The following is a 72,089-nucleotide window of genomic DNA, read 5'->3' as shown; positions in this document are numbered from 1 at the left end:
TGAGTGGGGCAGGAGAGCAGAGTAGAGAAGAGACAAGAAAAGAGATGAGGAAACAAAAGACCAAGTACAGGCTATCAAAATGGGATGTTAATATGTTGTTCACATGCATGGACCTCCTAGGTAAATATTTGTGGGGGGAATGACATTCCTTCCCACCCCCCACCCCCACATTTTTGGGATACAAGGCTACTCCAATTCAATAATGTATTTCAAATTCCAAACTGTTGATAGACTTGCTATCAAACTATTAACCAACCTTTGCATTTCTGATGAGACTGGTGTGGCAGTTCTTGATGAGGTGCTGGCTGTTGCTCTGAGTCCATTATTCAAATCAGTTGGTGTTCTTGGTGTGGGATTAGCAGATGCTCTTGTCTCACTACTTCCGCCAAGATTTTGTTGTAAGAGTGTGATCAGGTTCCTGGCTACGTACTCTACATCTTTCTCTGACCCCTACAGAAAGAAGACAAACAAGTTTGAACTGTAATACCTATGAAAACCCAGTGTTTCCTCTAGGATTTCCCCGTTAATGTAATATCAATAGGTAATGTCATCTTGCACATATTTTCGTCATATTTATCCTAAAGAAGAAAGTTACACTACTTAATGACACCTTACAGTCATAAAGTATGTTCTAAACAGGGTTGGGAGGATTACTTAAATGTAATCCGATACAATTACAGATTACCTGTAATCAGTAACCTAATCCAAGTATCACAATATTAAAGTAATGTAACCTGATTACTTTCCGTTACTTTTAATTTGTCATCTGAATAATGTGCAGTCAAATAAACTTCCATACCACTCTTTAAAGTAATTTATCCTCCAGCTAACTGTTCTAATCGCTATCAAAACTGAAGGATCGATCTCTCGAAGTAGCTCAATGCACGTTGGATTACCACGTGAGGTTAGGCACACCTTTTCCGATTGTTGTATGTGCCAAGCTTGCTAGCCGATGAAATTTAGGACAACTCTTGATTATTAGCCTTATTTAAATACAAACAAATTACACCAAACTCGTTTTAAAACTAGATAGGCTCCCGACCTTGACTCGATACCTAGCTAGCGTTACATCATGTGGCATAGACATTTTCAGCTAGGTTAGTTGGTCTAGCTAGCTTGCTAGTGGCCTTCTATGATGTATGCTCGGTGACTCAGTCATAACCGGAGCTAAAGTTACTTCTACACAGATAAACATTTTTAAACATAAAAATGTACTTACAGAAATATCTTGAGGCTCCATTTGTGTTTGCCTTGCTTGCGTCCTGACGAGTCAGAGGAACTGATGACCCACCCAGCGATATCACGTTGCCTTAAAAATCACTGGACCGCTATACCGCCGACTGGTGGTATGGAGGCTTTTCAGCTACCGAGGCACATATCGTCGCACATGCACACGCACACGCACACGAGTTGTGGATTTGTACCACGGCAGAAGTGTAGCAAAAGTCACGTGTAAAAAACAGCCAAATGAGAGGCCAGCCTTTGTGACTACATATTTGGACAAGGTTTTACACATACACAAATCTGAGAGCGCATTTGTGGATCCTTGTACGCATTTGTGGATCGCGGTACAAGTTTGTGGAGAGTACACATTTGTGGATCGTACACACTTGTGGATCTTGCTGTGCATTCGTGAATCTTGCTGTGCATTCGTGAATCGTGCTGTACATTCGTGAATTGTGTTGTGCATTCGTGAATCGTGCTGTGCATTCGTGAATCTTGCTGTTCATTCGTGAATCGTGCTGTGCATTTGTGAATACTTTTGCTACAATAATAGCCCCATAGATTTCATGCTTTAAAAGACAATGGTTAAAATAGGTTTACAATAAATGTGAATTCACAGAAGCCTTAAGGTAACGAATTGTTCGTTATTTTTCATGTTAGATAAGTATGTCGTTTTGTTTTCAGGTGATTTCAGTCATATTATCGGTTATCAGCCAGAATGCCTGAATCCTGTGTTCTTTATCGATTGCTTATGCCTTTTACCCGCCACTAAGGGATTTCCGTGCTGTTTCTGCTCATTGCAATAAACCCCTGCAAGAGAGAAACAAGTACAAATCACTCTCGTGATTATTTCTCATGTTTTCAGGTAAATGTTACCAATTGTTGTTTTTTTGCACTGTAATTGAGACGTTTTGCACTGTAATTGAGACGCATTGAACCAAGTTATTGTAACTAAGCTAAGTTAAGTTTTGTGTGTATATTTTGAGAGTAGAGACTCCACGTTTTCTGTGCCCATGAACCTGCGCTCCACCATTTGGGGCCAGTGCCGACAATGTGGTGGAAGACTATTTTGATATTTGTTGTATATTATATGTGAAATTATTTGGTCAATGTTGTTGTTGCAAGGTCGGACATTTGAAATGTTGATACAAGTGTGTTAACTTCATTGCAATAAACCCCTGCAAGAGAGAAACAAGTACAAATCACTCTCGTGATTATTTCTCCTGTTTTCAGGGGTGCAACATTTGGAGGCACTGCTGAGATCGCTGTTTAGATGTCTGGTGTACACAGTCTGTGCACCGCAGTTTAAACCAGCTAAATCCCCCCACACTACTCAGGCAGACTACAGCAAGGAGGGGTTTGTGGTAAAGGTGAGCTGGCAGCTGTGTTCCAGTCTACGCGTCCTGAGGCCTACCAGAGATCATCAGGAGCTGCAAAGACAATACACCTCAGCGTCACCTGTACCTGCGAAAGTTCCTCCTGTCTACTGCCACAATGTCGATGCTGGAACAACTACAAGAACAAATTGTGCGTGAAGTGCACACCTTGCCCAAAGACCATTTAGTAACCATTTGTGAGTACTTGGGTATAGCAGACAAAATAAAGGCCAGCACAAGAACACGCCTGTCTCTGCTAACACATATCCAGATGCACATTGGAAGAGATGAAATGGAAGAACTTGAGGATCAAGGAATGTCAGAACTACTGTTGTTGAATGACCAGATTGCTGAAATAATAAAAGCTGAAAATGAAGACCAGGATACAAATGAAAGAGGTGATTCAGGGCACACAGACCAACCAACTGCTACTTCACTGGTAACAGAGACAGTTAAGGTAGTCAACAACACAGCGGCTCAACTCCAGTTTCAAACAAGTAACCACCCTGTGAGTAGTGCCTGATCACAAGCAACAAAGCCCCTACTGGCAAAAGGACTTTAAAATATCAGGCCAGATAGGCGAGCCGGGCCAAAAGGATAAACTGACATTTTCCAGTCTTGCTCACCAGATTGAAAACGGACTGAGCAGAGGCTACTCAGAGCTGGACATTGTAGATTCTGTCATTAGAGCCATTCTGCCAGGCCTACAACTACGCAGCTACCTGGAGGGAAAGGCCCAGCTTACTTTGCCCACTCTACGTCGCATTCTCCGCTCACATTTCCAAGAGAAGAGTGCCACTGAACTCTATAAACAACTTGCTTCAGAGGTACAGAACCCCAAAGAGACCGCACAAACTTTCCTTATGAGAGTCCTAGATTTGAAACAGAAAGTATTGTTTGCTTCACAAGAGTCAGAATCAGGGCTTAAGTATGACCCCGCTCTTGTTCAGCGTATGTGCTTACACACAATACTTACAGGCTTTTAGAGTGACAGTGTCAGAACAGACATGCAACCACTATTGTTAGACCCGGGGACCCCAGATGAGATCTTGCTAGAGAGGTTAAATATGGCTTGTGCTAATGAAACCGAGAGAAAAAACAAGAAAAGGTGTTTAGCCTCACAGTCAGCTACAAGTGTGAGTGCAGTTGAGTTAAATGACACAGTGCCCGTCAGGAATCCAGTGAAAGAGGTCAAGCCTAAATTTCCTTCTGAACTGTTTACTGAACTAGCAGAGCTTAAGATAGGTGTAGCCTCCCTTAAAGGTCTCAGTGCAGAGATAGCGCAAATTAAAGAGACATTACAGCAGCCAGTGACTAGTCTTCAGTCATATGCCCCTCCACCAGCTATGCAGTATGATAGAGACCCGCAGCTGCAGTTTTATAGCTATCAGGGTCCCCGCCAAAGACCACCACCCCCTCAGTGTCCAGCGCAGCACTACCAAAGTCGTCGTGAGAGGAGGTGCCACGCCTGCCAGCAAACCGGAGCCAGCGAGCGCTGCACACACTGCTACTTCTGTGGAAGTGGAGAACACTTTCAAGCTGGATGCAGAAACAGAGGTACAAGACAACAACAAGAGAGACATTTAAACGGGCAATGGTTACCGCCGAGGGACGAGTGTTAACCATCGCCCACCACAAGTCCCAACAATGTACCAACTGTAAACGAGAACATCCAAATAATACATTGCGGCAGTGTTCAACATGCAAAAAGACACTTTATTGTTCAAGAACATGCCAGAAGCAACATTGGAATGAACACAAGAGGCAATGCATTGAGTTAAAGACAAACAATGAAAATAAAACTGTCCATATTCCATTGCCACCAGCCCAGGTAAACACCACTCACAAAGTCACATCTCTGGTGTGCAGACAATGCCTGGTCGAGTGTCTCCTGGATGGCCACAGACTCCAGGCTCTGTGGGATTCAGGCTTGCAAGTGTCAATCATCGACGAGAGATGGAAAGAGGACTATTTGCCATATATAAAGATGAGAGATGTTGCAGAGCTCATGGACTCAACTCAACTGAGTTTGAATGCAGCCAATGGAACCAACATGCCGTACCTCGGGTGGATCGAGACGACTTTTCAACTCATTTCCGGAGCTGAACCACCTGAGAGAATAATCATCCCCATGCTGGTAATGAAAGGTTTTTACTTGTCACACCCCATTATAGGTTACAATGTCATTGAATACCTCCTGAATAAGACCGAAAAGGCAAAAGTATACAGCACAGTGAAAAACGCATTCCCCAGGCTCAAAAGGAACAAGGTGAAAGCTTTCATTCAGGCGGTCAGCGCAGATACCGTAGATGAGTTTGAAGTCAAAACTAAGAGAGACTGTATTACTGTACCAAAACGAAGTCACATTCCTGTTGAGTGCCGTCTAGCTGCACAGCCATTTAAAGAAGACATGACTATGTTGTTTGAGCCAGATTTAAATCCGCAGTGGCCAGATGATTTAGAGTTCTTTGACACTTTGGTTAAAGTTAAAAAGGGTAGGTTACCTATCATAAGTGTTGATATCTCTAATCCAACTGATCATGATATTGTCCTGTTAGGCCGTACAGTAGTGGGCACAGTGCAGACGATTACCTCCATCTTACCTGCTCAGTAGCAGGTGAAAAAGCTACTGTAGCTTCAGTTATTCCCACGGATACACAGTCACCCTGTAGCTCTAGTGAAAGTTGGCACCCACCTGTAGATCTCAGCCATCTCAGTGAAGAACAGAGAGTAATCGTGAAGCAAATGCTCAGAGATGAGTGTGAGTCTTTCTCTAAAACGGACAATGACATAGGCTGTATTGAAGACTTGAAAATGACTATTTCACTCAAAGACAATGAGCCTGTTAAACGTGCATATATGTCAGTGCCACGCCCACTCTATCAAGAGATGAAAAGTTACTTACATGATCTAATAGCACAAGGCTGGGGCAAAAAGTCAAACTCATCATACTTCTCACCAGATGTGTGCGTGAGAAAAAAGGATGGAACTTTAAGACTGTGCATAGATTACAGGGACTTGAAAAGAAAAACTCATCCTGACCGCCAGCCAATCCCTCGTGTTCAGGACATTATGGACAGTTTAGGTGGAAACTCTTGGTTTTCACTGTTGGATCAGGGAAAAGCATACCACCAGGGGTTCATGTCAGAGGAAAGCCGGCCACTCACTGCCTTTGTGACCCCCTGGGGACTCTATGAGTGGATACGCATCCCCTTCGGACTGATGAATGCTCATGCAGCATTTCAACGCTGTATGGAAGAGTACTTGGAGGGACTTTGTGACAACATATGCATCCCGTACCTGGATGACACATTAGTCTACAGCAAAACCTTCAATGATCATGTAGAGGATGTGAGAAAAGTTCTCCAGCAGCTAAGAAACGTTGGTATCAAACTTAAGCCAAGTAAGTGTGACATCTTTAAAGCTGAAGTACGCTATTTAGGCAGAATAGTGTCAGCAGAGGGCAGTAAAGTTGATCCCGCAGATTTTGACGCAGTAAGAGCACTCAAAGACATCAACCCACAAAACATTGGGCAGCTCAGAAAAATGTTAGGCCTTCTGTCATACTATAGACAATACATAAAAGACTTTTCCAGAAAAGCAAGCTGCCTGTATGAACTGTTGAAAGCCGAGAAAGACACAGACAACTTAAAAGTGACAGAGAAAACAGAAGAAATCCAGTCCAGTTGTGCCCTCAACAAAACAAATATTGTGGACTGATCAACACCAACGTGCACTCGAGGAACTAATAGACTGTTTGCTCAACCCACCGGTGCTCGGCTTCCCGGAGTTCACTCAGCCGTTCATCGTACACACTGACGCCTCACACAAGGGGCTAGGTGCAGTGTTGTACCAAAGACAAAAGGGTAAGCTGCGAGTTATTGCTTATGGCTCCCGCACATTAACAGCAGCTGAAAAGAACTACCATTTTCACGCAGGCAAGCTAGAGTTTTTAGCTTTGAAGTGGGCTATCACTGACAAATTTAGAGACTATCTATACTATGCCCCAACATTCACTGTGTTTACTGACAACAACCCGCTAACGTACATTTTGTCCACTGCTAAACTTAACGCAACAACTTCTAGATGGGTTGCTGAGCTTGCTGACGTTCACTTCACTATTAAGTACAAACCAGGAAAGGAAAATGGTGATGCTGATGCTTTATCCAGAATGCCTCTAGATGTAGAGACATTAATGAGAGACTGTTCAGTAGAACTTGCACCTGACTCTATTTCAGCTGCTATTCAAGCCATTGAGGTGCAAAACGACACTCCTGCCACATGGACATTGTCAGTAACAGCCATGTTGGTCACAGCACAAGGTGAGCCAGCTGAAGCATCATTCACACCCATACCGAAAGGACAGTTAAGCCAAGCACAAAAGACTGATCCTGTTATAGGCCCGGTATTACAGTGGAAACAGTCAGGTTCAAAGCCACTGACCAAAGAGCTGAAAACATTCAGTCCAAAAACCAAATGTCTGCTCAGAGAATGGGACAAGCTAGTACTAGACAGTGATGGTATCCAATACAGAACCACAGTTTCCCGCAAACAATTAGTCCTGCCAGAACAGTTCATAAAGACAGTGTTTGAAGAACTGCACAACAACCTGGGTCATCAAGGAGTTGACCGCACAGTTTCCCTAGTACGTGATCGCTTCTTTTGGCCATACATGCAGTCAGACACTGAGCATTATGTGACCAAAGTTTGTTCCTGTGTCAAACAGAAAAAGGCCAGTCATGACACAAGAGCACCTTTATCCAATATTGTAACCACACAGCCGTTTGAACTTGTGTGTATAGACTTTTTACATCTTGACAAATGCAAAGGCGGTTATGAATATATTTTAGTGATAGTTGATCACTTCACACGCTTTGCACAAGCCTATGCCACAACGTCAAAGTCAGGGAAAACTGCAGCAAACCTTGTATTCAATGACTATGCCCTGAAATTTGGTTTTCCTTCTCGCATTCACCACGACCAAGGCGGTGAATTTGAAAATCAGCTAATCACTCAGCTCAAGAAACTCAGTGGCATGGCAGGCTCTCGAACAACGCCCTATCACCCAATGGGGAATGGCAAAGCTGAGCGTATGAAGAGGACATTGTTACAAATGCTTAAGACGCTAACTGAAACACAAAAATCAAACTGGAAGGAATCGATCAACAAGTTGATGTACTCGTATAACTGCACACGCTGTGAAGTAACTGGTTATTCCCCCTTTTATCTACTGTTTGGACGGTCACCCAGATTACCAGTAGACATGCTCTTTGGACTGTATTCAGATTCAAGTTTTCATGACCACAGAGACTATGTTGACAAATGGAGAAAAGGCATGGAAGAAGCATATGCCATAGCAAATGAAAATGCCAAGAGAGCTGCTGATAAAAGCAAAAGACATTATGACACCAAAGTGAGGAGTTCTGTGTTACAGCATGGCGAGAGAGTTTTGGTCAAAAACCTGTCACCAAGGGGAGGCCCAGGGAAACTAAGAGACTATTGGGAAGACACTATTCACACAGTAGTCAGACAAATGGGCCCAGATCTCCCAATCTATGACGTAAGACCAGAGAGAGGCAAAGGGCGCTCTAGAGTGCTACACAGAAACTTACTCATGTCATGTGACCACTTACCTTTTGAACGTGACCCTGATAAAGACAATGCTGTAAAACACAAAAACAGAAGCAAACCTGCTCGAGACGACCCTGTGTCTGACAATGAGGAGAGTGGTGATGAGTACAGCTTTTACTCTGTACCACCTCAGCATCCTGTGTTCCAGCCATCAGACTCTTCCGTTGAAATATTGAGAGAACCTCCGGCAGTGAGACATCAGCTTCCAGAACCAGAACCTGCCGCATCACCAGAGCCCCCTGGTGGAGACCAACGCGACGCTCCTGACCCTGTTACTGTGGAGACAACCCGTGAGGAGACGGATTCTGCGGATGGTGATCCACCGGCCCCTCCATCGCCTGCTGCACCTGAGGGACCAGAGGAGCCATCGCCCCAGCGACCTCAACGAGAGAGACACCCGCCGAGACGGATGACCTACGACCACATGGCCACTCCATCCTGCTTCAGTGTCCAGCCTGCCCCGTCACTGCATCCTGTGTATCCAGGTTTGGTGCCATGGTTTCCAGCTCTACAGCCATACTACGCCCAGCCGTTTGGTATGTATGGATTACAACAAACTTGAGTTGACATTTTTTGCCATGGACGACCTAGTACGAGAGACTGTCGTCGAAACTACGTTTGTTCCTTTTGGATTATGAATGCAGAAAATGGACTGTTTATGGACTATAGTCTTCAGTTCCAACCTGTGGATGGTTTGCTCTTCTGTTGACGGACTAATGAGTAAACATGGACTCTGAAGACATTTCTTCTTGGTACAATGTCGAGACGACATTTTTCAAGTGGGGGAGAGTGTGATAGGTTAGAATAGTATAGTTTTCTTTTATACAGCAGTGTATTTCATAAAGTGATTTCATGCTTTAAAAGACAATGGTTAAAATAGGTTTACAATAAATGTGAATTCACAGAAGCCTTAAGGTAACGAATTGTTCGTTATTTTTCATGTTAGATGAGTATGTCGTTTTGTTTTCAGGTAATTTCAGTCATATTATCGGTTATCAGCCAGAATGCCTGAATCTTGTGTTCTTTATCGATTGCTTATGCCTTTTACCCACCACTAGGGGATTTCCGTGCTGTTTCTGCTCATTGCAATAAACCCCTGCAAGAGAGAAACAAGTACAAATCACTCTCGTGATTATTTCTCCTGTTTTCAGGTAAATGTTACCAATTGTTGTTTTTTTGCACTGTAATTGAGACGTTTTGCACTGTAATTGAGACGCATTGAACCAAGTTATTGTAACTAAGCTAAGTTAAGTTTTGTGTGTATATTTTGAGAGTAGAGACACCACGTTTTCTGTGCCCATGAACCTGCGCTCCGCCATTTGGGGCCAGTGCCGACAATGTGGTGGAAGACTATTTTGATATTTGTTGTATATTATATGTGAAATTATTTGGTCAATGTTGTTGTTCCAAGGTCGGACATTTGAAATGTTGATACAAGTGTGTTAACTTCATTGCAATAAACCCCTGCAAGAGAGAAACAAGTACAAATCACTCTCGTGATTATTTCTCCTGTTTTCAGGGGTGCAACATACACGTCATACTTTGCGACAACCAGTCGCGAGCATAGATTTATATGGTTACGAGCGTGTGGGCATTGCAATTGCAGAATCTATGGGCAGAATGGGGTGCAAGTCTGATAAGAATCAGACACATGATGCAAACTTAACGGAAATGTATTCTGTCACTGTATAGTATTCCTTTCACTTGTTTTTTAGGCTATAGGGCTAAATATAGGGCTATTCTAGATGGAACTCATCACATATGTTGCTTTTTTTCTTTGTGATATGAGTATGATTTCCAATGCATCGTATCAGATGAAATAAACTGTTAACATGAACAGCTCTGTCGTTGTTCTCGCTAGGCAAAGAAAGCTTAATAGTTATTTTGGTAACCAAAATCTTCCATAATGCAGACTTACCATAGCTTTCTGTCAACTTTATATTCAAACGAAATGCCACGAAATTCACACTGCCTTCAATTTCACATCAGTGTCGAAATGTGACTTGTGTTTTATATGCTTGACCTTGAAAACCAAACGTCTATTAATGGATATAACGTGATCTAACAAGACGTGTTAAAAATGTCATAAATAAAAGCTTGAGAAGTGCGTCTAAAATATACTTTATTGAACATTTGCCTTTGAAAGGGGCATATTCATAGAACCATATAGGCTAAAAGACGCTTCCATCAGATGTAAGTGGGGGTGAAACAGTCACTGAGGACCTTCATTGTCCCACAAAAGCAGTCTGGCTTGATGACACGATCAAAAAAAGAATTATGGGTGTGTTTAACAAAAGCTTCTGAAGGCAAGACTAATATTATTTAAATTTATATCATTTCCTATTGTGGTTAACAGTTAAAGTATTAATCTTCGTCTTTGCTCCAGATGTCAGACATTGCTCCAGACATGTCAACAATCTATGCTCGCGCTTAACATAATATATTTGCCATCATGTCACGAACTTTTTCTAGAAAAATCTAATCTGTTTGAAAATAACGGGAATAATCTATAAACTTTTGTGCTCGTGCCCTGTTGGTATCCGCGAGCACATTTGCAGGCAACTTTTCTTGACGTAAGCAAATAAATGGGCTGCTAATTTACCCATTTCGGATTGGTTTCAATCTTAGCAAAAATCAGGAAAAATTATTCTATGAAAAAGCTAGTAGTATGAGCCAGGTTCGAGAATCGAACAAAAATTATTGGGGGAGATAGTTTTGTAAATGTTGACTGGAGTTAATAGAATAAAAACGACCGGAAGACACGGGAACCTAACCGTAAATGCAATACCACCTACATCCACCGGGGCCGTTGCTTCAAGCTGAGGGGCGAGGGGTGGGGGCTTGCTGCCGACCGACGAGGTTTTTGTATTTTGCCAGAAGCACAGATCATGAGAGGGGCCCCTTGAGGGGGATCCCGATAACAGTGTCATTGCACTTTACTGCATTGACTATCAAAGGGGCGCTCACACGTTTTTTGTTGCATTTTATTCTTAACCAGTCGTTGTGTTGGGGCCCCAAGCCAGCTCGGCGCCCCAAGCAATTGCTTGTTTTGCTTGCCTTGTCACAACGGGCCTGTGCGTGTGTCGTAATTTCTTACCGGTACGGCGTACCGGGAAGACATTTCTTACCGGTACGGCGTACCGGCCAGTACCGGCTTACTTTCACCCTTGTTCACAGATCTGTTATGTGTTTAATAATCCTCTACATTTTACATTTGTTTTTTTGATAAGGCATTGTAAAATACAAAAGTAAAGGTACAATATAGCATCTCCCAGTAAAGGTCATAGCATAGGACTGAGGTCCACAGATCAACATAAAACATCAGTGTTCTGTCTGTAGTGTACAGAATATAAACTCAGATTTATAAATATTTCTAAATGCATTTAAGGCAGATATTTGGGCCAGCAGTACTTTTAGTAAAGTGGCTGCATACTCAAGAGTATAAAGTAATCTGTTGATATAGGAGGTTGAGTTATTGCTGAGTGAGTGGTGCTAGTTGCACCAGAACAGGTTGCCTTAGTGTTTCTAAAAAAGAAAAGAAAAAGGCTTGATTTACACCTGACCAGAAAGTGCATTCACCACACATTCGCTAGCAATGCAATCACTAAAAAAGCCTCTTGATAAAATCTCAGCACACTCACCTTAATAAAAGGTATATACACATCTCTGTACAGTGACATTTAATACTGTATTTTCCCCACCACCTCCTCATAAGATGGCGGGGGGTCTGCCGCGCTTCCTCTGCCTGGTGTGAGCTCGGAGCTTGGGTAGGCTGGGCTGCTGTGGACGCTGAGCTCCAGGTGCTCTGGGTGGTAGTCCCTCCCCCACTGGTACATGGAGACCACAGACAGGCCGGGCTCCCAGTGAGGGCAGCCCGTGGCTCAGCCATCTGACTCCCTCTTATACTTATGTTCTAAGACTCTTGATTCAGTGGTTGGAGTTTGCATGAATAACTGACTGATACACAATTTTGTATAACATTTAGGATTAACAATAAAATGATTGATTAATGAGAAAATAGCTGTTATTAAGTGTCATCACTATCTTCTTGTGAATGACTCGTCATTGAGTCAGTGTTGCTGATGTAGGCCCTTCATTATCAAACACCAAGGAACTAAATTAGATTACAATTATGAGTCATTAGCAAAATGCTAGTAAAACATTAAAGTAACTGTTGGTTACTTTAAAACTAACCTTCATCTGGGTGATCACAGGGATATTTGATTGGTCAACTGATTGCATATGACAGATTCACTGCTTGACTTGTAAGCAGAGGAAAAGTTGTTGCTATCAAACATTGTCTACTTAATCAACTGAATTAGTGTATTGGTGAAGCAATAGATAGATTTGTCAAGGGATTTAATGTTCTCTTGTAAAAGTATTTGTGGTATTTTTTATATAAAAATACAGTAGTTCATTTTGTTACATGTTGTGGCTGTTGTATTTTGTAGTTTATTTTAATACACTTACAATTAAGGTATTTGGTTTTTATTTTAAAATACATGTTGATGTATCTTTGCCCATCCCTGTCTACAGGGCTGTGTCCTGTTACCCATCCTCTTCTCCATACACACAAACGAAATCACTTGTAAAAGCAACAGATTGAGATCTTAAAAAAACATTGACACCGAGATTGACCACCGCCTGTCTTTCACACAACATGGAGATGGGGTCTACAAGAAGGCCCAACAGTGCATGATTCTACTGAGAAAGCTGAAATGTTTTAATTTGAGAAGACATTTTAACAGCAGTACACCTGGCACACATCGAATCAATTTTCACATTCAGCATCCTGGTAGAACTTCCCCAAAGAAGAGCAAGAAAAAAACTCATGATCAAGCAGGTAACCAAAATTCCCCAGTACCACTCAAACCCAATTCTCAAACCTTTACAATCACATAGTAAAACAAAAGGCAGACTTCATCAATTAACCCACCCTTCACGACTCCTTTGAGCTACTCCCAGAATGTGACATACGTTTTTTTTATTTGAATTTTGTGATTGAACTGTATGGGTCATATTATCTCACATTATATTACATCACACTGATTTGAAATGTAAAAAGCAGGCTATTGAAACAAAGGTCCTTTGGGGAATATACTGCATGAGATAAACTGTTTATAGTTAGCATGTGTGTGCAACAGAATGGCTGGGGTTGCAGTGTTAGAATTGGTAACAAGTATAATTGCATTACAATTTGGTATGTTTTAAAATAACTTAATCCCTTTCAGTCAGTAGATTAATCTGGGTTATTTTTCTATCATAATTCAGTCCTTCTAAACTACAAAGCTACATCTGTATCCAACTGTATACACATGTATGTATACACTGCATGCTAATCAGTAGAACTTATTTTGAAAAAGCCGTAAGACTTCTAGTTCTTGATTTACAATACTGTCTTATGCTGTATACACACACTGTGCACCACTTTGGATAAAAGCAGTGTGAATCTTTGTATTACTTAATATTGCCAATTATTTTAATTACAGAAAGTTGTGTAAGACATGTGCCATGACCAAGTTATGGGTAGTTTTGGATTCAGTGAAAAACAAACCAAAAAGTGCACTTTAAGCAAACCAAATTTATTTGTAATGTGTTACTCAAATTATGTATATATAATCATACATAACACAACAGAAAATCGTTACATTACATTTTGTCAGCAAAATTTGAAAGATATTTCACACTGGCTTTGATCTGAGAAAGTATCAGGCACATGCCATGTACGGTATAAACCCACTTTAGCAGTGTTAGGGTAAGAGATATAATGTAATAAAAAACCTTGGTTGAAGAATTAGGTTTTCCAAGCTAATGTGTAGTTAAATTCAGTATTATCAAAATCAAAGGACGATATAAAAAACTATTCTAGGATAAAGGCACTGTCATCATCATCATGACAGGCAATAACTAATCATTGCTAAACAAATGAGAACAGACGGTACTTAAATCCAAACTTGCCAGTGTATACGGCAGAGATCATTTAGTCACAAATTTAATAAAAACAGGACATTGTAATTGGGTAAACAAAAGCTCTAATTTTGTAAAACAAATTTCATTTGGTGAAAAAAAATAGTTTTTTAGCCAACCCACTGTTGGTGAACCCTCTAACAGGAATGTAGGGCTCCCATTGGGACAACTAAAGAACTTCCAAAGCTATTAGATAGATCAACATTATATCAAACAAATGGTAAATACATTTGAAAACTGATACAAGACCCTCATTTGATTTATATCAAACAAAGCAGCATCCCGCTTCAAATGAGGGTCTTGCTTCCTGTTTATAAGTCGTAGTAGTCCAGGTGAGCTCCAGAAGGGAAGTCATCCTCCAGGAGCACCTTCATGAGCTTGGTGCATGACTCTTCACAGGTCAGGAGCTGACCTTGAGAGTGCATGACTGCAAAGGACTGCCTCACATTGGGGTCGGCTGTGTTGGCTCTGGCCTCCACCTGCATATCTGTGTCCAGGGGACCTGGTGAGCCGGGTGACAGGACATAATTGATCATTCACAATTAGGCATGGGCCGGTATCAGATTTTGACAGTAGGATAACCTTGAGAAAAAATACCACGGTTTCACGGTATTGCGATTAAAGCTCTGAAATATTTTAGTTGAACACGATAATACATTTTATTTTTAAGCAACATATAAAATAGTTTGAACAGCAGTAAACATATCAAATTGAATAGTTAAATTCTTAGTTTTTTTTTTTTATAATACAAGCAGCAATGAAGGGGCCAAGCAGCACAAAATATGGAAATTCAGTAGCTAAAAATGCAAAGCAAAACAAATAAAAAAATATTTGTTTTTTTTAAATTGCATTATACTGTTGGACAACACGGTGGGACTACCCTGAAACGTTTTGATTACCTTCATGGCATTCTGCAAAAGACATATGCCGAGTTTTATAATGAGAAGCCAATGTGTTCAGTACATATATCATTTTAGAACAACATTCAAAATGGGCTGACGTGGGAAAGTGTTATATTTTACAACTTGGTATGCCACAAAAAATCAAAAAAGTCCAATCTTCTGATTTTTGGTCAAACTGTTCAGAAGTTATGATGTGAAAAGTCCGATGCGGTGGCTAGATGTAGCAGCATTATATCTAAAAAGGACAATAAATCTAACTCTTCTTGAGTATACATCCCCTGAGAATGAAACATTATCGTTACCATTATGATTATACTGATAGACAGCTACTGTGGCATACCTGGCTTCACTAAACAGATAATCCAGTATCATGACATGCTTGATGACTAAGGTTGAACTCAAACCTATGACCTTGCACTTCTAAGGAACCTGTCTTATCCAGGGATGTAGTGGGGGCTAAATGCACGTAAACGTATTCGGAAGTAGCGTTTATCCACCTCTAAATTGCGGAAATGGCGTTTGTCCACCTCTAAATAGTGTTTATGTGCATTAACGCACATTTAAGTTCCCTGTGCCTTGTATTCTGCAGTTTGAACAATCCGAAATAAATTTGGTGTCACTTTAGAAAAATGGTCTTACGGTTCAAAAGTTATGGGCGTAAACACACCTCCAGCTTTGACCCCTTGGTGGCACTATAGTGCTTCAGTGGTCAACATGAAACTTGGTTACAATAATCAGCAGCTTCGCTGCTTCGCTGCTTGGCCCCTAATAAGAAAAGGTAGAATCACTTATGTGGCTTCGCCGCTTCGCGGCTTGGCCACCAATAATAAGAAAAGGTAGAAACACTTAAGTGGCTTTGCCGCTTTGCTCATAAAAACAATACACAGCTGCAAGCAGCAATGAGGGGCCAAGCAGCACAAAAGATGGAAATTAAGTAGCTAAAGCAGCAAAGCAAAACTACTAAAAAATATAGCTGCAAGCAGCAATGCGGGTTCCTCCGCAAGATGGGAAAATATTATAAAAATGTACATTGTAGAAGAGAGTTGGACAACAAGAGAGCAAAACGACTTCATGTTTGGCCAACAATAATAGGCTGAATGGGGTTTGAACCAGTGTTCATTTCGTCGACAAAAACTATGATGGAAAATGTTCGTTAACAACCTTTCTCTCATGACTAAAACCAGACTAAGACGTGACGAAAACGGATCTTTGAAAATAAAAACTATGACTAAATATATTATAACTTTCGTTAATTAAACGAAAATGTTGGTGGTTGACGAAGTCACAATACTTTTTTTTCTCCAATAATTTTATAGTTAGATAGATTCCTCCTCTCTGTTTATTAAGCGCGCTCTCATCTCTACTGCAGTCAGTGGCCGATTCTTGTCTCTCGGCCAAGTTTCGCGCGAGTTAGAGGCGTGTTCGGGCGAATGTTATCAACCCATGCAATTCGAAAGATGTCGTGTTGCTATAAAGTACACAGGCAGCATGGCTAATTTAGGAAGCCTGAAGAGGCTACATGGTATTTGTGTGGAGACGTCTGCCTCCCCCTCGGATTTAGTTATGTCTACAGTCAGTGGCTAGCTCCAGCGGTACCTCTAGCAAGAATAGGAATTCTATATTCTCCGACAAAACAAATCCCTGTTGTGTACTACAAAGTAATACGAGATATAAATGAGTCATTGAGAAAAACCTTAAAGTAGGACATGAGTTCCATTTAGTGTGTGGTGTTAAATGAGTGTTTACAGCAGCTTGACTGCCTGTAATAGTTGACCCTTTTTTGCATTCAGAGAACACATACAACAGGAAAGAAGGACTGGTTTAAGGCAAGGTCCAGGTCTGATGTTATTTTATCTATTGTCAGAGACTTTGTTTAATATGTGAAGTAAAACTTTCACTTGTTTAGTTAATTGATGATTTGCTGTCTGACAAAGGAATCCATCATTATGTACCATATTAAATTGCATAGCATCATATTCTTTTGCATCGCATCTCATTGAATCACATCTTGTCAAATCGCATTGCATCGCAATAAGGGTGAATCGTATCGTATTAGAAGTTGCTTTTATGTATCGGATCGTTGGCAGTGCATCGAGATGTGTATTGCATCATCCTCAGTGATGGAGATGCACTACTGAGATCCCTACTGAGAAGGGGAAAAAAGGAGTTTAATATGGCTATTACATGTGACTAAAACTAGACTAAAACTAAACTAAAATGTAATTAGTTTTCGTTGACTAAAACCAGACTAAAACTAAGAAGGATTAAAATGACTACATGTGACTGTAACTAATAAGCATTTTCATCTAAAGAATAAGACTAAATCAAAAATTGCTGCCAAAATTAACACTGGTTTGAACGCTTGAGCATAACGTTACAAGTCAGTCTCTTTATCCTCTCTGCTACACACCAACTGTTGAGATTTTATGAATACAAAGTATTAGCTAATAGAGATTATTAGCTTTGTTAAGCTTTGGGACAAAGGTTAAGAAACTGTCTACATTTCAATGTCAAATTGCATGAAATTGCACATGGTACTACTTCAGAATGATGTAATCTCAAAGCCAATAAGGTTTGAAAAACCATCAGTCAAAATGATATTGTATTTATTGACAAAGATATTGAGGCAATGAGGACATTTACATAAATACAACCCTTTCAGCCATTTTGTTTTGCATTTCATATTCCATTTCACCCTGTACAAAGACACATCTGCCCACACACAACTTCCATCCATGCTGTTTCCCTCTCTCCCAGCACAGGTCATGCCAAGGCAGAAATGCTGCGGCGGCCACATGAGGTTTTGGGGTAGTCCAAAAACATGCCTCCCACAATTGACACATTTTTCCCAAGATTGCTGTAAAACGGCAGATATTGTAACTCTTCTTGAGTTTATCTCTTTCCAGAATCCCAGTCAATGCACAATTAACAATAGTCATGTGGGCAACCGGGCTACGGCAGAGCTCATGCTCTGCTCTTTGTGAGAATAGCCTATGGCAGTACAGCAGCCAACTTTCTGGTTCTATTAAAATACACAACATGCACAATCAGGGTGATCAACAAGACTATATTAACTGATAAACAATAATATTACAAACATTTAACTGAACAAACACAACAACTGAAATCCCTCGCACAGCTGTAGTTACCGCACTATTTTCCACAAGTCTTTGCTTATTTGACATACCGCACTGCATGCTGGGTACCCAAGGGGCGCTGATGTTGATTATCTAGCTGTGCTCCAACTGTGATTTGAGTATTAGCTTTGGTCAGCTTTGGAACAAAGGTTAATAAACGGTTGACATTTCAAGGTGAAATTGAACATGGTATATCAGAATGATGTCATCCTGTTTAACTAAACAGATAATCAAAATGATAACTGGCCGAAAGACTGCAGCTGGATTTGAACCTGTGACCTTGCTCCTTGCAGTACACTGTCTTAGCCTACTGAACTATTCTCAGTGTTGAGAACCATTGTGGTCAGTTATTGTATAGAAAAGTAAGCTAATTGTTCTGTGACAAGCTTAATAAGACTTGGCTGAAGTTTAAACAGCTGTAATTCTGTGATCTTCTGAGATATCAAGGTAGGGGCAGGCAGGCAGGGCAGGCCAGCTGGATTAAGCTGTCTTGGGGGCAGGGCTGAAGAGAAGCTGTCCAGGTAGAGAGGGGTAGTCCAGCAAGGGGTCTGTGTTGCCCTCAGCAATCTCTATTGCATCCTCTGTTACACTCAGCATCCTCTCTTGTTGCTCTCATTATGCTCTGTTGCACTCTGTTGAGCAGGCCTCTGCATGACCTCTAAAAGTGAAAAAAGGGTCCATGTCAGTGGTGGAAAATAAAGCTTTTCCCATCTACACTTGACACAGACTTCAGTTTTGACTGTGAAATGTAGTGGCAATACTTGAACTTCCAAATGTGTTGGAAACCCATGCAAAGCCACTCAAAACACAGGCTCTAGCAAGAGTATTTAGCTCTAAACTGGTCAATATATACACATCTGACAAAAGACCAGCTCGACCTTTGCCTGGAAACAGTGATTCTGACTGTCAGAGACCTTTAAATAGGCCGACCGAGTGAAACTAGACTGGCTAACGTAGGTCGCTTTCTCAGGCAAATGACGAATGCAATAGGCTTGTTTTGAAAGATCCAATATACTGGCTATCTTCAGCAGGCTGTTGTCTACAAAAAGCAGCCCTTCCTGACGTTTTAGGAGTTGAACTGAGTGAAAACTATTGTTTACACACTGCCAGTGACAGAGCCGAGTCTGTCTATGAGGCTAAGACAAAACAATGTACCCCCGGGACGCAGTCGCATTCCACTTAATATAATCGGAGCATCTCGCTAAAAGCACAATTCTCTTAAAGGCTGCCCTACTCGACATTTTGTGTCGACCGAACTGTAAAATGGTGAACTTATGAACATGACGCGACCAAAACATGGATGCCGCCTAAGCCTATGCGGTCTCCCTGGCGCATTGGCTTATTACAAAGACTTTCACGAGCCAAATCAAAATTCTGAGCCGACAGGTCTGTTGGGAATTGCTTGTTCTCCTAAAAGCTGCCCTGCTCTACCTTTTTGATGAATTCGCCGAGATGCTACATGATTCACTAATTACACAGAGGGAAAAAGCTTGCTACTTTTCGAGTTTGGTTTTCCGTCACTTCAAACTCATGATCTAAATGTCTCCGAGTGCTCAAACCTTCACCATAATTCAAGAGTAGTGTACTTTCACGAACCCAATCATTGATTCTAGCTTAAAATGTGTAAAAATAGGACTTACCGAACGTGGATGCCTCCAAACCGGCTATCAGGCGATTCCAGTTGAAAACAACAATGGCCGCCGAAAAAGAATTTATATTTGTAACGACGACCTGCGATTGAAAGCGAAATGAAACAGGAGCTAAAGACCAAGGGTGGGGGCTTGGTCAGCACACCATTTCCAGAAAGGATGTGTGTGCGTCTTGCCAAGCTCGCGCGTGTCAAGTAGTGTAACCACCTGTCCGTCTTTGTGCTGTATCGCACAGCATTTTCAATATGTGACATGCGCGACAAGGGCTGAAAATGCTTTGCGACACAACGCAAAGCGGTACAGGTGGTCGGCCTAGTGTCAAGGGGCAGGATGAGTCAATTTGGAGCGCACGCGCTGTGGAGCAATTCACTTGAATTCAATCATATATTGACATACCAAGGTGAAATTGTTTATGGTACTTCAGAGTGATGTTGCTTTGAACCCTATTAGGTTTGAAAAACAGTCAAAATTATATTTGATTTATTAACACAAAGATATTGAGGCAATGTGGACATTTACATAAATACACTTCTTTCAGCCATTTTGCATAGCTTTTCTTATTCAATTTGACCCTTGATGAAAACATGTCTTCTACACATCTGGAACAAATTTCAAGTCGATTGGATCTATGGTTCATGAGGAGAAGGGTTTTGAAATTTGGATAGTACAAGAAAATTCATAAGTCTGACAATATGGGTCCTTGAAGCTTTTTTGTTTCCCATGACAAATAAGGCATGCATACCAATTTTCAGGCATTTGAGTGATAGGGCGCTGGGGAAATCACGTAGACTTTGGGCGTGTTTTATAGCGCCACCTATGGGCGTACATGGGCCATTAGCCGTCCGGGAGTAATATCAGGTCCAAGACTTTTTGAGCTATTGAGCCATTTAACGGAGAAGAAAAATAATAATATAGTAGGAATACTAACAAAAACAATAGGACCCCTAATTAAAATACTAACAATTCCAATAGGTACCACAGTAGCTTTGCTACTGCAGCATTCGATAGAGATTCAGTAGCTAAAGAAGCAAAGCAAAATGTTAAATAAAATATTAGCTTTAAAAAAATTGCATTATTCTTTTCGCCAACCTGGTGGCTAGGGTTGCCAACTTCCTCAACCCCAGATGCGGGACACTTTCTTCCCCCCCCCCCCCCCCCCCCCGCTAATGTATGCAAATTCTGTGCCTGATGTGATGCTAGTTAGGGACTTCCATGGTTAATGCGAGCGCGTCACGCGCAAGCAAGTTTTTTTGGGCTGATTTCAGCGAAAATTTGTTTTTGGAGCTTGAAACAAACAAACATAGCCGTTTGTCCAATTGGAAAAACGTTGTCTAGTGAAGGTAATTACGTTTACGTTTCTTAGCCTGGTTTTCCATCTTTATATTGTCTCAAATTAGCTTTCGATCTGTCAGTCACTGTTGTGTGTAAGCAGCACTAAGGGCTGCATACGTTCATTTGGAATTTTCCACCGGAGCTTTAGCTAGCTGGCTAACGTTGCGTTCTCTCCTCCTTCAATGAGTTCAATGACTCAAGCTGTAGCTAACGTTAGCTAAGTCTGTCAACAGAACTCCTGGGTAACTTAGATATACCAGAAAATATACAAATGATTGAAACCATCATTCACCAAATTCAGTCAGGTAAATCGCAGAGGCCAGGAATGCCTTCAGCTTCTGGTCGTCTGTACTGGTGATGCAATGCCCTTCGCAATATTTCCATGCACTCGCGCTCCCTTCTGACACGCGCACCTGTTCGCAGTTCACTGAATATGAATACCGGCCGGCAAGGCTGTGATTGGAAAACGGGAGTGGAGCTGTCCCGGACGGGACAAATCAAAATCACCCATAAATCAGGATGTCCTGGAATTTATGATGCAAGAAATTCGATGAGCTGGCTAGATGTAGCAGCGTTATATCTACATAGCATAATTAATCCAACTTTATAAAAATGGTCTTAGGGTTTAAGAGTCATAGGCGTAAACACGCCTCCAACTTTGACCCCTTGGTGGCGCTATAGTGCTCAAGTGGTCAACATGAAACTTGATGAAATTGATCAGTAGACGTAATGTACGTATGCAAGTAAATGGTCCTGACCTCTATGACTACCATCACCTTTAGGTTTTCCCTTCTAGTGATATTTTCAGGCATTTAGCCTACTCATATTGCATTCATTCATTCATAAAGAACCCCCTTTAAAGCTTATTCTAACGTTGTCACCGGCAGTATCTCAGATGGAATCTGCTAACTGAATGGGCGAAATCGCTCATTCAAAAAAAGTTAACTGGTTGCAATCATTGTCAGTAACAACGCAAAATGCGACCATTTGGTCTCAGTTTAGAGCCCCGTGTGGAGAAGCTGACCCAGGTAAATTGGTACTAGCTCTACTACTCGACCAGCGATTCCCAACCAATGTGCCACTGTGTGAGAGATCATCAGTCGTGCCGTGAGAAATTATCCAATTTCACTTAGTCTTAAAAAAATGAAGAAAAATTATAATTCATGAATTATTATCTGCAAATATTACTTTGTCGAGTGTCTGTCATTTAGTGACTGGCAGAGTAATGTAATATTTGTCCGGGTGGCAGCACGTAGCTAATTGCCTCGTTCTTTCTTAGAGAAATCTGTGGGCTGTGCTCCTGTATTCTTGTACGCCCTTCGACTGGTTAGCTCCTGCGATTCCCACACAGAAGTGTAGTAGTTAGCTATTTCTACTATTTGCCGGGGCTATGTCTGAATCTAGGAGCTAAACGTAACACAGCTGCCAGCTGTAGGTATATGCAGGTAGCAATGCTAGTGCTAAATAAGTATTTAGCTGGTCGGCTCGATGATGCCGGGTGGGCAGGGCTTGTGAGACTGCTCACCAAAAGAACGAAGGGGATCCAAGTAGCCTCAACTTTCCTAGACTTTTTGCTTCGGTACTAATACTGAGGGCTCGCTGACGTTGCTGTCTTATTAGAACCCGTATCTATGCATCGTTGCTAACATGTGATGATGTTGTGACGTTAGCACTGAGTTCCCTTTGTGCACACAAGGCAATTTTTGCCACAAAAATGTAATTCAAGCCTAAACTGTGAAACAGAACGTTGGCACGAATACAAGCAACTCAATCGGGACAAAGTTTTGTTAGGGGTGGGAAAATAAATATTTATTAAAGAATGTATAATACATTAGCCTGGCTGCCAGCCCAACTTCTCCCCGCCCACAAAAAAATTTGGTCGGGAAGTTGGGTCTGGAGGGTCTCGTATTGGGAAACAACTACAGAACCAGAATCTGGGCGTACCAATGAAATTGCCAGGGCGGGCTTTATACGATGATGGACAGATGATCAACAGTAACGTAATCACTCACGTCACAAATGAGTGCTTAAGTTGAATTTGTTTTGAACAAACAACATATTACGTTGCTCTGATTGGTTGTAGGTCTATCCAATTGAGCAAAGAGGCATTTGTTTTCCAGGCTCGTTTGAAACACGCCCCGTAGTCAAAGCCCAACGGAGAGTTCTCAGACTCATATTCTGACTAGAACTATGAGTATGACAACGTCAGGCTAATAATACATTCACATACAGTACAATTCTTGAGTTGTCTTCACCAGCTGAATCAAAGGCACAGCACTATCTATAATTCCTTTTACTAATATTTGTGGCATCTTAATCACCGAATGCATCATGGGCAATGTGCACTAGTGAATATGGCAACAGGAACAATGTTTGTACGACTCTATAAAGGATGTGTGATGGGTATGTAACAGACGTGGTCTTGCAAGCTCTGTCAGAGGTATCTGGCCAATGTTCACTCCCACGGAGAGTCGAACCTGCCACCTCTCGACTTCCAAGCGCAACCACTATCAACTACGCCAGTGTTTCTCAAACTTTTTCAGACCAAGGACCATTTGGCCAATAAATAAAAACTTGCAGACCATCTAACTAAATAGTTGGTTATATCCCCGGAACAACAGGCCTCCAGACCTAGCGCCATACATTTGTTAGCGGCACATGATGTAACGGATAAAGTTTTGAGACTGCTTAACGATCCGAGTGTTGATCAAGCACGGAGCCAGACAATGTAAATATTCTAGCCCAAACTTAGGACATATGGCTTTGATGTGATGCAGATAGGGATTTCTACACAAAATGTTTGGCCATTATTTGAGCGCATAATAGTTTTTGGAGATTTATGTAAAATAAACAGCCGTTTTTCAATTGGTAAAACCTTGTCTAGTGATGCCATCACTCCGGCCCTGCTCCCATCCATCCTCCTTGATGCGTATCGTTACGCGTCAGGGAATTGGTAGCCTATCTGAGAAAATCGGTAGCCTCTGAAAAACTTTTTAGAAAAGACGGGCTATGGACCCAACCAACTCTATTTGGGAGGGGAGAACTCCCTCACATGGTACAACCAGAGAGGCTCTGGTACAACCCATGCAGAGGCTGCAATGTCAGAATGCGGAACTTGTGTAGCCCATTTTAATAGGCTACTACTGACCGTTTTCTTCGTTCTGAGTTGTATGTTAGAAATGTTGCAATAATTTACTTGTGGCCGTCACGGACCACTACGGGGGCAGTGGCGGACCACCAGTGGCCCATTACATACCTGAGGAGTGAGTTTCACCAGTTCACACCGGTTACAGATGCAGGACTTAAAGAATATATTGTGTGTATTAAAATTATATATAGGGCTTATTAAAGTTATGTCTTATGAACTTAAAAGTTTGCTTAGGCTTAAATATTGTATCTCACCCAGTGTGTGGGAAACAGGTTGCATTTTGTGTATTTATCTTTTAATTTCAGAAACAACCTTGAAACTGCCATCCGAGTAGGTGGGACGCGCCAGCAAGAACAACTCCCTGATGCATGAGAAAGATCAACCCTCTTGTCATCTTTTTGTCTTACTGCATTGTATAATATATTCTGGGGCAGGGACAGATAGTCAGTTGGACTTCGTGAACCAGCCCAAACTCTGTTGCGGGTAGGGAAACGTGGACAACCCCAGAGCTCTGTACCTGTTGATTTCCAACTGCTGCATTAAAGCTGATAATATCGGACCTATGCGACTCCAGACCACTCTTTCTAGAACACAGACTTGTGTCATTGAATACCATCATTACATATTGGATTAGACACAACAAATTAAAGTCCTTCAATATATATATATATATATATATATATACTTATATATTATAGTATATATTAGTGCTGTCAGTTTAACGCGTTATTAACGGCGTTAACGCAAACCCAAATTAACGGCGTCAATTATTTTATCGCGCGATTAACGCTCTTTTTGGCCTAGCAAACTTTGTAGTTTTTTTCACATGCTGTTGCAACAACTACCGACGTTAGAAAAACTACAACACCACATCGGATCTAGCTAGACCGGAAACAAAACAACAGGCACGTCAAACACTCGTTTGGCTTGCGAGCTGGCTAAAGAGTAGTAGCAGAGCCCGTTTACGGATATTAGACATTCTCTGGTAGTAGGCTAACGTTACGTTTTGAGTGGATGACGAGCGCGAGATGCCGAAATGGATGCCAATAAGATTCTGAATGGAAAGTTTGCTTTTAAAAAGTTGCCAAATGGTTCTATTGACAAGACCAGTGATCTGTGTGTTTTGTCGTTGTAAACTGAGCTATCATCGCAGCACGTCCAGTCTGAAATACCACTTGATGGCCAAGCACACAGCTGATGCGAATTCTCTGCCCCCTCGTCAAAGCCAGGCGATTGCAATGTTGTTTTCAATAAAAAAAATATTTGCACAAAGCAATCCGAACCACTTTTCTATGTTTATAAGAGCATTAAAATTTGAAAAAAGATTGGGACAAAAAGAAATCAGGGACATTTAGAATAGATAAAAATGTGCGATTAATTGTGATTAATCGCGAGTTAACTATGACATTAATGCGATTAATCGCGATTAAATATTTTAATCATTTGACAGCACTAGTATATATATATACGAGGGTGAACCCTCGTGAACCCCTCGTCCTCAACAATATCAATCTGTCTACAGCTTTTTGCAATACATTTGGCAACTGCGCTAGTCACCTTGTGACAGGCAGACTAATGCTGGGGACACACTAAACGATTTTTTTAATCTTCTAAGATTTTCAAACTGTGAGAGACCACAAACATGAGGACAACAAATCCTAGATTTAGCTGTTTTGCTCCTATAGTGTGTGGTCACTCTTAACACACCTCACACCAGGGAACATCTGATCAAATCTGCGGAACCATCAAGATAATCAGGACATATGTTCCCAAGGATTGTCGGAAGGGCCGACATCGGCCCAATTATCCTGTTGTGTGTCCCCAGCATTAGTGAGGGCCCTATGCTGCTCAGTGAGGGTGGTTTGGCGCATTCTACGTGAACTCCCCTCGCCGACCAACGCATGCTTCGCGTTGAGGTAGTATAGGTTACTTAAGGCTGGTATTGCTTCGGTGAAACAATAACATTCAGTCATTTAGCATTCAGGCATTTAGCAGACGCTCTTATCCAGAGCGATAACGTCTTCTCGCAGAGTGTGCATATTACTTTGGTTTTATTGGGTGTTCCATCTTAGTTTTTTTGGAACACGAACTTCGCATCCAGAAGTTGCAGATTGGGTGGAATTGTGGTTATATTATGTTAAATGCGTTAAACAAATAACAAATTAATCCTGTAATTTAATCATAACGCGTTAATGCGTTATTTTTCACAGCCCTAATATATATATATATATACACAGGGTGGGAAATTAACTTTTTTGCCCACCTGCCACAGTGGCAGGTGGATGCCAAATTTTACCAGCCACTTATTTTTTACCTGCCACCTTTTTCCAGAAATCAAATTTATAAAAGAAAATGCACTAGCATATTTTGAATTGCTCTAATAGGCCTACATTCTTTTTCATTATTAAAATTGGAGATTGGCAAATGGAACTGTACTATATAAGTAAACGTACCTTGCCTTAATGGTGAACAAAACAGACTGCCTCTTGTGTGACCGACTATCTAAAACAAAAGACTGTCTCTAATCAAAATAGAAGTAAACTAGATAAAACATTTGATCAGACAGTTAAAGGTCTACATGTTTAATGTACAAAACAAAGAAAACATTAAAAAACATCTGTAGTGTGAAATAGTTTCCATCTTTTGACATGTTACATTTCTTTAAATTTACATTTATTTATTTTAAGTGCAAACAGATCGCGTTCAGATATCAATAAATTCATAACTCATCTCTCAGAAAAATAATAAAGTGTCACTTTAGTCTTGTTCAGAGTCATCCTCCTCCTCAGACGTTTCACTGTCATCTTCAAGTTGGGTCTTCCTCTTCTTGGCTCCTCTTTCCATGAAGTCTGGCCTCCTGACGCTGGCCTGATGCCACAGCTGGATGGCTGAGTCTGGATCAAAGTCTTCAATGTTAGGGCTGGTTAGCTGCACTGTGAGCAGGTCAGATAGTGTGTCCGACCTTGACCTGACCTCCAGTCACTCTTTACTTGTTTCATCAAATTGAAACCCCGCTCACAGTCTGCTGTGGATGATGGAATACGGAGTACTATGTCAACAAGCTGAAGGAAATCAGGGCACTGGCCTCCCAGCCTCTGGTTCATCTCTGGCCAGGTCATCTGCTCCATGTTCTCATGCTGCTGGTACAAACTGCTCTTGAGGAACGTCCACTGGTCTGGAATCAGATCCAAATCGGCCCCAGAGGAAGCCAATTGTGGACCAAAGTGCTTCATAAGACAAACCACATCTGCATCTCCAAAATCTGCAGACACACACAAGGAAAACTTAAGGTAGCACAAACAGTAAAAGGTTTCAACTTAACGATTTAGAATACGTATGTTGAATGTGCTTAATAATAACCTTCACATGTGTCTGCTTTCGGCCAGCTTGTGATATCCACCAGTTTGGAAGCATGTAGTACTCCAGAGCTGAAGTCACAAAATCGTGTCGCCATACTGCTGCAAAATGTGTCTATCAGCTTGTCTTTTTTGGAGTTCACACCAGCCAGGGTCCTCTCTGGGTACTGCCAAGGTAACACCCTCAAATGTGGCTGGATCTTCTAAGAATGACCTAAGCCTGGGTCCGGGTCTTAGAACACAACAAAGCACAATGTTTTATTCATTATATTTACAAATATTCTGCCTCACACACATGCACGCACACCTACCTGTTCTTGTGTTTAGTTAAGACAGCCTGTGTGGCTATCAGGCTGCTCTGAACCTCTGCCACTGTTATAGATGGCCGTTGCATGGATGCAGACAGGTTGCTGAGGTGGGTCAGGCTGTCGTGCAAAAAGCAGCTGAACATCACTACACCTGGATCCTTTGCCGTTTGGTAGAAGTTACGTGCCTTGCTTTTCTGCACAGGATTCACCCCCTCCGAATCTGGTGACTGGATCTTCAACACACAATTGCACATTTGAATCAATTTGTTCAACTTTTCAATTATTGATTATAGGCCTAAGTATTATTATGTTGAGTCAGTTCAGTTTAGTCAAGTAATTTAAACTAAAATTATCATTAGCCTTGTCTTAGCCTATACTACTGTACCTGCTCATAATGCTGGATTAAGCCCCTATAGCCTCTGAGGAAGTGGTCTAGTGCCCTGAAGAGATGAGCAGGCCACCTGGTACCTCCTACTTTAGTTGGAATGAGTGGCTTCATTCCTAACACCTTGAAGCTGTTTTTCAGGTTTGCTCTGTTGAGTGGACTCTTGTGATAGAACACATAGAGGGAAGACAAGAGGTCATCCAACTTTTTGCACTGGGGGCTACTCTTCACTGCATCCTTAAATGCCATCTCCAGATTATGGGCTATGCAATGGACACCCAGGATGTAGGACTTGTCGCCACGTAGTCTGCTGACCACTCCACTTCTGGACCCTGTCATCACTGCTGCTCCATCTGTTGCACAAGCAACAAGTTTTTTCTGCCAACTCTTATCCTCACACACCTCTCTCATCATCCTTATGATGGCTGCTGTGATGTTCTCTGCATTTGGCTTTTCAACAGCCTGGATTCCGACGAAGTGCACCTCAACGTTCCCGGCTTGGCTCACTCTGGTGTACAGAAGCTCTTCCTCCATAACTGCACTGTCAGTTGATCCATCTGACATAATTGCCAGACACTTTAAATTCTCAATCTTATTTTTAAGATCCCTTCTTGCCACCTCAGCAATGTAGTGCATGAAAACTCTGGCCTGCTTCTTGTTCTGGTAAGTTTTCCCTATCACCAGTCCTTTCTGGTCATCCACTCTGAAAGGAGTTCACAGGACAATTGTGACTTTAATAACACTGACCTCCATTACAAATATGTAATTTGTTTTATCCATTTAACAATGTGCGTTATGCCGCATTATTTGCTCGCTGTTGCTAAAACTAGCTATCAATCTAGCCATCACAAAACACAATTTCAAGTTAGTAATTCACTTACTTGCACATCCAAACATAGTCCCGAAAAGGTCTTCCCTTCTTGCCGATCGCATGTACGTTTCTGAACAGAATTCTCATCCGGTCCAATTGCGCCGATTGCATGGAGCAGATAGCCTTTATTGCCACACTCTGCTCCTGGGGTTCTGTCTTCGCCAACTGTATGGCAGTGCATTTGATGTGAGATTTGGATGACTCGTGGTCTCTTATTGCCTCTAATTTAAGGTTAGTTGTTCCTCTGACGAACGAATTGTTAGCATTTAGCGTGTAGGTTCGACAGTAAGTACAATGCATAGACTGCTCGCCGGGAAGGTAGGCTAAACATTCCCTAGTTTTCCCATTGTCATCAATACGCCACTTATTCGAAAAATACCTTTTCTTTCTCGTTTTTTCTTTGCACTCCACAGCTACTGCTGATTCAGCGGCGGGCTTTTTTACACCGGTGATATGGTGCCACATACTTTGAAAAGTTTTAACTCGATGCCTGGATCCGTTGTTATTGTTAGCTTCATGGATGTATTAAGACGGTTAGCTTCGATTCTCGCGGCAAATGATTTCCCATGATGCTCTGGGAGAGTCTTGGACCAATCAAAGGTTTGGTTGGTTACGTCATACACCTGTACACCTATGGGCGGCTGCCACGTTTGTGTGACGAAAACGAATGCTCCGAGGCAAACCCCAAAGCCCGGGAGAGCTTCTATGTTTCTGTACACAGCGCTTGAAACCGTAAACATGTTGTGGTATATTTTGAAAAAATCCAGACATAGACATAGACATGGCAAAGTCACCCGCCAATTTGAAAAAATACCCGCCATTGGCGGGTGCTTATTTCCCACCCTGGATATATATATATATATATATATATATATATAGCGATTGCGTTGCTTGAATTCGATTTAACGTTCCGTTGAACGGTTTAGGCTGAACATTTTTTCATGAACAGATTGACAAAGTTTAGGCTATGGCAATAAAGTTCAGGTTAATTGTCAGATTGTTTCACCTATTGAAAGACTTGATTTAAGTAAGGGGAGTGCCAAACATGTTCTGTTGCAGTTTGGCTTCCTAAACAGCTGTGGAGTTTTTCTTTCTTGTGTGTCTCGTGTACAGCTTTGCACTGAGCTACAATGTTTTGAAACCACAGGTAATTTCACCAACAAATCGTTTACTTGTAATCTAATGTCATAATGCCAGGGTTTGCCTGCACCCTTGAACACGTACAACACCCTTGAACACGTACTTTATTGGCGATAAAGTACTGCCTCTCGTACCTTATTGCTTAATTATTACACGGATTCACGTCTTTCGTAGCACTCCGCAAGTAGTACGGTAACTTTTCAACCCCAGCGTACTCTGTTGCTTAGCGGCGTCAGCTGATTTGAAGCCTAAATAATGTTCAAAGTCTATGAAGTTCAACGTCTTTGGTGAAATATTTCTCTGCTGATCAACAATACGAATGGTAACAAATATTATATAAAAAGACACACTGTGTTAAGTTATTTTTGTTGGCAAGTAGCCGTGTAATAAGCGGGATAATGTATATACAACGCCGGTCATTATCGGGGAAATAAGCCACTTCATGGCGAAACAAAACTGGCGAAAACTCCTCTTCGCGTCGTGCCTAACAACTCCCCTTACCTGTTCTAAAATCAGCGCAAACCACGGCCTCTTGGGGCTTATTGCTTAATTATCCCTTACAAATGAAACGTTCTAATTTCCTGCGCTTTCAATCAGTGGAGTGTGGATAACAACGGCAGCTAGCTTGCCTCTAGCAAACTGCTTTTGAATTAGCCATGTCCCCCTAAATTAATATTGAACTTATTTACGTTTTGGGGGACTTTTTTTTTCAGTTAGCAGACGGTAATATTTGAATCGCAATTCCATCTGAAATACTGCCAGTGACAACGTTGTTACAGTAGCTTGTTTCAAAGGGGGTTCCTTGTTTCAAAGGGGGTTCTTAATGAATTATGCAATATGAGTAGGCTAAATGCTTGAAATATCACTAGAAGGGAAAACGGACCCACCTGCAACTGAAGCAACCAAGCACACCCTACAATTTCCCCAGAAATTGTACCCTCTGTAGTTATTATTGGGGTGTGTTTGCCTTCGGCAGCACAAACCATTGTTATCTCACATATGTATTTATTATGTTTTAAATTTTAGCCCACCTAAGGCTCAGTCAATATTTGGACTACATAGACAACGGCTGTGCCAAAATGTTTGTCTTGGTCTCGATTGAGTTGCTTGTATCCGGATTTACGTTCCGTTGCAAAGTTTAGGAGGTGAATTTTTTTTTGTGGGGACAAAGTGCCTTTTGTCGACGAAGGGTAACCTGTGCTAGCTACGTCACCACACGTTAGCAACGACGCATGGATACAACGTGATAGAGACTTTCTAGCTCGCAAATTGGAGCTTGGATTACGAGTGAAAAATACAACCCCCTAAAAATCACAACCATTTGGTTTTGTAGAGAAAGCGATTTCCATTGGAACTGCAGTCTCGCATTTTTTATTTAGGTTGTGACAGTCTTTGAAATTTGAGCGAGTGCAGGTCGCCCGTGAGACCGCCTCGTCTTTTAGGCGGCAGCCATGCTAGAAATCGTCATAGTAGTATTTTTTGTAGCTTAACAGCATTCTCACAATTGTTTTTCAACTTCTCAGTTCTTCCGCCATTTTTTGGCCTTTAACTAGTCCTGCATACTTTCACCGATTCCTACAATTTTTGTATCAAAACGTTCAGCTCCTTCAGGAGATGATGGCTATGACTTCTGGTATTTCTCACTTTTATACGTTTTAAATAATTAAGGTTTTTGTGCAAATAAAAAATGTAGCTCCTTCTTGATTTTTATGATTGAGCAGCCAGCAGAGTAGCACACTCTGCTGGCTGCTCTGTTTCTGATATTCAACTAAATTGTCAAACAAATTCCTCTGACGTTCATATATACTTACAGAAACAAGTTATACCTTGGAGAGGTGGGTAAAATTCGTCAGAGAAGGAGTCGTATTTATGACCGCACTGACATATAAAGGACATCTCTGGTTTCGGCAGAGTCTTGGGTCTCGGACAATATCCATATTCTTTGGATTGGACGTACAGTTTTGCGTCCAGGTTAACTTGTTTGAGGTGTGGATGCTAGGTAAATCTTGGTTATTCTCTCTGCCCAGCTCGTTAGCGAGCACAGCTGCTCCATTGCCGTGGCAACCAAACAAACACACCAGGAAACGAAAAGGAATACGTTTGCAAAACTGCAGGTAGAGTCTATTTCTGACTGAACAGACATATAAAGAATATCTCTGGTTTCGGCAGAGTCTTGGGTCTCGGAAAATATTCTTATTTTTTGGATTGGACGTACAGTTTTGTGTCTAGGTTAACTTGTTTGAGGTGTGGATTCTAGCTTAATTTCTGTTATTCTCTGCCCTCAGCGCGTTGGCAATCATAGCTGCACCATCACCGTGGCTTCCACACTGCCTCTTTTGTGGGACTCACACATTTTAAAAATGTATGTCAGCCTTCAACTCGCGGGTATTTTCTCATTTCTGTATTTTCAGCAATAAAAAAAATTGTCTTCGTTCATCTCCTTCAGGAGATGTGTGCTTTTTGTTTTGGTATTTCTCACTTTTATACTTTTTTAAATATTAAGGTTTTTGTGCAAATTATTCTCCCTTTAACCCTTGTGTTCTCCTCGGGTCATTCTGACCCATCAGTCATTGTGACCCACCGTTGTTTGCAACAACTTTACCGCATACAAAAACAAAATGAAGCATTTTCTTTTAATCGTTGGGCTGTCTCAGACCCCCCATATTGCGAAGGTGAAAAGAAAATTATTTTTATTTGCTTTTGTATAGGGTAAAATTGGGTAAACACAACGATGGTTCGTTATGAACCTTTTGGTCATGTGACCCGAAGGCAGCACAAGGGTTAAAATAAATGGTTAATCCTTTCAAATCAATAAAAAAAGCTTCCTCCTCTTTCAAACTTAACTACTTCAGCATAGTTTCAGCTAGAGACACCATTCAACCTTAAAAATGTTCACAAGACATTCAGCTATTCCCAAATATTCAATTTTTCAAATATATTCAGCCAATTTTGAATTGTGACAGTTTTAAATACATGAAAAATGTAGCTCCTTCTTGATTTTTATGATTGAGCAGCCAGCAGAGTGGCACTGCTCTTTCTGATTTAAACTAAATTGTCAAACAAATTCCTCTGACGTTCATATAGTTTAACTTACAGAAACAAGTTATACCTTAAAATGTAGGAAAACTTGTCCTCTTTCAGCCAATGTAACTACTAAAGAGCTCACATTTACAGATTTTCAGCTTTGAGCCTTGGAGCGAGAGCGGCCTTTCAAATTCTCTCACTAACTTCGAAGGAGAGGTGAGTACTGTTAAAATTCTTCAGGGAATTTCGAAAGTAGACGTGTTTTTAAAATGCCGGTAGAGTCGTATTTTTGACAGACATATAAAGGACATCTTTGGTTTCGGCAGAGTCTTGGGTCTCAGAAAATATCCTCATTTGTTGGATTGGACATAAAGTTTTGCGTCTAGGTTAACTTGTTTGAGGTGTGGATTCCAGCTACATTTCTTATTCTCTCTGGCCAGCTCGTTAGCGATCACAGCTGCGCCATCACCGTGGCAACCAAACAGACACGCACCATGAAAGCAGAATTGGATGACGTTTTGGAAACTGCCAAAAGAGTTGTATTTCTGACCGCATAGACACTTAAAGGATATCAATGGTTTCGGCAGTCTTGGGTCTCGGAAAATATTTATATTTTTTGAATTGGACGTAGAGTTTGCGTCTTGGTTAACTTGTTTGAGGTGTGGATTCTAGCTACATTTCTCATAATCGAGCTAGCGCAATGGCTCTCCATAAATAAAAACGGTTCAACTTTGTTTCCACAATCGACCAAATTGGCCAAACAAGGTATGTACATTGAGCTTAAAGTGTACATAATATAGCTAGTTCGTTTTTATTTTAGCAAGTTTTACAGAAGTCTGCAAAAGTCGAGGCTCGACTGTCATAGCTGACCGTCACGAACAGCCAAACCAGGGCTGGGGAAGTTAAGTGTTTGCTGCAGCTGGCGTTAATCCTACGAACAAACGCGTCGTAACTGAAAAGTTGTTACTTTTAATTGACGATATTGAACACAGATGTAAAATAACTTGTCTTTACTCTTAAATATTTTCTCCGTTTTCAATTTGAAGTAGTAAATCTAGCTTATGTAGGAAATGTTCAATTGAATCCTCTAGCTTCACGCCTTCGGTTATTATTCAAGCCTACGGTGTTAATACATACCACTTTGACACACTTGCATGAAATGATCCGCTGGTTGGATGTAGCATTATCTTGTTATTTACTATAAAAAAAACTCACCAGGGCCAACGACAACATCGGCAACCCTGCACTATGAATTATTATTTTGATGTAATCTTAAATTAACCCTTGTGTTCTCCTCGGGTCATTCTGACCCATCAGTCATTGTGACCCACCTTCGTTTGCGACAACTTTACCGCATACAAAAACAAAGTGAAGCATTTTCTTTTAACCGTTGGGCTGTCTCAGACCCCCCACATTGCGACAGTTAAAATAAAATTATTTTAATTTGCTTTTGTATTGGGTAAAATTGGGTAAACACAACAATGGTTTGTTATGAACCTTTTGGTCATGTGACCCGAAGGCAGCACAAGGGTTAGGTGTCTGAACAGGACTGTGTGCAGGCACGCATGATTAGTTTCTCCTCTGTCTTGAAACTGATACCTAGATTATAGGTTAGAAATGTTGCCAATGACCAACGGTTGCTCTGTTTTTCCAGCAAGTTCAAGTCATTCCAGTGTTGTCCTTTTACCTTCAAATTCGTTCACCCAGACTTCAGCAACTGGTTGTCTGCTAAATCTTCACATTTTCCTGCAGCTCATCTTCCTGAAATTTTCCACTTTTTGTTTAGCATTTTTCTTCTTTTCTTCTGATATCTGCCTTCATCTTGCTCCCGGTCCTTTTAAAAATACCTTTCTCAGCAGTATCTTCCAACTGCCAGTACTTTTGCATCTTTTTGCAGGCCTTTTAAAACTCCAGCAAAAAAAATTCTGCTAAATTTTCACATTTTTATGCATTGTTCCTCTTTCTGATTTTGTTCACTTTTTGTTTTGCATTTTTCTTCTTCTCTTTTCTGTAGTTTTATGCCTTTGTCCAGGTCCAGCCCCTATTTAAAATACCTTTTGGGCACTTTGAAGCTTCAGCTTATAAAAAAAAAAAGAAAAAATCAGCTTTTTTAGCATGGTCAGCTATCCCCATTCAGGTTTTAAGCAAGCTGTTAAGCATTCTCACTATTGTTTTCCTGTTTCTCTTTCTTATTGTTGGAATGCTGCTTCAGCATTCCAAGTATTGTTCTTTGAATCTTCATTCAACTTCTTCTTATTCTTCCATTTCTTCCGCGGCACCTTTCAGCGCCTTCAAATCTTCAGCTATTAAAACCGTTCAGCTATCAAAAAATTCAGCAGTTTCAGGCTATGACTGTTATGAATTTTCAGCTTTGTACCTCTTATGCTTGAATTAAAATAAATCAATATTCATAATATTTTTAACATGGGTTTCCAATGGAGTTTTCTTTCAAATCCTCTCAAACTTCTTAAAACTTCTTCAACTTCCAAATCCTTCTTCTTCCTCAATCTTTCAGCTAGAGCCACCATTTAAACTTTAAAACGTTGACAAAACCCTAAACTATATATTTTTTTAATTCAGCTTTCTGATATCTATTCAACTTTTTTCAATATCACTGATTACGTTTCATGACTTTTTCAAACCGTTTCTGAGAATTACATGGGTGTTTACAAGAAAGCCCAGAGCACAGACCGTATCGCTTAGAGCGGAGGGGAGCTTCGGATGTCGTTGAAAACATATTTCTAGTTTGCCAGCATTGCCACAATTTTCGCTCTTCATGCTTCGTTTTTGGATCAATAGATAGCTAATTTTGTGCTGGTTGTAGACAGTTGTCTGTGGAATCCAAAAGACTTACACATTTGTTTCTGAGCCTGACGAAAGCGAGACAAACTCCACCTCTCGCCCCATAGAGTCCAATGCAAATGTGGTGACAAATTCGTCACAGAAAACAAAAAATAACAAGATTTCTAAACTGCCGTTATAGTCGTATTTCTGAACGCACAGACATATTAAGGACATCTCTGGTTTCGGCAGAGTCTTGGGTCTTGGAAAATATCTTTATTTTTGGGATTGGACGTATAGTTTTGCGTCTACGTTAACTTGTTTGAGTTGTGGATTCCAACTAAATTTCTGGTAGTCTCTGCCCTCAGCGCATTAGCAGCCATAGCTGCACCATCACCGTGGCAACCACACAAACAAGCGCCAGTCTCTTACACAGGTGATTGGTATTAGCTGATTAGTGGAGACACAAGTAGGGAGGACAATAGAACGCGTCATTTTTGGCCAAGGCTAACCAACTGTCAAATACTGTGGAACGCCGGTAGCAAACGCATTGAATCGAATGCTAAGTTAGCCTGAATGTAGCTAAGAACGCCACTGAGAAATCTGGCACTGGAATTTTGAGGTCCACGTCCTTTTCTTAGCTCTATAACTAGCGACTACTAGCGAGATATTAAAAACAAACATGCCAGTTAACATGTAGACACTTACCCCTTAATGCTATCAAATGTTGGTTGCAATGCACATTGAGAAAGTATATGAAAATAATGTTTATAGTTTTTGTTGCTTTGGCTACCTTTCATAGAAGGTCGGCACAACCGGGAGACATATCTTAACGAAAGTTTAGGTTGTTTTCTTCAAAATAAGGTATGTTTAGTCAATTTTAAAACATATACATTTTGAGAAAAATCTAGTTGAAGTCATGTTGATGAAAATCCCATAGGAATGCATTGAAATCTGAACGTTCTATTGAGAAAAAGGTTGGTTTTTCCCATGTAACTTTTTTCAGCATGTCGGCACAACATTGACACTTCCTGAAATGCTAGGTTACGTATAAAGACGTCATCAGTCAAATTTTAAAGAAAATCGAAAGACATACATTTTATGTTTTGGCTCCCTCAATGAGTCTTTCAGAAACCTGTGACGTCAGACGTTTTGAGCCTCTGTAACTCCCGCGCTTGATTCCTGCTTCCAATGCTTAATCAACTGATTCACATCATACGTTGTGCTACTAGCCGTATTATATATACGCGTATGTGGATGCAAGTATCGGTCATGGTTACTGGTTTAAAACATATATTTTAGACACTTTACATATATATTTACAGTTTGCAGATCAAAAAACAAACGTTGGTAATATAAAACCCACTCTCTTGGTGACTTTTTAAATACATGTTTCTACCGAAATGATTCATGGTTGTGATATGCAAATGCTGTTGTCACGTAGCACAAATCGGAACCAATCATTACCTTTTTTGTCTGTCAGGAAATGCAAAACTATTTTTAAAAAAGTGCGAATATTCTTTCTTTCTGGCAATCAATTTTGCAAGAAAATAAATTCTATGGCAGATTAAAAAAAACAAGAACTACTGAAATTGCATTCATAGGTGAGGGGGAGCAACACATAGCCACTTGCAAAAGTTTAGGTATCATTTTGTGGTAAATTACCATTAGAAACCTTAACAAATGGGATCATGATCGACAATATCACGCGTAGCGTAACCTAGTATTTCAAATGCCAGTGCACCTTGTAACGTTTAATATAATTACAAATAACTTTAAACTCCACGAACATTACTTTGATGATAAAATATGGAACAGAGTACATACTGCTGTAAGTAAACTGATGAAACGATTCAATCATTTAGTCAGAGTTAGTGATAAAGAATTGTGTCTCTGTGTGGTGTTTGAGCTACTGCACATAGATCACCTTGAAGTTGGATGTAAAGGGAATTTGCAAGTGTTCGAGCAGGTAAATGCAGAGCTCAAAACAGAGAGAGAATTTAAATGACCAAACACTGTAGGCCTACTGGCAGGGCCGCCCATGGAAATGGCTTTGCCCCTGAAAAGGTCCAGTGAATGGGCCCCCCTAATAGGTCTTTAGGCTACTTATTAACGCATGTACGTGTGTGCTCTCTCTCTCTCTACATAAAACATATGTTAACTGAGAGAGACTTACTCAGTGATGGGAGCTACATTATAGAAAAACAAATACATCTTCATACATAAAACTTAAACATAAAGTTTAATAAATATAAATGAGAGGCCTTAACAACTTGTGTGCGGGCCAGACACACACACACATAAAAATAACAATTTGACACACCGAGATCTGCTACACTCACACCACATTTTCTAGTATAAAATGCAATTTACCTGTCTTCATCTTTGCCTATTATACAGCTATCTTCCTTGTCTTTCTGGATGCAGTCTTTTATAATGTATTTGAAGTCAATTTGTTTAGCCATTTCACACGCAATGGCAAGTATTGTGATTGAGCCTCTCCTGGCTCATTGTGGAGCACAAGTAATTTTTATGATTTTGAGTTTACTTAAGGACCTTTCTCCTCCTGCCACAGTTAAGTGGTTATGGTAAAGTGCAGAATATCCTCAGAGCAATGAGCAATGCAGAACATGCACTTTCTCAGTGTCAGCTTTGCTTAAACTAGCTTCCTCTTGGCTAGCATCGTGGCTACTGCTGCTCGTCTCTGCCATAGATATATCGATGGTCTCTGCAGCCTGGCTGGGAGCATCTTTCGAAGTTGACTGGAAAGCAAGCAACAACAACAACCATTGTCTAGCATTGTCACCGGCTAACTTGGTCTAGTGTTATGTTGTGTAGTCTGTCCTGTACCCTGACTGTTTAATAATCAACACTTGGTCCAACCCTGCGTTCGCACCACTCGTTACAAAGGGTGAGGTCTTCACCGGTTAAGCCAACAATACAATGTTTATGTTTGCTTTTTTTAAGTAGGCCCTAATCGTGAGTATTTCAGTTCAAAATAAAATTGGTTATAATTTCTTAAAATATTTAGGACGAACATGATTATTGCTGGCATCGCGGCTGGGCCTCACCACGGCAGGGCCCCAGAAAGTGTTCCCATATATGGGAGGCCCTGCCTACTGAACATGTATTAGCAATGAATGATAGGTATAGAACGCCTGTTATAAAGCTTAGAGAGTGGCAGGCAGACAGCAGGCAGTTTATGAAGGGTGAGGTCACTCTGTTTGAGGATGTAGACATCCACAGAGGAACCATCTTAGATAAGTTGTTGGAGTCGACGTCAGAAGAGTTTGATGCTATGACTCAACAAGTTCTAGAACTTGTATTTGCTAGTTTAGTGAAGGTTTGCTGTACGTTGGTAGCGGATCACTTGGAACATGGACGGTATGATGATGTGTCTGAAGATCAGTATCATGTCCTCAGATCAGTGCCCAAAACAAATGTTTCATGCGAGAGGGATTTTGGGATATTTGATTATTTGATTAGATCAAAGTTCAGGGCAAGTAAAAAAGCATTAGAGGGTATGGTCATGTTTAAGCAGAGTAGGTCCTGGGAATGGTTGTCAGGGTTAGATCCAGATAGAAGAGCTGAAGTTCTCGCCTCAGCTCGGACATCTGTGAAAGGAACCTATTTAGGTTTGTAGTCTTGCAATGGGTATGTAATATTCAGACTGTATTGGGTAAGTAGTCATTTGTTTGGTTTTAGCATTGGGTTGTCTGATCAAGTGGGCCTGTGCGGCACTGACAGACTTAGTTTTGCAGTGTGTCATTTAGCTATCGGTATGTAATATTCAGGCTTTGTGGTAGCTTGAGGATATTCATAATGGACCATTTTGAGATATGAGACAGAAGGGGGTGACTCCCTGTTAAGCCAAATGGTCTGCCATAATATCTGATAGCTGCATTGGGTGAGTAGTAGTAGTATTTGTTTGGTTTTAGCATTGGGTTGTCTGATCAAGTGGGCCTGTGCGGCACGGACAGACTTGGCTTTGCAATATTAAAACAGACAATGTCTATAAAAGTAGATACAGGTAGGATTAGAAGAAGTACAGTTTGGTGATATGAGACAGGGGGCCCTGTAATGTGGTGACTCCCTGTTAAGACAAACTGTCACAGTTAGTATAGAAGTAATAGATAAAAGTTGCTCCCCTGAACCTTCACCATGGATGCAGAGGTGCCCAATTGTCCTCTGAGTGCTATCAACCTGTAGGTTTTTTTCACAGGCAATGACTACATTTTGGACCATAGGTTTCATATCCCTATAAATAAAGTATATTATTATGTCACAACAAGCACACACAAACACCCTGTTTAACGTTAAATACACCCCCAAGTGGCCAAAATTTTACATTACAGCAGTGGTGCTAAACGTGACAAACATTTGCATATTTGTGGTCTCGATTTAACATAATTATTTATAGCGAAGTACTGGACACTGCATTAGCTAGCAATGTACAAAGAATGTAAATCTGGATAAGAGCAGAAAATCTGATAAGAGCATCTGCTAAATGACAAATGTAAGTCATATTTCCCGCCCTGGCTGGAAGCAGAGCTTTGTGACGTAGAACAATGGCGTTCTTAAAGGGAGCTTCACAGCTTCTCGGTGCCACAAAACTCAAGGCTTAAAGCGGTGGAACGTTTAAAAAAATTACCTAAAATCACGCCTAAAAACTGGATTTGTGAGAAAACTAATAGAGGTAACTGAAATCTGACTTCGGATTAGTTTAAGTTACGTTAGGTTACATACGGAATTGAAAGAAAAACGGAGCAAAACTGATAGGGAGGACAGACCAAAAATTTCCTAACACAAGACAAGCGATTCAGTCAAGTCGTCTCATTAAAAGACTAAGAGCACCACAACACAACTACTACCACTACTGATACTGCTATATCTTATGCCACACTACAACTACTAATTCTGAAGATGCTGCTCTTTTGCCAACTACTACGCTAATGGTAGGCTACTGTTTTGTTCTACTACGCCACCGAGTGCGTTCACTTGACTATGAGAAACCCGATAGCCATTGTCGGTTAATGCCAATAATAGTATTGCTCCGTTTACATGTGTAATTAGTAGGGATGGGCGAACGATGCCTTGTGAAGCTTTGGTGTTTTTTTTCCGGATTGCTCCGAACCAAAGAGCCGAACTATTGGCGCATTGAAATTGGAGAGCACAGTGACATCTAGTGGTCAGCTAAAATTATAGCAGCCGTTTAAACCAACTGACTGCGATGTACCAGTAGTTTCTGGTGGTACTTAGCCTCGTTAATTATTGTGAGAGCATTCTCACTATTGCTTTTCAACTTCTCAGTTCTTCCGCTGTTTTTTGGCCTTTAACTAGTCCTGCATACTTTCACCGATTCCTACAATTTTTGTATCAAAACGTTCAGCTCATTCATGAGATGATGGCTATGACTTCTGGTATTTCTCACTTTTATACTTTTTAAAGAATTAAGGTTTTTGTGCAAATTAAACATTTAGCTCCTTCTTGATTTTTATGATTGAGCAGCCAGCAGAGTGGCACACTGCTGGCTGCTCTTTTTCTGGTATTCAACTAAATTGTCAAACAAATTCCTCTGACGTTCATATAGTTTAACTTACAGAAACAAGTTATACCTTAAAATGTAGGAAAACTTGTCCTCTTTCAGCCAATGTAACTACTAAAGAGCTCACATTTACAGATTTTCAGCTTTGAGCCTTTAAGAGAGAGCAGCCTTTCAAATTCTCTCACTAACTTCAATGGAGAGGTGGGTAAAATTCGTCAGATAATTTCGAAAGTAGACGTATTTTTAAACTGCCGGTAGAGTCGTATTTCTGACCGCACAGACATATAAAGGACATGTCTGGTTTCGGGAGAGTCTTGGGTCTCGGAAAATATCCTCATTTTTTGGATTGGACATATAGTTTTGCGTCTAGGTTAACTTGTTTGAGATGCGGATGCTAGGTAAATGTTGGTTATTCTCTGCCCTCAGCGTGTTAGCAATCATGGCTGCACCATCACCGTGGCAACCAAACAAATGAGCACCATGAAAGCAGAATTGGGTCACGTTTTGGAAACTGCAGGTAGAGTCGTATTTCTGACCGCAGAGACATCATAAAGGACATCTCTGGTTTCGGCAGAGTCTTGGGTCTCGGAAAATATCCTTATATTTTGGATTGGGCGTATAGTTTTGCGTCTAGGTTAACTTGTTTGAGGTGTGGATGCTACCTAAATGTGTCATTCTCTCTGCCCAGCTCATTAGCGAGCACAGCTGCTCCATTGCCGTGGCAACCAAACAAACACACACCAGGAAACCAAAAGGAACACGTTTTCAAGACTGCAGGTAGAGTCTATTTCTGACTGTACAGACATAGAAAGAATATCTCTGGTTTCGGCAGAGTCTTGGGTCTCGGAAAATATCTGTTTTTTTGGGATTGGACGCGTAGTTTTGGGTCTAGTTTAACTTGTTTGAGGTATGGATGCTAGGCAAATTTCTGTTATTGTCGACAAACCAATAAAGTTCATCATTCATCAAACCCGATTACTAGCAATTGTCGGTTCATGCCAATAATACAATTACTCCGTTTACATGTGTAATTAGTTATGCGATTACTCAATAAACACGTCTACATGATTATTTTTTATTAATCGTTGTATGCTTCACGGACGAAACTTGCACCATCATCCTTCTGCAACAAAGTGTCGCCATGTCTTCTTGTATCGGCCCTACTGCTGTATGTTTGAATCCTACTAAGAAAGCCGAGTAAATGCACTCAATGGTAGGCTACATCTGCTACTGCTATTACTATCTCAACTATATTTTCAGCTGTTAAAACGATAATATTCTTGTTATGACTAGCTAGCCTACTTCTTCTCTGTTTAACAGTTCAGCTTTCAGCTTCTCCCTCATTGTAGGCTATTTTAGCTCTTAGCTTTGTTAGATCCCGCAGTTCAGCTTCCACACTGCCTCTTGTGTGACACACATTTTTGAAATTCATTTCAGCTTTCAGCTTGCTGGTATTTTCTAATTTCTGTATTTTCAGCAATAAAAAATTAAATATAAAAAAACAAACGTTCAGCACCTTCAGGAGATGTGTGCTGTGTTTTGGTATTTCTCCCTTTTATACTTGATTTTTTTTTTAAGGTTTTTGTGCAAATTTATTCTCCCTTAAAAGTAATGGTAAATCCTTTCAAATAATTAAAAAAGCTTCCTCTTTCAAACTTAACTACTTCAGCATACTTTCTAGCCTGACATCATACTCATAATTCTAGTCAGAATATGAGTCTGAAATCTCTCCGTTGGGCTGTGACTACGGGGCGTGTTTCAACCGAACTCGTAAAACAAATGCCTCTTCGCTCAACTGGATAGACCTACAACCAATCAGAGCAACGTAATATGTTGTTTGTTGAAAACGAATTCAACCCAAGGGCTCTTTCGTGACGGTGTTGATTATGTTACTGTTAATCATCTGTCCATCATCGTATAAAGCCCGCCCTGGCAATTTCATTGGTCCGCCCAGATCCTGGTTTTATGTAGGGTGAATACTGGTAAAGCGGGACAATGGGTAAAGTGGGACAGTTAAGCTTTATAATTTTTATATTTACATGTATATGTTTCCATTAATAAAAATCAACACTGAGCTCATCCTAAGCAAGTATGTGATAAGAAAATATAGGTTGTCTGGCTATGACATCAGTTCCGGGGGGTGTGGCTTACCATATTCAACAAACTTGCAGTGATCGCGATGGTAAGTAAAAATACATAGCATTCTGAGGTAAATAATGTTAAGGTTATAAAAATAAAAAAAGTAATGGATTGTTTGTAATTGTTATATATTTTGTTATGGGATGTAATGGTGAATATTTTTTTTACAAAATATTATTAATATTAATCATCTACTTTTTATAAAAATGCGATTTTGACACTGTCCCAGTCAGCCAATAGTGTATTGTTAAACTGGGACACGGTATTACAGGCAAACTGGGACATTCAAATGTAGTTCCCTTTTTATATACCCCTCATAAATTTAGTTAGTTAGCTAGATGCTAAATGAGTAAATATAGATATTTCAACCAAGATTGATTCAACTGACTATATTGAGCTAATTGCTAATATGCTAATATACGAATTAGCATAATACACGCTAGTTAGCATAATTAATTAGCCAACTTTAGATTGACTGAATATTATCATCATTAATATTAATCATGTATTTCAGAATCCAATGACAGAACAGAGGTCAGGGAGGAAGGGGAGGAAAGCAAAGAAGAATAAGCCAGGCCAGAAGCCAGGGCAAAAGTTGAATCAATGGAGTGAGGATAGGATGAAGGGTGCGATAATGGAGTATAGGGAGCAGGTGGAGGCAGGGCAGGCTCCACAACTTCGCATGATTGCTCGTGCATGGAACGTGCCAAAAAGCACTCTACAGCGGAGGGTCAAGAATAATGTCCAAGGCTACAAACATGCTTTGGGTCACAAACCAGTCTTACCTTATGAGAGTGAGGCAGAGTTGGTTAGGCTGATTAAGACCCTTTCCAAGAGAGGTTTCCCACTTAGGAGAAAGGAGATCCAGTCGCTTGCCTACCAGTACGCAGAGGCAAACAACTTGCCTGGATTTTCAAAAAAAAAAGAAGAGGGCTGGGCAGTACTGGTTCGAAAACTTCATGCGCCGAAATCCTGACCTCAGCCAAAGGAAACCTGAGGCCCTCTCTGCTGCAAGAGCAGCAGGGATTAACCCCATAACAATAGATACATGGTTCCATCAATATCAAGATCTCCTTACCGAGTTGGGAATCAAGGATGTGCCTTCCCACATTTGGAATTGTGACGAGACAGGAGTGCAGGACCATTTTCTGTCAGCTACTGTGATTTCAGAGGTGGGGAGTGCCTGCTACGAGGTCACGTCAGGCGAAAAGGGGGAGACGACAACAGCTTTGGCAAGCTTTAATGCTGCAGGGGACTACGGCCCTCTTTTGATCATCTTCAAAGCCAAGAGGCTAAAAGCAGAGTGGCTTTATAATGTTACCCCCAACACAGTGGTGAAGGTGTCTGATAACGGGTGGATAACAACGGACCTGTTTTTGGATTGGGGGAAGCAGTTTGTGGACATGCTCCCTAAGGATGACCTCAGACCACATGTGTTGCTGCTTGACGGCCACACCAGCCATGTATACAATGTAGAATTCCTGAGGCTCATGCAGTCACATAGGGTACATGTGGTTTGCTATCCTTCCCACACCACCCACTGTCTGCAACCAGCAGACAAGTCCCTCTTTAAGTCCCTTAAACACCATTGGAATGAGGAGGGACGGAGCTTCATGCGGCTAACAGGAGGGAGAAAGCTCCTTAAGGCAGAGTTTTTTTCCATGTTTGGGAGGGCATGGAGGAGGGCAGCCACAGTCCAGACTGCCCAAGCTGGCTTCAGGGGGACTGGAATGTTCCCAGTAAATCCCATGGCCATACATCCCAATGTGTATGAGCCAAGTTTGACCACCGAAAGGGCACTGGAGCCTGAAGGAAGAGCACAAGATGAACAACTGGAGTTGCCAGAGATGCGTGATGGGATTGGGGCAGAAGTATCTGTAGATACCACAAACATAGGCCAAGGAGAGGTGTCTTTCGCCACACTAATTCCCATTCCAAAGAGAGAAAGAGGCCAGACGAGAAAGAGGTCCAAACCACCCTCTTACCACCTAACCAGTGATGAACATTTCTCATACATTGCCTCCAAAAAACAAACCAAGACAACACAAAAACCAAAAACAAACAAACCAAAAAGAAAGATGGAGGGTACAAGCTCAGATGACCAGGGCATTTGCAGCATCTGTAAAGCCAAATTTGCTGATAAAAATGATCCCAAGAAGACAGAGGACTGGATCATGTGCATCGTTTGTGAGGACTGGTACCATGAGACGTGCGGCGAGGAGAATGGCATCATTGAAGATGGGGAGGCATTCACTTGTGCTGGCTGTTTAGACGCGTAGACTAACCTACTCTACAAAAAGCTGAAATTAAATTTTACCTGTGTGAAATGAGTTAGCCTATAAGATGAAATGTTTGTGAAGGTTCCTATGTTTTTATATGTAAATGCATATGAAATAAATGAAACTAAATAAAATATTGTGGGCAGGCAAGGGGGTGAAACTCCTGTCTGTTAAAAAAGGGATGTTAATATTGTTATATTGTTGTTTATATTGTTATAGTGTCATTAGGCCTACACTTTAATAATAATTGAATGTGTTTGAGTTGTGTCCCAGTTTGCCAATAAAGGTGTCCCAGTTTGACAGTACCGCCTGGAAAAATGTGGTTTGGGGTCAATGTGTGTTTGAGGAAGAGTCATCCATCTTGTGTTTAATGTTTCTGTCTTTTTTATTCTGTATAGTATAGTACAGCTCTTAAAGCTATTTGAAAATAGTATCATAGGAGGGGCGTATACATTTGGATCATAATAAAAAATTGTGCAGACGGTAAATTATCAGAAAGTGTCCCACTTTACCAGTATGCACCCTAGTTGTTCCCAATACGAGACCCTCCAGACCCAACTTCCCGACCAAATTCTTTTGGTCGCTACGCGCCGCCCAATCCTCTGTAGTGGACACGCACTGTCACGGTGCGTTCACACTGCAGCGTTTTTTTACAGCTCTGCACCGCTGGCCTTCCCACAGTGCACCACGCTCGGGGGTGTGTCAGACAGATTAATTCAGAGCTGTAGTTCTCTTAAAAGGGCAATTGACTGGGTTTTTGGGGTATTTCACACTGTTCCTTAAGGTCTCCGAATAGGGTATCTAATATTGGTCCTTTTATGGTATGCTCATTAATATTTAGAGAAGCTGCGCGCTGATTGGTTGGTTATCAACGAGTGAAGCTGGGAGCAAAAACGCAACAAGGCCAACAGCAGCACTCGCTGAAACACCAAAGTTGGAGACTTGAAATAAAAACGCGCAAATAAATCTATTGTGTCAACACAACACTGTTTTTAACAGATTGACTATATATCATTTGAAATGATAACATTACTTGTTTCCACTTCTGTTGTTGAAGCAAACTGGATTGACTTAGGTGGGCAGAACGTTAGGCTACAGCTTAGCAACCAAACCATATCGTGATTCTACTCGGCTTCAGTTAGCTAGCTAGGCTAGTTCTAGATATCTTGCTGTAAAATAACATGACAAAGATCTGGACAAACATGCATCGTGAATTGTAGATTTTCATTACGCAGGTTATTTATTTGAATGAAACACAGTCAGGAACATGAATCAACGTTGGCCCCATTGCCAATAAACTAAGCTAAATTATCACACATTCTACCCATGCTCTTGCGTTAACTAGCAAGCTAAACTTGTTTACATGCCTACAGTCTAGGTGTTACTAGTAACAGTTACTAGCAATGCTAACGTATCCTGTATCTAGAACCTGCCTTTCTCCAGTTCTTTCAAATTGATTATCGAGACAGGCGTTAGCAATAAGCCAGACTGCTGTTCGTTTTCTGGCTATTTTTCGGACGCTTCCCTTCTAACGCCGACTACAGCTAGTCTAGCTAGAGTCATTTGATGTGTGTAGAAACATATTTAGCATTCTACCTGGTATGCTATATACAGGAAATGTTAGCATTGCTAATAACTGTTAGCACAACATCATACTGTCCTTATAGCTTGCGGTTGCAATGAGCATACGGTCGGAACAGCACCTCTTTCCAGGTTCAGCCTCCTAGCAAATCCTGCTTGAAATTGTCCAAGGTTGTCAAAACTGTCTTGGGTGAAATGTTCAGAGCAAATGAATGATTGAGTGTCGAACTTCGCCGGGATCTTCTCATAGACAACAGCAGCCATGCCTGTTGAATGTTTGGCTCCTTGGGAAGACTGTGAGTGTTAGCCTTCCTTGTACAGCCTGGAACACAGCATTTACGACCGTGGTCCATTTTCAATATCCTTGTTATAATTCCAAACCTTTTTCTTTGTAATTCCTTATAAGTAGCCTACACAGAGCAGCGCGCAGCTAAACTAGTATCGGAGATAGACGCTACCTCGGGCTGGTCTGGATGTAAATTCTGGGGCGTGACAAAGATACAGACCAGAGCCAATAAGAGGGCGATCACCGGTCCTACGTAGGACCGGTAGCTTTGTTGAAAAGCTAGCGTTTTACAGCCACATTTCTTTTTGAGATTCAAATAGGAAAGAGGTGTCAATGGACTTTGATAGTCACGGTATGTTCAGTTTACCCACCGAACTGTCGTTATTCAACTATGACAAGGTAAAATCGGTTTTGCAGTCAATTGCCCCTTTAAATCACTGTTGTAGTTCGTATAATGTCATGGCAAATGTGCAGACAAAATACAACTTTTACAAACATTAAGCAAAAATTACGCTTTCTAGATCTGACATGATCTTATCTACAAAAAAGATACATCAGACAAACGTTGACATGTGTACGCTTTTATTATATTACTCGAAATCTCTGCAAATCAATCACTACATTATGACTTGCCACTACACATTCACTGCATGGATAGCGAGTGACTGCCAGCCAGCATTTCAACGTTGGATGTCAATCGTGTGCCTGGTGAGCGAGCTAGACTATGCAGCTAGCACAGTAGAAGAAAGTTACGTAATGAGACGAAACTGAATTAAAGTACAAAATACACACTATTGATTCGACCTCAGCAACCCTGTGCCAGGCATCAGTTTAGTTTAAGTCTCTGTAATTGAACATAGACGTATCATACAATACTGGGTATGAAGACACATATGATGAGTTGCTCTTCCATATTTGAAATGGCTAAACCTAGAAATGTTTACCATTACCAACAGTTGCTACGTTACAAGAAAAAAGAAACCAACCCGATTGGCCAACGCCAGCGTTTTTACGCTCCTCATTGCCATAAAGTTGAGAAAATCCAACTTTCGGCGCCCCGCTCGCCTTCCCACAATGCCCTACGCGAGCGTCGACGCCCCGCTCGCCTTCCCACAATGCCCTACGCGAGCGTCGACGCCCCGCTCGCCTTCCCACAATGCCCTACGCGAACGTCAACGCCTGGTTTCATTGAAAATTAAAACGACGCCCTGCTCTGCCCGCCCCGCTACAGTGTCAACGCACCGTTACAGTAGCTTGTTTCAAAGGGGGTTCCTTGTTTCAAAGGGTGTTCTTAATGAATTATGCAATATGAGTAGGCTAAATGCTTAGAATATCGCTAGAAGGGAAAACGAACCCACCTGCAACTGAAGCAAGCAAGCACACCCTACAATTTCCTCAGAAATTGTACCCTCTGTAGTTACACTTCTTCTGCCATTGTAGTCTATGGCAGCCCCGAGAACCATCTGGTAAAAAGTTGTGAAATTTGGCACAGTCTCTAAGCACAGTCCCCTCTTTATATTCACCAAGTTTCATGTCTCTCATTGGAGCACTCTAGCGCCACCAACTGGTCAAGGTTGGACTTGTGTTTAAACAACTTTTGAACCTTATGACCGATTTTCAAAAATGACGTACCGTTGGATTCCCTGGATCGAGACGAGTTCAACACACCCTATGACGTAAATTTCCGGTTATATAGATTTTCCGCCATTTTTAATTTTAAGTAAAAACGTTTTTTTCGCTTCTCCTCCTTCAATTTTTGTCAAATATTCCCCAGAATTGGCAGACATCCTCGTCAGAGCAACCCTCACAGAAGTTATCAAGGATATTTGATTTTCAAAACCGTTTGTCCGGTACAGCCAATAAAAATAGGCAACAAAGACACCAAACAAGAAGTTGGGTCATATCTCAATTAATCTTTAAGAAATCGACACCAAACTTGTATGATGACTCGTAACCCTCTTTTGCTGTCCAATTAATTTGGTGTCATGTGATCACTGGGCGTGGCTGCAAGACGCAAAAATATGTTTTGGCCAATAACTGTTGATTTGTTTGCCTTTATTAAGTGATTCCTTTGTCTCATAATGTCTTGGGACGTTCCGTGTGTGACCCATCATCATTTGTGATAATAGCCAAATTAATGAGGCCGCCATTTTGAATTCATTGAAAAACGTTCTCTCTACTCCACCTACACATATTGTCCAATCTTCACCAAATTTGGCAGAGATTATCTTTCGACCAAGCCTCACGAGACCATCAAATGATTTTTTTTTTCCAGCACAGTTTGCCCAGTACAGCCAATCAAAATGTGCCATTAAAGGGGCAATTGACTGCAAAACCGATTTTACCTTGTCATAGTCGAATAACGACAGTTCGGTGGGTAAAATGAACATACCGTGAATATCAAAGTCCATTGACACCTCTTTCCTATTTGAATCTCAAAAAGAAATTTGGCTGTAAAACGCTAGCTTTTCAACAAAGCTACCGGTCCTACGTAGGACCGGTGATCGCCCTCTTATTGGCTCTGGTCTGTATTTTTGTCACGCCCCAGAATTTACATCCAGACCAGCCCGAGGTAGCGTCTATCTCCGATACTAGTTTAGCTGCGCGCTGCTCTGTGTAGGCTACTTATAAGGAATTACAAAGAAAAAGGTTTGGAATTATAACAAGGATATTGAAAATGGACCACGGTCGTAAATGCTGTGTTCCAGGCTGTAGCCTTCTCCGATGCGCAGCGAAGTCCATTATTGGATGATATTGGACACCCCCTAAAGGGCATTATCCCGCTTATACCATGGCCACTTGCCAACACATTTGTTTTACATTAATATATGTTTTAATGCGTTTTGCAATAGAAATCAAAAGTTTTCCAACGTTAGCCAACTCTGATATCTTTAGTCCGCTCAGCTCATATAACTCATACTGGCTTTCCTTTGGCTGCGCTATTAGCCAGAAAGCTAACTTTATGCTAGCAGGATTTAATGGCAATAACATTGTGTAAAGTTGACAAACAGTAAATATAATTTGACAGTATGTTTGACAAGAAGACTATCTAGCTGGCTAGCTATGTCATTGTCCCCAAATCAATATCAAGATTTTCACGAACAAAGTATCGACCATATTCCGTATTTCTTCTATTAAACGCTGCTGCGTTTATTACACAATGATCATTTTTGGTGCAGCGTTTATTAGAGGGCGGCGTTTATTCGAGGGCGGCGTTTAATTGAAGAAATATGGTACAAGTACTGTACTAGGCTACAGTACGATCGCAGCCTGTGTAGCAAGTTGAATAGCAAATGGATGTGAGGTGATCGCATTAAAGTTGACCTTCTCCAGTCATTATAATTTGACAGTATGTTTAAGAACAAGACAAGCCAGCTACCAGGCATGTCATTATCCCCAAATAAAATCAAGATTTTTACGACATGTTGTTCAAATGTTTGGCGTGAGATTACTATACAATGTTTCTTTTTAACTCTGTATAACTCGCAACAACTATCAACTCCGCCGAAATCTGCACTTCTCAGCATGAGAAATGGTTGAAACAGGAAATGCGTGAGATTTGAGAGACCTGTAGTAGGCTAATCTGCTCTTCCCCAGAAAATGTTTGTCTATGGCTCTGGTGTAACATAGGCTAACGTGAACCTTGCTGATGCTAGCTTGTTAATTAGCCGTGTTATCTGCCTCAGTCGGTAGTATGCCAATAGTACTGTTCAAAGTTTATTTAACCTGTGCTAAACACGCTTAAAACTCTTAACTTGTAGCAACCGGAGGGTTACTTTCTCCGATGCATAAAACCTGAAAAGATTCCTGCACTTTCCATCTTTGACGAGACATAAAACAGCTCATACCTCAGCAACAGTATAACGGAAAATTAGAAAGGTATTGAAATCGTTACTTTTCAAACCGCAGTATATGACACCGATAACCGGCCCATGCCTATTCACAATTGAATTCCAACTCTACAGCACTTATCCAGATTAACTTAATACTGGATATAATCACTTCATGGTCAACTATGTTTTAAAATCATAATTAAAGAGTAAACATTGATAATTGCAATCTCTGAGGGTTAAAGTCTGCTGTACTGTTCATCACGTACTGTATATCTTACCTGGGGCATAGTTGAGCACCCTCAGATCCGGCTCCTCCTCCGCCAGCACTCGAAACATCATGTCTCTGGCAGCCTTGCCCGTGCAGTACAGCACCCACGAGGGGAAGGGCTGCAGGGCGCACAGGGAGCTGATGTTGACAATGCTACGTCGCAGGCTCGGGCGCTTTGGAAAAGCCTGCAGCACCCCAGCTGTGAGGCTCAGGGCAGAGCTGATGTTGAAGGACAGATAGGAGTCCACTTCTGCTATGTTGGTGAAGGTCTGGGCATAGCGAGATACATTACCTAAAGAGGCTGGGGTGGGAAAAAGAGAGACGAAAGAGGTAGTACATATGGAATGAAATAGAGGAGAGGTTTATAGCATCAGATTTAAGTCAAGAGTGTGCAGAAAGTGTTGCAGATATGAACTTTTCACTCGCAAAATATAAGTACTCAAGCACAAATTCAACAACCGAGAGTTGTACAGACAGTTGGGAGTGAGCGCCTGACACGCTCTAATAGGTTAATCATAAGAAGGTCAGTGCCTCCATAGGTGTCTGCCCAAAAGTGTCAAAAAGTGTGTTAGACTTCATGCAGCGCCGAAAGGCGACCGACTTGAAGCAGTGCATGCCGGCTAGATTTTTTGTCGATCTTGAGTTGGCGCCAACTTCGTCACTATGTCATCAAAGTACCACGAGAGATTCGAGAGCAGCCGGCTGGGTTAGCAAGCGCATCTTCTTAAGAGCAACTGCAAAGCCGCCACACCTCGCTCCTCAGCTTGAGGCAAAGGCCAGGGAGTGCAGACATGGACGTTTAAAGAGAAATGTTAGGATAAAATCCCTTCTCACAATCACATTGCAGTCTTTTCACATGGATGAAGGTAAGCAATTCAAAGCTGTTGTTTAACTACAGTATTTGACATTACTGTATGTATTAATTTTAGTGCTGTCAGTTTAACGCGTTATTAACGGCGTTAACGCAAACCCAAATTAACGGCGTCAATTTTTTTTATCGCGCGATTAACGCTCTTTTTGGCCTAGCACACTTTATAGTTTTTTTCACATGCTGTTGCAACAACTACCGACGTTAAAAAAACTACCACACTGGATCTAGCTAGACCGGAAACAAAACAACAGGCACGCCACACACTTGTTTGGCTTGCGAGCCGGCTAAAGAGTAGTAGTAGAGCCCGTTTACGGATATTAGACATTCTCTGGTAGTAGGCTAACGTTACGTTTTGAGTGGATGGCGAGCGCGAGACACCGAAATGGATGCCAATAAGATTCTGAATGGGAAGTTTACTTTTAAAAAGTTGCCAAATGGTTCCATTGACAAGACCAAAGTGATCTGTGTGTTTTGTGGTTGCAAACTGAGCTATCATCGCAGCACGTCCAGTCTAAAATACCACTTGATGGCCAAGCACACAGCTGATGCGAATTCTCCGCCCCCTCGTCAAAGCCAGGCGATTGCAATGTTGTTTTCAATAAAAAAAATATTTGCACGAAGCAAGCCGAACCACTTTTCCATATTGATAAGAGCATTAAAATTTTGAAAAAAGAATGGGAAAAAAAAGAAATCAAGGGACATTGAGAATAGATTCAAATGCGATTAATTGTGATTAATCACGAGTTAACTATGACATTAATGCGATTAATCGCGATTACATTTTTTAATCGAATGACAGCATACTTAATTTGATAAATATTCATCCAAAGTCAACAGCATTTTGAAGTCAATGGTCAAAGTCTTTGTCAGACATCCATCATGACAGAACGCAAAGAAGAAAAGGACACAACTCATCTATAAAAGCTTATTATAGTCCAATAATCCATAAGAAAAATGGTCAAGATGTTATAGGGTCAAGATATTATTTTGTAGTTGCAGGGAGGTCAGTCAGACCACACCAGGGGCGGATCTAGAAAAATATTCATGGGATGGCAAGAGATTTTGAAGGGTGGCACCCCGTGGCAGAAGTATGTGCTGATTTAATCGCAGTCATATTAATCAATGTTTATTTGGAATGCCCACAAATTAAGACATTTTAGCTCAAAAACATTAGGCTAAATTATTAAGGCACAATATTAAAGCCTTAAATCAACGATATTGAGGAAACACTGAAATGTGTTTTCATTTATTTATTGGCTATTGGTTAATCAATAATAAACTGTATTACTAAACCGTAGGTTGGACAACTTGGTCAGCTAGTAGTAGAAAAATGTGCTACAAGTTTGAAGTTTGTAAACACTGAAAATGATGTGTATTCAAATGTCTGTCAGTTTTTTCGGTATTTGGGTTACCTACTCTTTTACCCTGGTCCCTAAATATGACGCGGAGCCTGAACGGGGGTACGAATATGAACGTCTGTTGAATCTCGAATATAAAACTGATTTCACCTTGGTCTTTCGCAAATGTCCGACTCAGCGGAGTGGGGAGGCTGGTTGGAGTAGTCTAGTGAGTTGGGAGAGTTATTTTGTAAAGCAGGGTTCTGTTCCATAAAGGCCGCTCAAATAAGTTGGACTTAAAGTTCCAAACCAGACTTGAATTAGCTTAACATGTCAAGCGGGGCTAAAGCGGTTCCATAAAGGCCAATTTCAGCTCATGCAGTCCTACTAATTCAAGTCAGATTTAAGTAGTCAAGCTAATTGCGCGTGCACCCTATTCTTAAGCAGCCCGACAGGTAAAACATGGATCATACAATCCACCATGGCAAAAGCAATGCACACGGCCACGTGACTTCTTCCAGAAAGAAGGTTCCCTTTAAGCCTTGTACTATGACAGCTCCCTCATCCACCGCTTCATCAAAATGAAACGACACGCCATGATTGACGTGAACGATCGAGGTCGAGGTCCTTTTAGACCTTTACTTTGTTGATTAAAAAATAGACACCCTCTAAACACATGTAAATTCACTTTTTGTACATTGTTTTAAATAAATAGCCTATTATTAATCAATACATAACCCAGAAGTCTAACTTTTTAACATGGTTGTGTTGGGAAAATGGAGGATGTAGCTTATGGATTTAGGTTTGTTTTGCATTTGTAGACTTCTGTTAACAACTATATAGCTATAATAATTATACTCAGATAATTTAGATTGAGAGGCCTATGCCTGATGCCTAAACATTTGAAATTACAAACTAGGCTACGTAACGTGGCGTGTAGGCTATCAAATCATTGTTCATCATTGTTTAATGCATTAGGCTAAATGTTGTAGCCTATGTAGGCTATTTAAGTTGATTTTCTATCAACGTTAAACTGAAAATTAGAATATCCGTTGTAAATCATCGTTTTCCTGCTGGGTCAGTGTTACAGGAAGGTCTGGTTAAGCACCAAGTCATGCTACGCCTGACAGTTAGCCTGCCCCGGACCAGACTAGTTTCCATAAGTTGCCATAGTAAGAGTTCGACCTACGTTGAGCTAGTTTTATGGAACCGAGTGAACTAGGAATGAGTCCGACTAACTGACATAAGTCTGGCTTATTCGGTAAACTCGCTTTGTGGAACAGGCCTCAGAAGGTATTTCCCTGCTTGTTTCCATGGCTCTGTCTCTCTATGTAAATGAATCCTCTTGCAAGACGATTAACAATGTGTTTTATAACTTTGTTTGGAAAAACAAACACCACCACCTTAATAACTAAGCACTTGCGGCCAGCAGGGCCGATGGAGGTTTTGAATTATTGGATTTTGTCTATTTAAATAATACTTTGAAAGTTAAATGGTAAAAACTTTCAGAATCGTTATGGTATTTTAATCTGTCATGTCTTTAAGAAAATTGGGGGTATAACATTTCTGTTGGCATGTGATTACAATATTACTAAACTGCCGGTTAAGTTATCTACATTTTATCAACAAGCCCTTATGGCATGGAAATTGAGTTTTAGTCAAATATTTTTGCCTCATAAAGCCATTATATGGAATAATGACATTGTTACCATTAAAAACAAAAGTATCTTTATGAATCATTGGATAGAAAAACATCAATAGCGATTTGTTTGAAAATAGTGGCCATTTGTTAAGTTATGAGGATTTTTTACATGTCAGAGCCTTTCCTGGTGTACAAAGAATATAGATCTGTTGTCAATGCAATTCCCTCCAGTTTGTCTCAGCTTATCACTTGGCTTTTCCCCAAAATTATCCCCAAAACAATTCCTGAGCTTACTATTAATGGTATCAATTTGACTAATACTAAATGTACCAATAAACACGTAAGGGAATTTATCTATAGCAAGAGAGAGATATCACCAAGAGGGAAATCGTTTTTGGAACTCACAACTAGAAGATATACAACGGAGAAAGGCTTGGCTCTGTCCCTTTTAATTTAGTATCTCAAACAAAGTCAGAGAGGTTCATTTAAATAATTTCACAGGTGGATGTCAAATGCTCATTTTGCAACACTGATGCTGAAAGTCTTATACATTTTTTTTTTCCTTGTCCATATACTAAGATTATGGAAAGATATGGAAGGTTTCATACTTAACTAAACTGGTCACTATTACTATCAAAGACAAAGATGTTATTGCATATTTTGACTGTACTTTAATATCCTTAAACTGTATTGTTAACATTATGGTTCTAATAGGTACATTTCGCGTTCATAAAGCCACATTTTCAAACTCTATTCCATGCTTTACAGTATTTCTAATATACTTTAATCTCTTGATAGAATCTCTTAATCTGCTACAAAATAAGAAAGCCTTATTTACTATTCAATATTATAAAGAACTTAGGGCTGGTAAAAAAATAATCACAATAGATATTTATATTTCCATTCGATAACGTTAATTAAGACCACAGATCCGTAGTAGTAGTAGTAGTAGTAGTAGGCTAGCAAAATAAGTATTTTCAACTTTTTCCCTACAGTCGACAAAGTTTAGGCAGCGCGGTGTGAGAGAAATGTTTGCGGCCAGGGAACACGTACCTGGGGTCAAGTAACTTAAGCTTTTTAAAACCTTGCTTCTTATCAATACTTTGGTGCAAACGTACACTTTCTGCATGTTCCAACGAGTGATTTTGCTTCAGGTGGTAAAAAAGGTTTGTCGTTAAAAGACTTGGTAGCCACCTGTTTACGACACAATTTGCACCGAACATTGCTCTGCTCTGTCGGATTTCAAAAAGCCAAACCACTTCCAAATATCTGAAAACAAACCATTTGTATCAATTATTTCTTTATTGGAAGTTGCTCCCTCGCCATGGTTATCGCTGCCACCGTTTTCGGCAATAAGACTCATTTTCCGCAGTTAATATTAGCTACTCCACTCGAGGTGCTTAGTGTATTTTAGGGGGCGTATAGCATTTCTCCACAACTTCCTGCTGCACCACAGAAATTAAATGGACTGCTGTTCCTAATTATTCTCTATCGACATTATTGAAAATGAATTAATGTTACTGTAAGGCAGATTTTCTGTGTACATGTAAAGCGTAAGTATCTGTAAGGTCAAGAGGTCCTGCAGCGAGACCCTCCACCGAGCAGAATACAGCACACAGCCCAGACAGTTATGAGACTGTGAGGCAAATCATGTACAAAACAGGGCTTACGTGATTAACAACCCGTTCACCTGTTAGTGAATACTCTAATGTATCAGTGTACTGACCACTGAAGACCCGTTAAGAAAGCAATTCTGTGCATTCTATATCTGTACTGTCCAAACTCATGTATTTCAGCATGGCTGACAGACAGAGCCTCATGCCATCAGTTTGTCTTGAACTGATTGTTTGATCCGGGTACTCGACTAATGAACCAAAGAATCAAACTCCTTTGCTTTGTCGTGACTCCTGAACAACAGTTACGATATCTTTCTTGAGGGAAGTCATTACTTCGATAATATTTTTTATCGATTTATCACCCACCTGATTGTTCCACTGCCCAATGTAAAGTACATGCGCCAAAGGTCAAACCTATTTTCATGTGGGCCCAGGGGCTCTTGGTATAAATGGGCTAACAGGGCTATGTCATCCCTATCTTTTACAATTAAGTTAAATTATTGTAAAATAAAAAATCTTACAACAGATTGTTTACAATTTTGGTGGCACCTAGAACAGCAACGCCAAATATTTACACGAAAAACAAAAAAACCCAGCCCAAACACATTATGAAGATGAAAGGTAGCTAATGTGTGTGACAGATTGAGGCACGCCCATTGATTTGCTGCTTGTTTGGGCTAAATTAATTCAGGCCACTGACTTTTGACCAATGACAGCTGGGGGTGCTACCGTACAAGAGGGCGGACTTTTAAGTGACAAGTGTCCTGATGATTTGTTGCCCATTTGGGCTAAATTAATTCAGCCCTCAGAGGCCTTTTTTGACCAATGACAGTCAGGTGCTAGTGGCTACTGTGTGTGATAGAGTGGGGAACATGATTGTTGAGATGGTTGGTGTTGGCAGAATTTTGGATCAGGTGGATCCTTTACTTTGTCATCTATTTCCTTTGTTTTCTTAAGAAGAAACACTGTCACGACACACCGTCCAAATGGTTAAAATACCTTAATCGTACGTTTTGTCAAAGTTGGTAGGACTAAATGGACTGGCTAAGGGCGAGTTCAGCTAAAAATGTGCTTTTCTGTTTCCTGTGTTTGCTTTCTGGAAGAGACACGGCTTGTCATTGTCCCCAAATCAATTTCAAGATTTTGACAAACAAATTGATTGGCCATGTGTTGCCTACTGTCGTGTCGGCTGCTGCCTGGTTGAAATCGAATTAATCAGGCTATTCTTGTGGTTATTCATCTAAAGTAGCCTATTGTTGCACAGCACTTAAAACAAGGTAGGCTATATCATTTTGTTGTTACAATTTTGTATCTCGGATGTAATTCTGCATTTGCTGCAGTTTGAACTATGACTTTCACCTTGATATTTGAGCGCGGATGTATACCTAGCTGAATTGCACTGTAGGGGCGAGAATGAGTCTTCGAACCTGTGTGTATGCCTTGCGTATGAAATTACCACATCAAACGAGACGTGCCAACATGGATGCACACTGTTAAAAAAACTGGAACAATCTGGCAGCTGGGATGCCAGATTACACCCATTAAATGACGGTAATTACAGTATTTTTTTTCATTAACAGCAACTAACTGTAAAATAATTGTAATTTTCCAGTACCAAATTTCACGAGATATATCTGTAATGTGATACTACAGACATTACCGGCGCTTCAGATTACACTTGTAAAATGGTTTTAAATGGTGAGGATGATATCTCGTCGCATGTCAATTCACAAGACAGGTTAGATCTGCATCTAACTGGACAACATTCACACTCAGGGTAAACACCTTATGTATCTAAACTACAAACCATTACATTACACATATCAAAACAGAACGAACACAACAACAAAACTCCAAACAATGCTTATCTAACTAAGTTTAAACTTTTAACTCTGTAGCTTTTTAGCTTGCCGTAGGGCATTCTGGGTAACAGGAGCGTTGCCGCTACACAACTAGCTAATCAACTTTCCTTCGTCCTACTCTGGCGTCTTCACATTTAATCATTTAGCATACACTTTTATCAAAAGCGACTTTCAAGAGAGCTTAACTATAAGTGCATTGGTCAATGATCATAGACAACGAGACAGCCCCAAAAAGGCTTTTGCAGGCTTTTGTAGTCTTTGATATTGACTGGTGCATGCTGGGATTGCATGACGTCAACTCCCCAAGCTCAGTTCACAATTCAAGGTTCCTATGTCAAAACCAAAAATTGTGTTAATAAGTTATTTGTCCGTGGGATGAAAGTTAATATCTGCAAAATAACAGTTAAAATAGCTAGTTTTGATAAAGTAAAGTTATGTGTTTTAACATAACATTTTTGTGTAAATGTTATTATTATTTGTAAAAAAAAACAGAAGTTTTTGTGTATTTTTAAGTAACAACATTTGGCTGTAACTCTTGAGTAAAATTATAAATTTAAAGTTTATAATTTACAGAAAAAGTGCGGTAATGTTTTTTTTTTTTTTTTTAGAGTGCAGCTATGAAGCCGCCTGGTTTGCTTCAGGGAAAATGTATTTTGAAGAAGCTTCCGAAAGGAAACCTTGACAAGGCTAAGGTTGTTTGCACCTTGTGCAATGCGGGATTAGTTTACTGTAGGAGTTCTTCCAGTCTCAAATACCACCTAAACGCAAAGCATCCCTTAGCTAATGCGGAAGATGCCAGGCCAAGCACTGATGTAGCGCAGGGGAAGAGTCGTTGTGGGGCTAGTTTTTCCCTCTGTGTAATTAGTGAATCATGTAGTATCTTGGCAAATTCATCAGAAAGGTAGAAGAGAGCAGCTTTTAGGAGAACAAGCAATTCCCCAAAGAACTGTCAGCTCAGAATTTTGATTTGGCTCGTGAAAGTCTTTGTAATAAGCCTATGCGCCAGGGAGACCGCATAGGCTTAGGCGGCAGCTATGTTTTGGTTGCGTCATGTTCATAAGTTCACCATTTTACATTTCGGTGGACACCAAAAATGTGTTTGTTACCAAACCTCTAGGAGGGCAGCCTTTAGGAGATGTGGGAATTGTGCTTTTAGCCAGATGCTCCGATTATTTTTGTGATTTGTGGAAAACTTGCAAGTGGAGTGAGACTGTGGTCCGGGGGTACATTGTTTTGACTTAACCTCAGAGACAGATTCGGCTCGCTCACTGGCAGTGTGTATTCGTAATTTGCCTGATAAAGCGACCTACGTTATCCAGGCTAGTTTCACTCGGTCAGCCTATTTAAAGGTCTCTGACAAGTCAGAATCACTGTTTACAGGCAAAGGTCGAGCTGGTCTATGGTCAGATGTGTATATTGACCAGTTTAGAGCTAAATACTCTTGCCAGAGCCTGGAATCAAGCCAAATGTTTGGAGTGACTTTGGATGGCCGGGACTCCATCAGGTCAACACATTTGGATTCAAGTATTGCCACTGCATTTCACAGTCAAAACTGTATTTTTTGTGTGTGATGTGTAGTGTAGATGTAAAAAGCTTCATTTTTCACAACTGTCATGGATCCTTTCTTCACTTTTACAGGTCTGGAGGGTCATGCAGAGGCCTGCTCAAGAGTTCAACAGAGGATACTGAGAGAAACTGATCCCTTGCTGGACTACCCCCCTCTAGCTGGACAGAATCTGAATCAGGACAGCTTTTCTTCAGCCCTGACCCCAGGACAGCTTCATCCAGCTGGCCTGCCCTGACTGCCTGCCTGCAGGCCCTGCTTGCCCCTGCCTGCAGGCCCTGCTTGCCCCTGCCTGCAGGCCCTGCTTGCCCCTGCCTGCAGGCCCTGCTTGCCCCTGCCTGCAGGCCCTGCTTGCCCCTGCCTGCAGGCCCTGCTTGCCCCTGCCTGCAGGCCCTGCTTGCCCCTGCCTGCAGGCCCTGCTTGCCCCTGCCTGCAGGCCCTGCTTGCCCCTGCCTGCAGGCCCTGCTTGCCCCTGCCTGCAGGCCCTGCTTGCCCCTGCCTGCAGGCCCTGCTTGCCCCTGCCTGCAGGCCCTGCTTGCCCCTGCCTGCAGGCCCTGCTTGCCCCTGCCTGCAGGCCCTGCTTGCCCCTGCCTGCAGGCCCTGCTTGCCCCTCCAGAGACAGACACAGTAGCTCTGCAGACTGCTTTTTTGAGGACATTGATGAAAAAGGACAAACCAGCATTTTTTACTTTGATGAAAGTCTAAATGTTTAATCCTTTCCATGTCCCAGCATGCCAAGCTGCTGACTTTTAGTGTCTTAAGTAATGAAACCAGTTCAAGTTATAGACTTTTGACTTGAATCCAATGATTAGTCATCTGAATAAAATCCACAAGAGAAGTACTGCTTCTTGGATGATTTGTGCTTCACATCAGTACATCTCACACATTTGCCTTTTTTTCCATGGGATTCATGGAATTGCTAGTTTCTGCTCCACCATTGTGTAATAAAAAATAATAATTTAGGACAGCAATTCCATTTTTGTGTTATCCTTTCGCATTACACACATTTAGTCAATGTTCTTAAACTCAACCAATTGTTGTCATTTTACCATATTGTTCATATTGAACAGACATCAGTGTTTGGGAAGATTACTGTATATTTCCACTTTTGATCTGTATTTCCATCGTAAATTTGGTCTTTAATTTCAATTGGAAGGAGTATTAAAAGCTCTTAAAAAGTCTTAAATTTAACTTGTTTACACTTGTAGAAACCCTGTGAAGCCCCCAACCCCCACTCCAGAGACAGTTGGTGACAGAGAGGCGCAGACATTAAGTTAAACATAGCTATGTCTTAAGAGTAAAGTAAAAAATTGAGATTAAATGTGTAAATGGATGTTGAATCTCAGTTCTCTGAGTTGGTGCATGTCAGTTTAGGCAAAGGTTGTCTTTTAAACCTCTAGGTTTAAAAATAATTCAGATTTGATTGTAACTCTCTTTTATAAATGTATAGTTGGATTTGACATTTAACAGCTATTGAATTAATTAAGCACGTTGTTTAACTCAAACAACCATAACACAGTAGGCTACATATGGTATAAAAAGCTGTAGTCAGCTTGGATGTTATCTTGACATATACATGTAGTCTTGATGATGATGCGCACGCAGCTTCAAGGCAGAAAGACGCGTTCCATTTAAGGAGACTCCGAGACCTTGGCGCGTCACGAGCATCTCGTCATATCCTGCAGTCGGAGCACAGCTAGATCATCAGCGTCAGCGCTCTTTGGGTACCCAGCATGTAGTTTGGCATGTCAAAAACACCAAGACTTGTGGAAAACAGTTTGGTTACAACAGCTATGCAAGGGATTTCAGTTGTTGCGTTCGTTCAGTTAGATGTTTGTAATATTGTTGTTTGTTAGTTAAAATAATCTTGTTGGTCACCCTGAGAGTGCATGTTGTGTGGTTTAATCGGAAATGAGAGTCGGCATTCGTGCATGGACACTTGTAAGGAGTAAATCATGGGCAATTTTTGATCGACATCTAAATCTCATGCGTGATCGCTTCTCGGCCTTTTGGCTCAGACCTAGTGAGTACCTGTCCGATCGTACAGTAATTTGGAATCCTCGCAGGAGGATAGGAAATCCTCGCCAAAGGGCAGCCTGGGAGCAGGGGCAAAAGGATGGAGCCTTCCCAGGGGCCATCGCGAGCGAGGGCAGAGGGCCAGTCGCTCGACTTCACTGGCGAGGACGACGAGGGAGGAGAGGGAGACGGAACCATTGGGGCGAAAGCCTGGATCGACCCCGTCAAACTCAGACTTCCACTTGTACACCCCTGGGGGGTAATTGTAATGTGCGCCCCCTTGTGGGGCTTTTGTCCTGTATTCCTTGTGGGGAACCCGTATTGTGACTGTCTTATTTTGATGTGTCTTTTAAGAAACGTTTTAACGAGTTGATTTTTTATTTTTTATTTTTGAACCTCATGCGTCCGCTACAGTATTTCGGCTTTGGCGTGACTTGCGCTGGGAGGGTATGGTATGAATTGGGAAAGTGTGCGGGCAGGTTTTTATATAGGGTGAAATGGAATGAGAAATGTAATGCAAAATGTCTGAAAGGGGTGTATTTATGTAAATGTCCACATTGCCTCAATATCTTTGTGTCAATAAATCAAATATCATTTTGACTGATGGTTTTCAAACCTTATTGGGTTCAAGATGACATCACTCTGAAGTACCATCAACAATATCACCTTGGTATATCAAAATATGATTGAATTTGAGTATTTTAAACTTTGGCTGAATCTAACAACTCTTACCACAGAATAAACAGCTTACTTTTTTATACAGTAACTGAACATGACAATATTCAACACTGAAAATAGCTCAATGGACTGGGATAGTGACCGGCAAAGCAGGGCCGGCCCAAGCCTTTATGGGGCCTTAAGCAAATTTGATTCCGCTTCGCTTATTGTTGCCGATAAAAAATAAAATAAAAAAAATAATATATATATTTTAAATACATTAAACTGTAATTGTATGTGCTCTTGGGGGCCCTCTGGTAGCCATAGGGGCCCTAAGCAGCCGCTTAGTTTGCTTATGCCTTGGGCCGGCCCTGCTGCAAAGTATAATATTGTAGGTTTGAATCCAGCCGCAGTCTTTTAGCCTGTCTTAAATTTGAATATATGTTTAGTTAAACAGGATGAGATCATTATGAAATACCATGTGCAATTTCATGCAATTCCACTTTGAAATGTCAACCGCTTCTTAACCTTTGTCCCAAAGCTGACCAAAGCTAATACTTTGCCCTTTTTACTCTTACATTCTCAACAGTTGGTGTGTAGCAGAGAGGATAGAGAGGCTGCCTTGTTACCTTATGCTCATGAGTTCAAATCCCCATTCAGCCTATTGCAGTTGGCCCAACATGAAGTAGTTTTGCTCTCGTTGTCCAACTCTTGACCTTCTACAATGTAAATGTTTATAATATTTTGCGGAGGAACCCGCATCGCTGCTTGCAGCTATATTTATTATTATTATTATACTCAATTATACTCAATTATTATTATTATTGACTACTTTATGAAAGCTGTGGCAGAAGCAGTTTCTCCCGTGGCGAGCGTTGTCAGATTTTACCAAAGTATAAACAGCTATAATTCAGTCATATTTTGACATATCAAGGTGATTGTGGTAGGAAAATGATTTGAAGTATAACAAAAAAATAAATAATTAGTTTTGCTTTGCTGCTTTAGCAACTGAATTTCCATCTTTTGTGCTGCTTGGCCCCATCATTGCTGCTTGCAGCTATATTTCATATTTATTTTTGGAGGTAGCCTTTTCAACTAATGTCTGATTTCTCTTTTGACTTAACTGAGAATTCAGGAACTGGATTTGTTGCCTGCTGTTTTTCTGCCATTCTTGTGACTCCAACTCAGTTGTTTACAATACTTCTTCCTAGCCTGATTGAAAACTACAGTAATGCGCATTGAGTGGAGGGGCAGAGTAAGCGCAGGTAGGTGGGTAGACAGACAGGTAGCCCGTCCAATCATTAGTCTGGGCCGGCATAATAATTGGTTGTGTTTATTACAATATTGATGCCCACAGATGTCGGTTTGATTTCATATTTCCGTCAAACCTTTACGTGTATTGGTTGCTACCAAGATGTGAAGTTTATTTATGCAAATATGACCAAAAGTGCTTCTCAACAACATTGCCTACCCTGCCTTTAACTGATAAGAGCATGTTAAGCACTCGCTCGTAGCTGTCTGTACAACTCTCGGTTGTTGAATTTCTGCGTGAATACTTATATTTTGCGAGTGAAAAGTTAATATCTGTGTGAATAATCTACACGCTCTTTATTTATGACATTAATCTGATGCTAGAGGTCTAAGTCTTATGTAGGTTACCACAAATACCATATATTATATCAAATATTGTCCATGGGTAATTTACCATGGTAAAGTTGGTATGAAGTTTGATATTCAACAGATATTCGAACGAATATGTTTAGGGACCATCAACAAACTACAAATTTCAACAGTCAATAGCTTTTCAACAACATGAACTGTGAGCATCAAAATAATGTTAAACTGCCTTTATTTTGTTCATTTTCATCTCACACTACTTTCAGTGAATCTTTGAATATTTCAAACTTCAATAGCTTTTTCGTCATGTGACCTATATAGCTCATTAATTTCAGTGTTCACTGACTATGTAAACATGTTGCACAGTCTTTATTTTGTTCATTTTCATCTTACACAATTTTCAGTGAATTTCTGAATATTTCAAACTTCACTAGCTTTTTCATCATGTGACCTGTACATTTCAAGGCCCTGTTTAATTGGTAACAAAGGACATTTTCACATGTTAATTTAGAGGGTGACACTTTCTCTTATCTATTCACAATTTATGGTAATGACAGAAACACATCCAAACTCTTTGACTCCTAGGAAGTGGAGTCAGGTGTAAAATCCAAAGGCCAACTTTAAAGTCAAATAGGCCTGGACTGGTTATCTGTCATACCGGGCAAATGCCCGGTGGCCTGCGGCACCTTTTGGGCCGTCTCAAAATAAAAACGTAATAAAAAGAATAAATTTATCATCGACCGGCCAATGAACCAGATAAAAATATTTTGGATATGAAGATACCATATGTGGTAGACTGTGTGTTCTACACTTCCAGTGTCCCTCTGACTGAGAAGCTTCTTGAGACGAACCTGAACAAGGTGGGGACTCTTCACCAGAACAAGCCGAACATACGAGTCACAAAGGCATCCAAATCTAGGGAGATGCCAAGTTCCAAATGTTTTCATAGTCATGTTTCCATTCAATTTGGATTCAATGGCAACATGACCATGGTAAGCTATGTGCTGAAGAAGGGAAAGGCTGTTGTCCTCCTGAGCACGATGCATGACAAAGCAGTGGATAACAACAATGTTGTGATCCAGTACTATAACTAGGGCTGCAAGGATTAGTTGAAATCATCAACAACGTCGACGATAAAAAGTTGACGACAAATATTTCTGTTGGCGACAAATCGTTTGATCTTCTCTGACCTATTTTAAGTGCCTGCAATAACGTGATTTGACCAGTGCGGCAATGTAGCGCTAGACTAATGCAGCCCTCCCGTATGCTATCCAATAAATAAAGAAAACAGTGCTAAAATGTCAGCTGTAATGCATGCATGGCGGAACTTGCTTTCCATGGGAGCACAATGTGCATGCTGGAACATTTAAAAAGGAAACATCCCGGCACGAGAGGAGATGGTGAGAATGGTGAGGAGTGTGCTCCAGCTGGAACAAAGCAAGATGACCAGTTAGCGACACCAATTGATAAAAACGCAGTTTTCACGCATACCAAGACCGTAGCAACATGTCCACAGACAGCAGTTATACATGCATTACAGACATAAATCTAGGAATGTAAACAAATCTCTTAAATTAGGAAACAGCATTAAGCGCTTAATTTGTAAGAGAACAGGGTTTTGTTCAATGAAAACAGTGAGTAATTGGACAAAAAGAGATTGGCCTGTTCTGTTGATTCAAAGTGCAATAAAAAAGCTGAAGTGATTTCCTGGTTTTATTTTTTAGTTAGAATAAGTATAACTCAATGTTTCAAGAAATTGGGAAAAAAAAGGGGAGTCAGGTGGTTGGACGGTGAGGGAATCGGGGTGGTAATCTGAAGGTCGCCAGTTCAATTCCCGGCCGAGCCAAATGACGTTGTGTCCTTGGGCAAGGCACTTCACCCTACTTGCCTCGGGGGGAATGTCCCTGTACTTACTGTAAGTCGCTCTGGATAAGAGTGTCTGCTAAATGACTAAATGTAAATGTAAATTGCAAAAGCTGAATAATTATTCAAAGCCTACTAATTAATCAGTGAAAAAATAGATTAGTCGACTAATCGTTCTAATAATCGTTAGATTAGTCAATTATCAAAATAATCATTTGTTGCAGCCCTAACTGTAACACTGACTGTCATCTGTTTGTCAAATTAGGAATTCAAAATCTTCAATATTTTCATTTGAACTGTCAGACTGACGACACAAAATAAAAATATCTTATTCATACTTTATGTCCATGTGTTTTTTAGAAAACCACAGTTTTTTGATGAGGTAGCTGCTGCAATAATTTCTTTCATCCAAATAATTAATTTTATTCATTTGCTTATTTCTTTAATCCCAATCCCTATTGCAATTTTGATACGGTTTAGTTGTTGTATGTTCTGGGTGTGTTGTGAGGAGATGGCAGTGGAATATCAGCACTGCTTCTCCTCCTAAATAGCCTCTTCAGCAATGTATACATGTAATTGATTTACAAAACCAAAATGAAAGAAAAGTGAATGGACATTATTAAATGAATTTGAGGTATATCGGTCACGTGAGCAAAAAGCTATTGAAGTTTGAAACATTCAAAAATTAATCTAAAATAGTGTGTAATAAAAATGAACAAAGTAAAGACTGTGCAAAATGTATCCAGTCAGTGACCACTCTGAAATGTATTTGAGGTAGCCTATATAGGCCACATGACGAAAAAGCGATTTAAGTTTGAAGATTTATTTTAAATAAAAACATAATTGTTAATAACCTGAGATGAATATGAACAAAATAAAGGCTGTGCAGGATGAATGCATACATCTGCAACAGTTTAACATTACTTTGAAGCACCTACTTCATGTTGTTGAAAAACAATTTACTTTTGAAATGTGTCATTTGTTGACGGTCCCTATGCGTTGTTTAGCCAGCCACAAGCATTGACTAAGCGGCCGGTCGTAGCGGTTTTAAACATCGGTTAAATTATACAATACTGGGCGTCCGAATATCTGTTGAATATCGAACTTCAAACCAACTTTACCATGGTGGGAAAATTATTCTCGACATAGCCACCCGTCAAACCAAATAACTGCCCACACAGACACACTTTTAACATGCATTAAGACAACCAACAACAGGTATTCCTACCAGCATTATTCACTAAAATCAGATGATCCATATCTTCCGAAGATACCTTCTTGACCGCACTAATGACACTTTCGACGCCTTCTTTCGTCGCAAGGTCTGCAACCACACACCTTGTCGCCAGACCGAATATGTTTGCCTCCGATGCGGCTATTTCAGCTTGAACGTCCCACAGATGGTCGGCAGACCGTGCAGCCAGCACAAGCACCGACCTCTGTTTGAGGAACTTGGGTATCTCCTTCGCTATGGTTCGGCCAAATCCTTTCGACGCTCCGGTGATGATGCAGAGCGCCCTGCCGAAGTCTTTACCGTTTAATTCAATCATGTCAGACATAACTTTGGTTTGCATCTTGGTGAAATGTAGCGTAGCCTATGTATGAACGTACTAAAGGGCGCCTATTTAAGCACAGAACAATTTTGCTCCGTTCAAGATGATGCGCTTTACCAATCGATTCGTAAAGGATTTAATAAGAAGGTCTCACGCGTTGCACGCCAAGTCATAGGCTACTGGAATTGGCCCCGCCTAACTTTTATTGGTTGACTGTTTTATATTTATTTTACTTACTGCGTACTATACATATACAAGCTTTTTTCTTGAATTATGGCCTAATGCAGCTGCCCCTTACGGCATGCATGCGTCGTCATAACATTGCGCCTTGAACTTTGATTCTTGTTCATACATCCGGCTCAGTTCATAGCGCAAAATTTGAATATTGAAGATAGATTTTTTAGTTGTGCTTGATTTTACCATAAAACACCATTCATCGAGCTAGCATGCTGGACGCCCATACTGTTGGAGGGCAACCGTAGGGTTGCCACCTCCAATGTGGTCAAATAAGGGACATATTGGCAGTGGGCCCCATGTCGGGGGAAAATAATTAAGTGGGGGTCTGGGGGTTGTCCCCCAGGAGAAAGTTAAATATTTCATTTCCTGTGTTCTGGAAATCTTGTTTTAGCAATTTGTGCTTTTTATGCAAACATTTTAATTCCAATTTAAATGCAATCTCAACATAAGAGTAAAGCAGAGCTGCATCAATTATATTAAAGCCCTAAAGCAAAACATTTGTTTTTCTTATATTTATGTGCCATAAAATGTTTAACCTTGACTAAACATAACTAAACTGGCATCTGTGCAAAGTTTTTTCAATCCTATACTGAAATTGGAAGTCTACTGTTAAACAAAATATGAATCACAGCAAAGTATTTTTAGATTTTAAAACAATCACCGTGGGGGTTGAAGGATTAGATCCTGGACAAAATGTTTGGTCTGTCAAAATTAACTATTTGGTGTATTTGGAAGAAGCAAAAAAAACATTGATAAACGCAGAAATAGCAAATGACCTGGTAGACCAACAAAGACTACTATGATGGATATTTAAACAATAGGCCTACATTTATTGGTGAAATTAAATTAACAATAAATTAGTTGTGAACATAAATTAACAATGCATTTAGTTCTGAATCATATATGTTTTGCTGTCAAGCTGATCAGAACAACTGTTGTTAAAAGTGCAGGGCTCCTTTAACAGATCGAGGAGGTAACTGTATTATTAAGGATGCCAAGTCATTACAATCATCATTGACCCTTTCTACTTTTTCTTCCAAGTGTACTTGGACAGGCCACCAGGGCCACAGAAAATACCCTGTGGTTTGCCTTTGTTAACAGAGAGTTCTACAGCGATCCTGGCGTAATTATTTAATCAAGTGTTTAGAGTGTGGATTAAAAGAAACACTCGGCACACATCTTTTCTGAACTAGCTCTCATGGGGGAGAGAAACAAGAGAACTTTATTTAACACAAACACATCAATTTATATGCTCAGGTCACGTGCCAATCGTTCATTTGCTAACATTTATTTTCACAATTGAGAGCATATTATACACACATGTTAACACCCCCACTTGATCTCATATTGTGACATTCTTTAATCTAAATATACCCTGAGGTCTTCTACCTCTCATCCTATTAACTTTACACACAAATGGTTGTTTTCCAAACACATACTCTGCAAACTTAATGAACTTAAATTTTGATACAGGTTTTGTCATCATATCTGCTACCATTTGATCTGTCGGGCAGTATTCCAAAACTATCTTTCCTTCATTTATGGTAGATCTTACAAAATGATTCTTTACCTAAACTTTATTTGCTCGCATCTCTGTCTAGATACAAGATTCTTGCTGACGCTATTGTGCCTTGTTTATCCTATGATTGTTAAAGGTAAGTGTGTGTGTACTTTCTATGTGCATTTGCCTATGTGTGTATCACATGTAACTTTTAAATTGTAATTTTAGCTTATGTTCACACTGCCCATTTAGATGTTACAAATAAAGTAAACCTGTTATTGTATATTGTTACTGTAATAGTTCCGTTGCTGTATATTGTTATAGTTTACTAGTTGGAGACAACGGGGGACTGGTTGTTTTCATCCTTATTCGTATAAATATAACCTATTTTAGAGTTGTTTCCCCCGGAACAGATTTCATGTTCCAACCAAGGGGGGCTGTCGCTGTCTTGGTGTGTGGGGCTGCAGCAAATACCCTCTTAGCTTTGTTAAATTGCTGCACTAGTCCACACTTGACCGGTGGGGATCTCATTCTATTACGACTGTAACTGTTAGCTGCTCCGTAATTCTGTAATCCTTGTTCTCCTCTCTGTCCCCCCCACACATCCCCTGTGATGTGGGGGGTCTGAGCTATCTGGACCTGCCTGGTCGGCGGTCTACCAACGCTGGACCAGGTCGTCAACCGGAAACCAGTCTCCATGACGGCCAACAGCGAGTTCCCAGGTCCCATCCAACGTCTATAAAGCCGAACAATGGATTTTGGTGTTTCAAAACCCATTGACATTGTATGACTATGTTTAGCTTGTGTTCTGCTCCTCTCTCTTACCAACCATCTCTGGAGGAGGGGATCCCTCTCTGAATTGCTCCTCCCAAGGTTTCTTCCATTTTTTCTCCCGTTGGGAGTTTTTCTGGGAGTTTTTCCTTGTCTTCTTTGAGGGTTTAGGTTGGTTGAGGGGCAGTTCTATGGGCGTATTTTAAGCCCTCTGTGACATGCTTGCGTGTAAAAAGGGCTATACAAATACATTTGATTTGATTTGATCCTCATAAACCCTAGGTAGTTCGTATTGATGTCTGTCCATACCTGCTAACTATTGTCGTCGTCGTCATCTGCCGCTTATCCAAGGGTCGGGTCGCGGAGGCAGCAACCTAAGCAGGGAGGCCCAGCCTTCCCTCTCCCCAGCCACTTCCACCAGCTCTTCCTGGGGGACCCCGAGGCGTTGCCAGGTCATCCGAGAGACATAGTCCCTCCAGCGTGTCCTGGGTCTTCCCTGGGGCCTCTTCCCAGTGTGACGTGCCCAGAACACCTCACCAGGGAGGCGTCCAGGAGGCATTCTGATCAGATTCCCGAGCCACCTCAGCTAGCTCCTTTAGACGCAGAGGAGCAGCGATTTTACTCTGAACCCCTCCCGGATGACTGAGCTTCTCACCCTATCTCTAAGGGAGAGCCCGGACACCCTGCGGAGAAAGCTCATTTCGGCTGCTCGTATTCGCGATCTTGTTCTTTCGCTCACTACCCATAGTTCGTGACCATAGGGGAGGGTAGGATCGATCTAACAATTGTACTAGGTACATACACTTTTGTGTAGTTGTTG

The 72,089-nt window shown here is 40.9% G+C and overlaps 2 protein-coding genes and 1 long non-coding RNA gene across 8 annotated transcripts; 1 reads left to right on the top strand and 2 right to left on the bottom strand.

Moving 5' to 3' along the window:
* Positions 1-12,930: 12,930 nt before the first annotated feature.
* On the bottom strand, positions 12,931-69,094 carry LOC146235942 (sepiapterin reductase-like). 5 transcript variants are annotated; one of them, XR_014741012.1, is made up of 4 exons: positions 68,436-69,093; positions 52,173-52,463; positions 15,740-15,865; positions 14,626-14,700 (listed from the first exon to the last, which is right to left on the bottom strand). XR_014741012.1 is itself a non-coding variant. In XM_084687693.1 (4 exons), exons 1-3 carry the CDS (start codon positions 68,779-68,781, stop codon positions 15,810-15,812), a joined length of 693 nt encoding a protein of 230 aa, XP_084543819.1. In that variant the 5' UTR covers positions 68,782-69,093; the 3' UTR covers positions 14,627-14,700; positions 15,768-15,809. The 5 variants fall into 5 exon arrangements, 4 of the variants coding, with proteins under 4 accessions (XP_084543816.1, XP_084543817.1, XP_084543819.1 ...); XM_084687693.1 differs by having other exon boundaries at positions 14,627-14,700; positions 15,768-15,865; XM_084687690.1 differs by lacking the exon at positions 15,740-15,865 and having other exon boundaries at positions 12,931-14,700; positions 52,161-52,463; positions 68,436-69,090.
* LOC146235943 (zinc finger protein 862-like) lies at positions 26,933-33,246 on the bottom strand. 2 transcript variants are annotated; one of them, XM_084687684.1, is made up of 5 exons: positions 29,297-33,246; positions 28,416-29,118; positions 28,034-28,263; positions 27,727-27,954; positions 26,933-27,628 (listed from the first exon to the last, which is right to left on the bottom strand). In XM_084687684.1, the coding sequence occupies exons 1-4, from the start codon at positions 29,749-29,751 to the stop codon at positions 27,801-27,803; spliced, it is 1,542 nt and encodes a 513-aa protein (XP_084543810.1). In that variant the 5' UTR covers positions 29,752-33,246; the 3' UTR covers positions 26,933-27,628; positions 27,727-27,800. The 2 variants fall into 2 exon arrangements, with proteins under 2 accessions (XP_084543810.1, XP_084543811.1); XM_084687685.1 differs by having other exon boundaries at positions 28,818-29,118; positions 29,297-33,245.
* On the top strand, positions 68,206-71,545 carry LOC146235941 (uncharacterized). The gene is made up of 2 exons (XR_014741014.1): positions 68,206-68,332; positions 70,599-71,545. It is a non-coding gene; the product is annotated as an uncharacterized LOC146235941 (long non-coding RNA).
* The last annotated feature ends 544 nt before the right edge of the window (positions 71,546-72,089 follow it).

The sequence above is a fragment of the Hypomesus nipponensis genome, chromosome 22 (genome assembly GCF_054491055.1).
Source record: "Hypomesus nipponensis isolate SF chromosome 22, ASM5449105v1, whole genome shotgun sequence".
Lineage (NCBI taxonomy): Eukaryota > Metazoa > Chordata > Actinopteri > Osmeriformes > Osmeridae > Hypomesus > Hypomesus nipponensis.
The sequence above is the reverse complement of the archived record's forward strand: the minus strand, read 5'-3'. Positions and strand labels throughout refer to the sequence as shown.

What these genes read in the sequence shown, in the direction of transcription:
- LOC146235943 (XM_084687684.1), bottom strand. Translation starts at nt 29,751, where the DNA reads ATGTGGCACCATATCACCGGTGTAAAAAAGCCCGCCGCTGAATCAGCA. An exon ending in GACTATGTTTGGATGTGCAA is followed by an intron (nt 29,119 to 29,296) that starts GTAAGTGAATTA and finishes AACTCCTTTCAG; the next exon opens with AGTGGATGACCAGAAAGGAC. An exon ending in TTAACTAAACACAAGAACAG is followed by an intron (nt 27,955 to 28,033) that starts GTAGGTGTGCGT and finishes TTGTGTTCTAAG; the next exon opens with ACCCGGACCCAGGCTTAGGT.
- LOC146235942 (XM_084687690.1), bottom strand. Translation starts at nt 68,781, where the DNA reads ATGCAAACCAAAGTTATGTCTGACATGATTGAATTAAACGGTAAAGAC. An exon ending in GATTTTAGTGAATAATGCTG is followed by an intron (nt 52,464 to 68,435) that starts GTAGGAATACCT and finishes TTCCCACCCCAG; the next exon opens with CCTCTTTAGGTAATGTATCT. An exon ending in TGCCCCAGGTAAGATATACA is followed by an intron (nt 14,701 to 52,160) that starts GTACGTGATGAA and finishes CCGGCTCACCAG; the next exon opens with GTCCCCTGGACACAGATATG.